This window comes from Acomys russatus, chromosome 19 (genome assembly GCF_903995435.1).
Source record: "Acomys russatus chromosome 19, mAcoRus1.1, whole genome shotgun sequence".
Classification (NCBI taxonomy): Eukaryota; Metazoa; Chordata; class Mammalia; order Rodentia; family Muridae; genus Acomys; species Acomys russatus.
In genome coordinates, this window is record NC_067155.1 from 62,348,728 (window position 1) to 62,418,375 (window position 69,648).

Here is a 69,648-nt window from a genome sequence, read left to right on the forward strand (position 1 = left end):
AGAATAAATGCCCCTTAGCAACATATGTCTGCTCGACCCTTCCAAGGTGATCATAAATAAAGGCACCTACTAGCCTGGGAGGGATGCGGCCATTACAGATGGCCGGTGAGGAGGACCAGAGGGCCTGTGACCTGAGATCAGCCATGGGCAGCTGCTTCTTCAGGGCCAGCAGGCAGAGGTGACCTTGCACCCTGGGTCTGGAGTCACCAGGAATGCTTTTGTGTCACTTTGAACTGGCACCTACTTTTCTTGTTTCCCTTGGAATGGCTGCTTCCTGCTGGGACAACCAGGGTCCTCTGGGAACTTTTCAATTTTTTCCTATTCTCCTAGAGAAGCAGCCCACCCCTACTTAATTACCAACCATATCCTAATGGCTAACTGCCTGAGGAGGCCACCCTGAGGAACACAACAGGCTTTGCTGCCACCACAGCAAAACAGGTGTAGTGCGCTCCCTGCGCAGAGGTAAACAGGCTAAAGGAAGATCCGGGCTCAAGGCCCAGAGTGGCCTCTTATGGCATGGCACCAGCAGCCATGGTGCCATTTCCCAGGGCCCCAGTTTCTGTACTTGTAACAAAAAATGTTAGCGGCAGCCTGCTGAGGTTGCTGTGGACAAGACGCTCTCTCACTTGTTTGTCCACACAGATGTTTACGGGCACACATGCATTATGCATGCGTAGAAACCAGAGGACAATTGTGGGAGCCTGTCTTCTCCTTCCCCGGGTGTCAAACTCAGGACAGCAGTTCTGTGGTAAGTGCCCTTACCTGCTGAGCCATCTCACCAGCACACAGTGTGAAGGTCTGCAAAGCTCTGTGGCAATAGCCTGGAGCTTAGAATGTGATTTGGGGATGGCTACAACAGCCACACAGGCCAAGCCCACGAAGTCAGCCTCCAAGCCCAGGGAGTTGATGTCATTCTGTGACAAAGACAAGAGCGACTGGCGCGGTGCCGCACGCACCCTGCTAATCCCAGCACTGGGGTGGGAGGACCTCAAGTCCTCCTGGGCCTGCCTGGGCTACACAGCTCGAGGTTAGAGGTGAGAAAGGTGCGATTTGAACTGAAGTTAAGAGTAGCTGCCAGGCCCTTGGTAAACATTCCCTAATTAAGCTCTCCCGGTGAGCACAGGACCTGAAGGCTGTCATCTGACCAGTGACCAGACAAGTGTGAGGAGATGACCAACGTGTTTGGGATTTGGAAGCTGGGACGGAACAGGGCTGGTCTCAGGCCTGCGTCCAGGGAAGCCAGCATGAAGCTACAGGCTGCAGATCACTCACTGTCCTTCCAGGTCTGTGACATCAGTGGTACCCAGCTGCCTCTCTCTCTAGCTGCAGGCCTTCAAGGTTCAGGCTAATGTGAACCCCTAAGTAGCTGCTGGAGGAAGCTGCCCCTGGATCTGCACTTAGCTCTTGAATAGGGTATTTTATTTTATTTTTTATTTTTGGAGACAGGGTCTTGTTATGTTGCCTGAGCTAGCCTTAAATTCCTAGGTTGTTCAGGCAATCTACCTGCCTCACCGCCCCCCAGGTAGTTGGGACAGCAGACATGTGCCAAGTGCCTAGTTTGCATGGCAGCGTTAACCTTGGGGTTACACGACTTCTAGGGCGCACGCAAACTCGGCAACCAACCTAGAGAGTGTGCGCAGCTTTCTCCAGGATTCCGAAGGTGACAGACCATGGCTTTGTGAGCTCCAATTCCACAAATGACGCAAGGCTCCCAGACCCCCAGCCTTGCCTGGATGAAGTGCCATCTTCCAGGAGGGACTCGGAGATCAGCTCTAGGTCGTGACACTAGAAGCCACACCCCCTAACAAGACCCAAAGGCAAACTCATTCCTCTAGGTGATCAAGACAGGACCAGCTTGGGCACAGCACTGCCAGCAGGATCTTCAAGCCCCGTCTGGGGAGAGAGATGAGCCACAAATCCTTCTGGGCACTGATTTATGTAGCATTCACACGGAATTTATTATACAAAGAATTTCATTCAATTAAACTTGAAATGCGCCTGGATTCTTAAAGGTTCTGTCGTGATGACTGGGACAGAGGATCATAAAACTGGATGGGCTGCCGGGAGGTGCCGGGGAGGAGGTAAGGGTGACATTGCAGCTGACAGGGGACTCGGAAGTGGGGACGTTTATCATTGGGATGTGCTACAAGTTCAGGCTCTGGAAATTACTCAGTGAAAAATGCACATTAACCATAGCCATGAAATATCAGTTAAGGGCAACTCGGCTGAGAAATGCGGCAGCATCTATTAGAGCCTGGCATCGCCTGCCACGGCCCAGGCTGGGATTACAATGACTGTCAGGTGCTGGTGGGCTTGGGGTGGGGGCGTCACGAGACCACAGCCTAGGCTAGTTCTGAGCACTGGCAGATGTCACTGACGGGGGCTCGCCCCTGGTAATGATGGTAAACGCTGTTCCGATGAGCTTGAACTAGAGGGCATTTGAGTGTGAGGTACAAGGAGGCAAACACTGAACAACGTCCTAAAACCCACTGAACTGTCCATTTTAAAAGGAAGAATTCTATGGTGGGTAGATCGTATCTCAATAACACTCCTACGAATTTTCAAAAAAAGATAGGAAGCTGCTTCCTGCAATATTTTCAAGGGTTAAATGAGAGAGAGGGGGGGGGGAGAGGGAGAGGGAGAGGGATCAATGATAAATGGACACAATTTAAAGAAACAGTTTTGCAGCTGCGTAGCAGGAAGCCCTATGAGGGTTGTGGGTGGTGTGCACAAGGCTAGGCAATGCTTGGTGCCGGAAATGGTGGGACCTACCCTGTGAGAGCCACCCAAAATTCTGGCGAGGGTGTTGATAAAAGTCAGGGCATAGGCTAGGGGCTTGGGTTGCTCTTTCCTCGAGTTTGTCCTGTCTTCTTTAGGAGGACCTTGAGCTGCGGGCAGAATGGAGGGACTGCTGCAAGCTCTTGGACACGTGGTTTCCCCAGCCAGGCAGAACAGCAGCATGATGTGCGAGCACCCTGGGTTCCTGCTTTCCGTTTCTGGTCCTGTGCGTGCAGCACCAACTCTGTACCCGATCCCTGCCTCACTGTGGCTGCAGTGGCACTGGACAGCACTGCCTCCTAGGGGTATTCCTCCCTCCCGGGCATCTGCCCTTTGGAGGACCCAGGTGACAGACAGCTGTCTGCCTGAAACATCAGCAGGAAGGTGGGACGGGCACTCGGCTGCAATCAAGGGCTGCTCACTGACCAACAAGGAGGGCAGCTAGAGGGGTCAGCCTGCCCAGGCCTAGCATGGAAGGCCAAACAGGTGCACAGTGAAGAAACTGCTGAGCTGAGTCTTTAAGTGTCTCAGACCTGCCCTTCCTGAGTTCTCGGGGCCGCCCCAGCCTTTCATAAATACACCTCTTCCCAAGGACACGGCTGCCACTGGCGATGTCATTTCACAGTGAGAGGACGCAGTAGTGACAAGTGGAATAAAACACAGCCCTGGTGTGGCTCACAGAAGCATAACCCAGCCAAGTGCGACACCGGAGAGCTCAGTCAGTCTGAAGACCTCATTTCCGCCACTGCCGGGACAAGGAGAGCTGCCCGCCTCGGGCCCTGATGGAGGAGTCTCCCAGCTGCAGGCCTGTGGACTTGCTGCTGTCTTTCCTCTACACTGTGGCAGTGATGGGCGGCTCAGAGGTGCCTAAACTCCTCAAGCCTGACGCTGTTCCTTTATAAATGTGACATTTAAAGCCCCGTTGACACAGGTAAATCACAATTACATTTCTAGGGGCCTCTGGTACATTCCAAGTCCTTGAAAAGCCTGAGTTGGCAAAGCTAGCTAGCGGTCGTGCGCTCCCTCCTCCCCCTCTCCCATCAAGTGCATGGTTCAAATCTCCCTCACGGTCATTCCCAATTCCAAGTGGCCCCTCCTCTTCGTAGCCTTCAGTGAATCTTTCCTTCCTGCAGTCCCACATCAGAGAGCACAGGCTGGGGAGCCAGCAGGAGTCTCAGAGGTCCCTGGAGGGAGGAGGGGGGATGGCAGGGGGTGTGAGGAGACATCGCTGACCTCCAGTCTCTTGGCATGACTGTTGTAAGTTCTCCACGGTCTCTCCAGAGGGGCCTGTGAAGCTGCCCTCACTGTTTCTTCATGTTTCACATGTCACGCTTCTTGTATATTTTTTCTTGGGCGCCCTCCTTCATGGCTGCGTATCTGGCTACGGTGAAGAGGTAATCGCTGAGTCTGGAGGGGCAGAGAGAAGCAACAGGAAGGACGTGAGGTGAGAGGCTGATGCTGGCTGGCCCCTGCCTAGCTAGCCTTCAGGGAGGAGGGGTGAGTCTCACATGCCCAGGAGCAGTGTGTGTGGCATGAGGGATGGTGGGGGCTGGAGGCCTCCCCGTGTCACAGGCTACTGCACACCCGGGGTGGGAGGGAGGCAGGGCTCTGGGCTGCTTCTATACTTTCCAATGGTGGGCATACTGCAACCGGAATCCAGGAGAGCCGCACCAGCCAAGCCCTATTCCAGGTCTTGACCTTGGAACCACCAACATTCTGGATTATTCTTTTGTTGGGGCTCTCCTGTGCATGTAGGGTGGTCAGTGGCATCCTTGGCCTCTCCATACATGCTATCAGTAGCACCCAGCACCCAGTATGACCACCCAAACTGTCTCCAGACACTACTATGGTCCCACCCGAGGATCAGTGGCCTGGAGTATTCTCATGATCAGACTCTAGTCCCCTAGTTCTTCGATGGACCCAGCAGTGATGCCGTCAGCACGAGGCCTCTGGAAGGGACAGGGACAGAGAATACGGGACAGTGCCACACCTGGCTGAGGTACTCTTGGGGGCTCTGTCCTAACCTCTTGAAGGCTCAAAGCAAGCATTCTTCACATTCTCCCTTCTACCCTGAGCCCAGCTCCACAGACCTGCCCTTCGGCTGGTGCCCTACTCCTAACTCTTGGGGGCCACTGCTGGCTACCAGAGGACAGCCTCCACCCTGACATTGCCCTGCTGAGCCTGTGTTCCTGGGACAGCAATGCACTGATTTCTTTCTTTTTTTTTTTTTTTTTTTTTTGGTTTTTTTCGAGACAGGGTTTCTCTGTGTAGCCTTGGCCATCCTGGACTCACTTTGTAGACCAGGCTGGCCTCGAACTCACAGCAATCTACCTGCCTCTGCCTCCCGAGTGCTGGGATTAAAGGCTGTATGCGCTGACTTCTTGATGACTCCCTGGAATCTGCAGGGCGGAGATGACCTGCCCTGATCCACACAGCACTGCAGGACTGGCAGAGTATCCTTAGGGTTGCTGCCTCTGGGTTAAAAAGAAGCCATCTCTCACTTGGCCTGGGTGACATCCCACCCAGGGGGAAAGAGAACCCATGAGGATACAAGCCAGTCTACATCCTGGGGGTAACACGGGACACCCCACAGCCAGACGTTGTGAGGTCACTTCCTGCAAAGCTAGGCAGCTCCTAGGGTGCAGCCCTGCCTCTCCCTAAGCCCTCCACTGGCTCCTGGGCTCCTGCCTGGCCCGCAGCAGCAGCACCTCCTCCAGGCTGCAGTAACCAGAGGAACAGCTGCTGCACAGATGCTGACCAGGGGCAACGCGCTCCTAGAGGTGCCTGGCTCATGGCAGTGGGGCCTGAGCTCAGCGTGGCCTGGCTGTGGGCCACCTGGGCATTTCGGGAAGAGACACTAGCTAGACGGGCTCAGCTCCCTGAGCTTACTGTTACCGACATCAAGCCCCTTGGCAGCAGTCTCCATGAACAGGCCCTGAGAACACCTGTCTCTTTGATGTATAGGAGGCTTGCCTCTGCTGGCTCTTACAGGCATATTTCCTAACCACGGCCTGACCTCAGTGTAGGGACACAACTGCCTGGCACACAGATCACTCATACACATACATGATGGAGGGTGGGTAGGAGGGAGGGAGGGAAGGAGCGAGGGAGGGCTTAGTCCTCCCCACTCTTAGGGCTCACTGCACTCTCATCCACCGACACCACACTCCACATAAGCACCTGTTTAAGAACTTTGCCACATTTGCATCCGTTTCTCCCATTTGGACAAGAGGCACCACACTGTGAAGAGAGGACACACAGTCAGGTTACACAGCAAGGCTCACGGGAACACACAGGAACCTGGGACATGTATCCTTGACTTCACTGTTCAAACCTAACCCTGACCAGTTACATACGGAATAGCACCTCTGCCTCAGCTGACTCCTTACCTTGGACATACACAGCATGGCCAGTGAAGAAGGCACAGCAGGCTAGGCTGAGGGTAGGCTGGCCAGCATGCCAACAAGCCTGGTCTGGGCTCCTCCGTGGGTAGGGCCTTCAAAGAAGGGTTTATTGGGTCTTCATCCCCAAGGAGCTACTAGTTCTAAGTTGTAATTCTAATTGCCTGGGGTTTCCACGATGGTTTGTGTGACCTTGGGATGGTCTGTTGGACACCACGGTGTGAAACATCTGCCCCACCCCCTGAGCTGCTTGATCCCTGCTGGCACTCTTCTCAGAGCCAGCCTTGGGTTGGGGGAGATGGTCCTACCCAAGACTCTACTTGGCCAGTGGCCCAGGATGTCTTGTGTCTCTCCCTGCCTGTGGGCATCTCCCCCTCAGCATGGTTTCTTCAGCGAGGTTCCAAATGCCCTGAAAGCTTTCTGGCAGGTCATTGGTGTGGTCGGGGCCCATGGGCCACTCCACTGTTCCCTGCTGCAAGCCCTGCTGATGTGGGTGACTTTGTACAAATGACTGGTGTTTTGGTTTTCAGGTTTTTTGTTTGTTTGTTTTTCAAGACAAGGTTTCTCTGTGTAGCCTTGGATGTCCTGGACTCACTTTGTGGACCAGGCTGGCCTCGAACTCACAAGATCCACCTGCCTCTGCCTCCCAAGTGCTGGGATTAAAGGTGTGTGCCACCACGCCTGGCTGGTTTGGTTTTGTTTTGTTTGTGGCCCAAGCCTTTTTTGTTACCCAGGATGCATCTGGGAATGTCTGGATCCAGGAGCCTTTTGTCCTTGTGATGTGGGTGCTTGTGGAAGGGGGACCCCAGCCACAGAATCTCACCAACCTGTTCCTGATTCCTGGGGAGTGGAACTGGCGTGAGGAACCCCTGAGACTGTGGACAGCTTCTACCTGGGTCTCCCCAACCACAGGGCCCTTCAGTCCTTTCGGCCAGCTTCTAGCAGGGTCCTCTCATGTTGTTCTCCCCACCCCCATCCTAGGTGGCTCTCAGGAAGAGGGAAAACTCTGTCAGGCTTCTAAGCAATACGCAGTCACCAATCACAGTCCCCTCTGCCACACACGGCTCAGGACGCGGCACAATGAAGACACCTAAGCTCAGATACAACGAGGCTCCTGCATTGGCCTCTGGGACCCTTACCGTCGCTCAGCTCGGCGGCACACAGCCCGGCAGAAGTGCAGGGCAGAACTGCTCTTGCCTCCAGACTGAAAGAGAACGTGAGTGTTGGCCACAATGGGCAGTCTCCTGCCTCTCAGAGCCCTAGCAGGCACACCTCTAGGGGCCTGTCCTCAAGTGGGAATGGCTAGGAGGGTCCTGGGGTGCTGGGGGATGGCTTTGTGGCTAGTAAAAGCTACCATGGGCCTCATGGGTTTCTGTCACTACCTGCCCCCACTGGCCACCCCAGGTGGACCCCACCGGCCACCCCAGGTGGACCCCACCAATACCTACGGGCAGAATGAAAGCTGTGAGGGGGGGAAGCTGGCTGGAGTACTTGTCAATCCACTGTTCCAGCTCCGTGATAGGCCCTTCCTCAAAGGCCGTGTGCCCTGAGGAGCCAAGGGCAGAAAGGCTGTTACTGTACGCACGCCACCAGAACACCAGGAAACACCCTCCCCTCTGCCTGCGTGTCCTGCCAACTGCTCCCATCAGCTTTGAGGATAACTTCTCTCCCAAGGCAGCAAGGATGTCTGCCCTGCCAGGGAGCTCTGGGGCCTAGGCTCCCAGCAGGCAACACTCAGGGGCAGCCCCCTCTCCCCAGGACCCTGAGAACTCCTTGAGCAGGCTGGGAATTACTTAAGTGAGCCTCCCTGGCTGAGGACCGTGGAGTGGCCAGGGCAGAGCCGACGTCCTGCAGCACACACTGGATCTGAGGGGGGACAAGAGGTGAGATGAAAGGTCGTTTGTGGTTGGCTGGGTGGAAACCATGCAATTATATGATAGCACGTGCAGAGGCACCATAGAACACGCTGGGGGAGGACGCGTACAGGGCTGTGAGAGATGGCGAACTGCCAGGGTTCACATCCAAAGGCAAACTGGCCTAACTCTAAGCACCGTGAGGCCCCCTGAGGGGCGTCTGAGGGAGGAAAGGGTCTGCTAAGCATTGGCCAAGAGGCACCTCCTTGGCCTGATCTACGGCTCCCGCGCACCTACACCCAGGTGCTTTTCTTCCCTTTGCTGACAGCTCTGGAGTTCTACTTGACTGGACCAAGAGACCAAATGCACCTGTCCTGAAGGACAGGACGTGGAGGGCAGTGGTCAGCAGGGCAGAGGGACTGAGGAAGCATGCCTGCCTATTCCTGGGACCCATATAGGCCCCAAGCAGACTACAGTGATGTTTGGGAGAGCCCAGCATCCCAAGGCGTTGTACAGTAATGCTGCTTCTGCCTGGCTGGCAGCTCCCTGTTAGAATGCAACAGCAGTGCCAAGAGGCCTGGCTGAGACTCACAGCTCCCGAGTGCATGGCTCTTCAGTGGGCTGTGGCCGCTCATGCTGGGTTGTTCTTTGCCAAGAGGCCATCCTGTGCCATGTGGGATACCTACGCACAGCAGCTTTCCCACTGCCAAATGGGACAAGCCCAGACTTCTTTCAGTATTGCTGAACACCCCCTGGAGAGCAGAGCCACCCTGTATACCTCACCCATCACCTCACAGACGTTATGTGTCCTTATTTCAGAGATAAGACCGTGCAGTTCTTACGTGTGATTAGCTACTGTGATGCCAAGAGGCAGTGCGCCAGGATGAAGCCTGCGACACCTCAGGCTACAGGGACGAAAGGCCCCATTGTGGGCTCAAACGATGTTGCTTACTTTCTGAAGCTCTTCAGCAAAGGTGTGGCCCCTTTCTGTGATCAGCTCCATGGCAAACCTGGGAGGACGAGGGAGAATTACCCCTGACAGAATGCTGTGGGAGCCGAAAGATAATGAGTGACAACAACCATGGCAGTCCTTCCTGCTGACACAGAGAACGCCACGTGGACAGGGCATTTGCTTCCTAAAGTGCTTTTCTTCTACTCACTATCCAGCCAGCCCTGCCCTCCTGCACTCGCCCAGGCTGGCCCTGCTGCTGCAGGAGGGAGCAGGTGACCTGGGGTCTGTCCGGCCAGCTGGAGACAAAGACTTGTGCTGTGCACCACAGTGCCAAAGTTAAGAATGAGGGAAGCATAGCTCGTCCTTGACGGTGGGGAAGAGGAAGAGGGTGGGGCTTTGAGGGATGAATAGGAGTTCCTTGGTAAAGTAGGATAGAAAAGGAAACAAACTTCCTAGAAGACAGGTCAAAAAACACAGCCCTCTCCTCTTGTCCCGGCAAGGCTGGCGGGAACAGGTGGTGGCACACTGGAAGGATCTTGGCAGGGACAATCTCAGAGATGTGAGCAGAAAAACAGGGACTGACGACCCATGGTAAAGAGTGACAAGAACAGAACCCTGGAGAGGCGAGGGAGGGGACACTGGCAGGAGGGGACACTGGCAGGGGGAGAAGTATACCAGGACCACACTCAGCTGACCAACTGTGTCTCCATCTGCTGGATTCCTCTTGTGTCTCCCCCCCCCCCCAGTGCCCGCTGCTGCCTCCCACCGCTGGACCCTTGTGGACCCAGAAGACCAGGACATCAGTTGTAGGCTTGGCAAATCTTCTGGTTGACTGACCAACCAGGCAGAGAGGCCAAGAGGCAGGAAAGGGATCAGGAGGGCCAATCATAACCAACCAGCCCATTGTCCAATCAGAACAAAGCACGCGCGTGCGCGGGTACACACACAGACACACATGCATGCACACACACACACACACACACACAGAGTCATGCATACAGAACACACACACACCACGACTCACTCCTAATGTCTCTGGAGAGGACCCATGCTGGTGGCTGGGACATCTCTCTGTCATTACAGTGTACTATGCCCCTGGCACCCACAACCAGGAGCCTGGAAGTTACCATGGCAACGATAAAGGTAAGTGTAAACAGCACTATTACTTGTGTTAAGTGCTGTCCTAGGGAAGATGTAGATTTATTAAATTGATTCGTAAGAACAGAGGGAAAGTACTGCCACGACCATTTCACAGAGCAGGAAACTGAGGCTCAGAACAGCTGCTGTGACCTGAGTCCCACGGCTGCTGAGGAGTGGTAGAGGAGGTAAGCACTGGTCGGCCTGATTCCTGCATGCCTAGGAGCACAGGGCCAGGCAGGACTTGAGAGCACGCTCGGCCTGTCAGTGCTCATGCCCTCGGCGTGGCTGAGCATGGCCACCGCACGGTCACCCTTGTGCATCTGGCCTTTCCCATCCTACGGTGCCAGGATGAGCCTGCTTCTGACCAATGCCACGGGACTGATGTCACCCAGGAGCTCTCCCCAGGCCCTGAGCTGCCCCAGGCAGGTGTCTCACAGCCTGGCTTCCACACAGGCCATCCCAGTTGGTTGCGGTTAGTTAGCTGAGGTGCAGCCAGCAAGCCCTGGCTTGAAGTAAAGGCGGGAACTAACCCTTCAGTATGATGTGTAGTCGGGGACGGGAGCCGCCCAAGGTTATTGAGTAAGCGTTCTAAACTTTGGCTCACTGTAGAACTCACGTTCACAAAGGGGCCATATCTGTGATGCACTCCAGGGACCTGAGCTCACCGCCTTCCCTCACTGTCTCCTGATGGCGCACATGTGCTCAGAACCAGGGATGGTGACAGAGGGACAGGTCTATAGCCGGTAGCCACATGGCACAGATCAGCCTATGCTACCAGCTCAAATAGAACCACCCGGGGCAGTCTCCAGGAGAATGTCACACAGATGACCCATGCAAGCCACATCAGGGCCCATCTTTGTCCGCCTTACCCAATAGCCGAACTTAATTCATCTGTGGTTCCCACAGCTTCAAACACTTGGTCATCTTTAGGCCTCCTCTCTCCTGTGAAGGTGCTGGAAAACCCTACGGAAAGATATGTAGCACATTAAGATCTGTGGGTTTTTTTTTTTTTTTTTTTTTTTTTTTGGTTTTTCGAGACAGGGTTTCTCTGTGTAGCCTTGGCTGTCCTGGACTCGCTTTGTAGACCAGGCTGGCCTTGAACTCACAGCGATCCGCCTGCCTCTGCCTCCCGAGTGCTGGGATTAAAGGCGTGAGCCACCACGCCCGGCATTCTGTGGGGTTTTTTTTTGGGAGGAGGGGAGTTGTTGTACGGCAGGAGCTGGAGAGATGGCTCAGTGGTTAAGTGCACACACTGCTCTCACAGAGGACCCAGATTCAGGTCCCAGCACCCACTTAGCGACTCACAACCACCCGTAACTCCAGTCCCAGGATCTGTCGTCTCCTTCTGGTCCCCACAGGCAGGGGCATGTATGTGGCACTTATGCACACATGCAGGCAAACACTGATATATGTCAAATAAAAATGAATCTTATAAAAAAGCAGATTCTTTTCCTGGTACACTTAAGATATTGATTTATTTTTATGTCATGTATGTGGGTGTTCTCTCTGCATGTGTATCAATGTGCCATATGCATGAAGTGTCCTTTGGGTCACCCCCATCGAGGGTTTCCCCCTTCTCGCCTGGCACGCTTTAGTTAAGTCAGGGACCACGAAGGAAGCCTGTTTAAGAATAAAGCACCTGGGGGCTGGAGAGATGGCTCAGAGGTTAAGGGCACTGACTGCTCTTCCAGAGGTCCTGAGTTCAATTCCCAGCAGCCACATGGTGGCTCACAACCATCTATAATGTGATCTGGTGCCCTCTTCTGGCCTGCAGGTGTACATGCAGGCAGAACACTATAAATAATAATAAATAAATAAGTCTTTAAAAAAAAAAAAAAAGAATAAGGCACCTGTGGTACGACGTTCTCTGTACTGAGGTCATCTGCTCTCAGCCCAGGTCCCAGGCCACTCAGACAGCCTGCTGCGTTCTTGTTACCTACAAAGGACTCCACAGAGCCCATCAGATGCTCACACTGTGGCGGTGACAAACCAGCCTCAACAAAGCAAAGTAGTGATGTCTGAGCAAAAGACACAGAAACAACCAGGCAGTCCGGCCGTGGTGGCGCACGCCTTTAATCCCAGCACTCGGGAGGCAGAGGCAGACGGATCGCTGTGAGTTCTAGGCCAGCCTGGTCTACAAAGCGAGTCTGGGACAGCCAAGGCTACACAGACAAACCCTATCTCAGAAAAAAAAAAACATAAACAAAATGTATTTTTTCTAATTATGCATATATGCACATGCACGTGTGTGTGTACACATGTGCACGTGCTGTGTGTGCGTGCGTGCATGTGTATACGTGTGTGTGTGCATGTGTATACATGTGCACGTGCCCTGAGGCCAGAGGCAATGGAGCCCTGTAAGCTGCAGCTATAGCAATGTGTGAGCCCCCCCAGTATGGGGATTGGGAACCAAACCCAGGTCCTCTGGAAGAGCAGTGCAGGCTCTTAACCCCTGAACCAATTCTCTCACCCCATGGCTCCGAGCTCTTAGATTGTGGCACCCTCTTTTTCTCTATCTTTTTTGTAGCTGCCAGGATTTGAACCCAGGGCCTCTAGGATCCTAGCCGAGTCCTCTATCTCTTCCAATTCTACAACTCATCTTTCCTTTGCTCATGGTAGCCTTTCAGTGTTTGCCTAGGCCGGCCTAGAGCTTGAGTCATCCCTCGCTGCTCTCGAACTCCTGACCCTCCTACCTCAGTCTCCTGAGAGCTGGGACTCCAGGCGTGTGCCAGCGTGCCCAGTGTTTTTTGCTTTTTTTGTTTGTTTGTTTGTTTGTTTTGGTTTTCCGAGACAGGGTCTCTCTGTGTAGCCTTGACTGTCCTGGACTCACTTTGTAGACCAGGCTGGCCTCGAACTCACAGCGATCCACCTGCCTCTGCCTCCCGAGTGCTGGGATTAAAGGTGTGTGCCACCACGCCCGGCTTCTTTATAACTTGTTTGGAACACTTAGTAATAGTTTGCGCATTTTTGCTTGTCACTTCACATCTATGACGTATATTCAGATCTGTCACGTGGCCACAACGAGGCCAGGGGAACTTTAAAGTGACGCCTGCTCTGTGTCTTGTTGCATTTCTCGCTTGTCCCCACCCTACCTTTGTCTCCTGTCTTGGTGTAAATCTTGGGGATCTTGGGTGCCTTCGAGGATGACTGTGGCCTAGTAAGAAAGAGACATGAAGACGTGGTAAGTGGTGACGGCGCACAGTCCGCACCGTGGTGAGCGATGCCCAGCTTGCTGCCTGCAACCTCAGCGGCACCATTTATCCCACTCCCAGATGGCAATGTCCTGTCACCCCTTGGCATCCCTTCAGGACAAAGTCCCGGGTGGGCCAGCTCTGCTTCTTGTCCACGTCGCCATCTGTACAGTGGCTGCCGTAGTGCACGCTCAGTGAAGACGCCTGCCAGACACTTATCAGAATAACAAACTGATTGCGCCACAGAGCCCTCGCTCCACCGTGGGCTAAGGCACTAGCTCCCGGAATGATTCTTCAGCGTCTTCCACACTCCCAAAGTTAGCCATGAACGACTGCATTCACTTCTCTGTAGCCCACAGAGACCCACCTTCCTAGGTCTCCAGGAAGGGGCAGGGCTGGGATTCATGCCCAAGACAGTCCTACTGTAAGCCAGCCCTGGACCACTACCCTCCCAAACTCCGACTTCTACCACAAAGTTAGGGCTTCTCGGGGAAAGAAAACTGGGCCTCTAGCAATTTTTAAGGTTTGTAAGGTCACAAAAAACGAAAAAAGTGTCAAAACGAAATTTGAAAAATGCTATTATGGTCCTTGCATAATTTAAATATATAGCTTAAAATTAAAAGTGACCTCACAGGGTGACCTCAAGTCAGAGGACTGGACAGGAAACGTTGATTATGAGTTCATGGTAGTCCGCAGGTTCTAAGGTCCTGGAAGTCCCCGGGTGTAATTTCAAAGTGTTATCATGTCTTCCTTAGATGATGCGATGTCTTAATTCTAAACCCAACAAATCTCTTCGGAGTCTGGACAAAACCTGTACGGACATGCCCTGCTCTGACTGAGCACAGCTGGACTGCGTTACAATTTGTAACGAGAAATCATGGCCTCTGACGCCACGGTGCCCCCGGTGACGTCAGGCCACAGAGATCACGTCATCAGTGTGACATAGCCGCAAATATAACACAACCATTCCTCCCATTTGTTGGAATTTCCCTCCCAGCCTGAAACTCACCTGTCTCCGTCTTCCCCGCCCTGAGGGCCGCGACTCTGGAAACGGAGACACAGCAGCAGCCTGCAGGCGCCGAGATGCCCACGCAGGCCAAGGCGGCCCCCAAACATCCACACCGCCATGCGTGGGGCAACGCGTACCGGGATGACCCGGCCAGGCACCCGTCCAGGCCCGGGGATGACTCCGCCCCGCAGCCGGCCGCGCCACCTCTCAATCGCCGTCTCCTATTGGCCTGCGACGCTCGCACCAGGGCGGAGCACTCCCAGGGACTTGTTTCCCATTGGATCACGGATAGAAAGAGGCGGGGAAATCCGCGTTTGTTTGAGATTTCCATTGGTCGATGTTCGACCCAATCCGTAAAGGGAGCCTGGCCTTCAGCTCTCTGATTGGCCAGCGGGGAGACGCGCCCGCCTCCGTGGGGCTCTGCCCTCCGGGATGGAGAAGACCGGGAGCTGCCGCGGTGGCTTCTGCTCACCTGGACGCTGGCCGTGGCAGGTGAGAGGCCGGGCGGCGGGAGGACGGGGCTGCGGACACCCCGGGCCAGGCGCCCCAGGCCTCGGCTTCAGTTTCCTCCATCTGAGCGGTCGGCGACATCAGATCGGTGGTTAGTGTGAGAGAGTTCCCGCGAAGCTTTGAACCCGAGTGGGTTTGTTTTGTTTTTTTTTGTTTTTTGCATTATTTATAACCGCGTGAAACGCACGCGTTCGTACGTCCAGCAGAAACACTCTTGTGAGACTCTGCCTTGCAGAGGTCCTTGTGTAAGTGTGCAACACGGGGTGTAGCAGGTATGTGCTACTGCCTGGTTTGTAACTGTGACGGGTTGGTTGTGGTCTCCGTGTCCCGGGAAGGTTTTATGTAAACCTCGCTTTTCCCGCACCGTCGAACACGTGGCCTAACTCACAGAAGGCAAGCACTCCATCACTGGGCCGTGCACTCGGAAGCCATGTCAGTTTTTACTCGCAGTAGGGATAGTCATAAACGCTGCAGCTGAGAACCGCCCAGTGCCGAGTGGCTGTCTGTAGTGAAGACGCTGCTTTCTAACTTTGCCAGTCAGCCCGACCCTACTGCTTCCAGCCCTTTGAATCTCCAGTGTTGCCCCCCACCCATCTAAAGTGTGGGAAACAGATTCATGGCAGTTTATGGGGAGTGGAAGGGCTGGGTCTGAACCCAGATTTTTTTGTTTTTTCATTGTCAGCTGACTAGCTCACTGTACTGTCAGCCTGGTACACAGTGCCGGATGGTGGTCCCTGTTATTATAATGTGCTGCAGCTGGTTTTCTATAAGACCTCTTCCAGATATTTCCATTTCTTTCCCTTTCTTTTTGAGACAGAGCTTCTCTCCCTGGTCCTGGCTGTCCTGGAACTCACTCTGTGGACGAGGCTGGCCTTAGACCCTCTTTGATCCACCTGCCTGTACCTCCTGGGCGCTGGGATTAAAGGCGCGCGCCACTTCTCCCTGCCTTCCTGATGTTTCCAATAACATCTTGGAATCTTTGTTTTTCTCTCTGCTTTTTCCTGTCAGGAGTCTCAGGAGCCATGTTGTCAGAGGTCCTGCTGGTATCTGCTCCGGGGAAAGTCATCCTCCATGGAGAACATGCTGTGGTCCACGGCAAGGTAAAAACCCCCAGCGCCTGGAAGGATTGGGTACCACTTCTCTGACACTCAGTCTGGGGAAGGTAAAAGAAAGGCCTGAGGGGTAGACAGGGTGACTCTCTTCATCCAGACAAACCTTAAGCTGCTAAAGGCCCCACCCAGTACAATCGAAAAAGATGGTTTATAAAACCCTACAGGTTGGGTGCGGTCACCTAGGAAGCGAGTGCTGCTTGGAGGACCGGACTCAGGGGCAGTCCAGTGCCGAGGAATTGGAGAGGTGGCCTGGTAGAGGTGGTGGACACGTGTGGTAGATCATCTGACCCTCAGGCCTAACCCAGGCTGCGGTTCCTAGTTTTACAGAAGGGAAGCTGGGGCTTAGGACAGACTTGGTAACTTGCCCGTTACACTGACATAGTGCTGGGAGTGAGCCTGCGTGCCTCTGAGCCTAAACCTCAGATTTTCTCCATTCACTCCAACTGTCATTCTTTATGGTTTCATGTGTGTGTGTGTGTGTGTGCGCGCGCTATGTGAATGCGTGCCTGTGTATGAGTGCCTGTGTGTGTGTGAGTGGTGTGAGTGTGTGTGTGTGAGTGGGGTGTGTGTGTGTGTGAGTGGGGTGAGTGTGTGTGTGAGTGGTGTGAGTGTGTGTGTGAGTGGTGTGTGTGTGAGTGGGTGAGTGTGTATGTGAGTGGTGTGAGTGTGTGTGTGAGTGGGGTGAGTGTGTGTGTGAGTGGTGTGAGTGTGTGTGTGAGTGGGGTGAGTGTGTGTGTGAGTGGTGTGTGTGTACGCGCGCGCGTGTGCACGCGCTATGTGAATGCGTGCCTGTGTATGAGTGCCTGTGTGTGTGTGAGTGGTGTGAGTGTGTGTGTGAGTGGTGTGAGTGTGTGTGTGTGAGAGTGGTGTGAGTGTGTGTGTGTGAGAGTGGTGTGAGTGTGTGAGAGTGGTGTGAGTGTGTGTGTGAGTGGTGTGAGTGGTGTGTGTGTGTGAGTTGTGTGAGTGGTGTGAGTGGTGTGTGTGTGAGTGGTGTGAGTGTGTGTGTGAGAGTGGTGTGAGTGGTGAGTGTGTGTGTGAGTGGTGTGAGTGTGTGTGTGAGTGGTGTGAATGTGTGTGTGAGTGGTGTGAGTGTGTGTGTGAGTGGTGTGAGTGTGTGTGTGAGTGGTGGTGTGTGTGTGTGTGAGTGGTGTGAGTGTGTGTGTGTGGTGTGTGTGTGTGTGTGTGTGTGTGTAGGCTAGGAGACAGCCTAGGTCTCGTTTTCAGGAGGTACTGAGGCAAGACTTCTCATTGTCTTGGATGCCATGAGCCTCTCGCCCTTGGGCTTACTGCTTCCGCCCTTTATTCTACAGGTCGCGCTGGCCGTGGCCTTGAACTTGAGGACATTCCTCCTGCTTCGACCGCAGAGCAGTGGGAACGTGAGCCTCAGTTTACCAAACATCGGTATTAAGCAGGTCTGGGATGTGGCCCAGCTTCAGCTGGTGGACACGGGCTTTCTTGGTCAGTATGAAGAAGGGGAGCCAGCTGTGGTAAAAGCCTGGCTGCTGAGGAGAGTGGGGTGGCGGGGTCATCACTCCAGGCTGTCTGTGAGGGGGCCAGAGGATGGACAGCTGTTCCCTTCTGACCCAGAAAATTGGTTTCAATCATTTAGTATATGATCTGATTTCATTTGTTTGCGACAGTCCTGCTCTGTAGATCAGGCTGTCCCAGAGATCTGCCTGCCTCTTCTTCTCAAGCGCTAGGATGAACGGTGCATGCCACCACGCCCAGCTAGTTCATTTTAAATGTCTAAAGCTGTGCCCTGGCTCTCTGTGGGCTGTTGTGGGCAGATCACTCGGGCTCCTTGTGGAGTGAAGACGGGAAGATGTTGTACTAGTTACCCGTCTCGTTGCTATGACAACGGCTACTTCAGGAAGGGCGTGTTTTGGTTCTCAGTTGAGCATGGTCCAGCCTGCTCGTGGCAGGACTGCGGGACGCCTGGCCACTGTGTTGCTGTCAGGAAGCAGAGAGGGAAGTGTGGTGCTGGCGCTCAGCTCTGTTTCTCCCTGAAGTCTAGAGCCCCGGCCCCTGGGTGGGCCGACACATTCAGAGCCGGCCCTCCGGCCTCAGCTAAACAAAGCTCTCCAGAAACACCCTCACGGGCATGCCCAGAGCTGCGTTTCCTACCAATTCCAAAACCCTATCGATAACCCACTAGTGAATTCCCAGGACTTGGGAGGCAGAGGCCAGAGGATCAGGAGTTCCAGAACAGCTTCAGCTGTGTGGAAAGTTCCAGGCCAGCCTGGACTACTTGAGACCACATCAAAGAAAGCAAGATAAAAGAGAGCCAAAGGGTTAACGGTCACCGGTGTGAAACGGTGTGTGTGCTTATGCAAGCCAGTGTGTGAATGTGCAAGAAGGAGTTGTCAGGTGACAGGAAGTGGATCAGGAAACCCTCCGACTCTGCTTTGAGTGAGGAGTGACACACGGATGCTGTTGTGCAGCTCGTTACTACACGTCGAGCCAGGGCAGGTCAGAGGTGGAGAGCATGCTTAGCAACTTACGTTTATTACTGCAGATCCGTCAGTACTAAGGAAGCGTCGCTAAAATCCCTTCCCAGGAGGAGCAAAATAACTCCCCCTCCTCCCAAGGCCCCAAGGACAAACCGTGGCACAGTTCACCAGAGGGAACTCTGGGAAGCCACGGGTTTATTGGGCTCCTTTACACTGCATAGTCAGGGGCTGCTTATTGGAGTGTGAGTGCCCCCCATAAAGGCCTCCCAGAAAGTCTTTATGCAGCAGGAATGACACCTGTCCTGTAGTCATTCTACGGAGCCCCCCACCCCAAGTTGTTCCTAGCCTGGATGCCCAAGCCCCTCCCCAAGGCCACGTGCATTAAGGCAGCGTTGCGTGGGGCAGGTGGTAGGAGCTGCTGGATACTCAGGTGAGGGTCCAGTGAGCCTCTCCGCCCAACTGAGGGGTGCAGTCAACAGGCCCAGCTAGGCTTGCAAGGGGGTGCAGTGCAGCTGAACTCCCCAAGATGGCAATCACCTGACCCAGAAGACAGTCTGGAGCAACAGACACCTCGTTGCTCCAGCTTCTTCAGTGGCAACCCGGGTGTTCTGGCACCAGCCCTCTGGAACTGACGCTGGAGATGGGGAGTTAAGGAGGGGAATCCCTCATCTCGGAAACAGAGTCGGGCCGTGTCAACGTCCTAGGGACATGGGTGCTTTTCTCTTGGGGTGTTGGTGCTGTCTTCCCTTGTTGTTAGCCCGGGGCTCCTGTGCTGCTGCTGGTGGCATGGGAGGAGTGGTGTCACAGCCATCCAGGTTAGTTCCCTTTAGTGAACAGAGTGACACCTGCCCCATGGCCTGCGCTGATGCCAGTTGCTTCCTCTTCTCTGGCTCATGCATTTCTCAGCGAGCCTAGGGCAAAGAGGAATCCTCCAGGGACTACAAAGCTTGCACCCAAGCCTGCCACCTGCCGCTGGAGATGGAAGGGTAGTGACAGCTTGGGTTTGGGGTGCGGCTCAGCAGTGAAGACCAGGCTTAATCCCCAGTAGAAGGAAAGGAGGGGCCATCTTTAGCCAACATGGCTCTTTTTTTACCTGCTGGGCCCTAGAGGTGGTGGTGGTGGCTTTGGTCTTTGTTCTAGTGTGTATGGGTTCCTGACCCTGCCCCTCTCCTGTGGAGAATTTGTAGAGATGGTAGGAAATGACTCTATTTTGCAGCCGTTCTCTGGGTGACTTCTGGGTCCGCCCCACCCCCATCTGTCCTGTTCCCACCACCACCCTCTGTAGCTCAGAGCCTCTGGGGCTTGCTTTCCATGGCGTCAGGTACTCGCTAGGGCAGAATGTTCCCCAAGGACCAGCAACTGCTTTTCTAATTCAGTGTCTGAAGCAGCAACAACCAGGCACAGCAGCTCCTGGCCAAGAGCACGTAACCCCACTGAAGGGGCTGGATACATCTCCTCATGCCAGGGGCAGGGGCACGCATGTGACCTGGCTGAGGGCTGCTGTGGGGACCCAGCAGGATGAGAGGTGGCACCAGGACCTCTTGGGCACTGGTTTCCTCCTTTCAGGGTCTGGCACTTCCTCCACATAGTACCCGGCAGGGTGAACAGGTGCTGGGCCATGAGCCGAGTGTGTGAGCCAAGGTGTGTAAGCCAAGTGTGGTCTCCACCAGGAGTCCCCAGAGTAGCTGCTATCACTTCTTATTTTATGGCCATGACGGTGGAGACTAAAGGCCGCACCACCATCATGGTCTCTAAACTCTGAGACTGGTCTGGCTCCATCCCAGGGCTCTGCAGTGTTGGGGTTCTCCTTGGCCCTTTAGAATGTGTCATCAGTCTATTCAGCACAAGTGTACTGCACCCTTAGGCACCGAGAGCTCTCCTAACAGCCACGCCCTGCTCCATTCCACCTGCTGGCCCGAGGGATGGTGAGGGCGAGCTGGTCAGACTTGCTCAGCCTCCTCACAGAGAACGGTGGCCCAGGCTCCTGTGTGGTGCTGGGAAAACCTGTGGCCTTGGCTTTGCCTGCTGCACAGCAGCCCTCCACATTCTCCTACCCTCTCCCAACCCCAGGCGTGTGTGTGTGTGTGTGTGTGTGTGTGTGTGTGTTAGAGTGCTGAGGATGGAACTCAGGACTGGCACATGCTGGGCCCTCAGGGACCTTACACCTGACCATGAGAGATACCTACGGATTACCTTCTTGCTTCCTCTGATTTGTTTTGACGGCTGAAAGGTAAAATGTAGCCTGTGTGCATAGCATGTGTTCAGACTACTAGTCAAGCGCTTGGTCTGGGCCAGCAGCTGTGCAGCCCTGCTCTTTGTCTCTACAGCGCCCCCCTGTGGAGGTGCTGTTGTTATTCCTGCTTTACCAAGGTTCAGAGACTGTAAGCCACTCAGCTAAGCACCATGTGTGCAGCGAGTGGCACAGTCAAGACCCACACCCATGGGTGCCTTCCCCCCAAGCTGCAAGTGACAGGTACACAGGGCCCTAATGCTGGGACCCTGCTTATCCCCACGCCGATCCCAGCATGCTCTGTGGTTTATAACTGCTCCTGTTTGTTGCCTGTGTGACAGAGCAAGGTGATGTGCCAGCACCCACCCCAGAGCACCTGGAGAAGATAAAGAAGGTGGCCGGCCTCCCCGAGGACTGTGTCGGCAACGAGGGCCTGGCCGTGCCTGCCTTCCTCTACCTGTACCTGGCTATCTGCCGGAAGCAGAGGTGTGTGCGTGGTCCTGGGAGTCCCTGTGCCTTGTGGGTCTCCAGGGATGATGGCCGTAGGCTGTCCTCACAGTGTGGCAGCGGCCCAGGCGAGAGGCTCCCCCTCTTTATTCCTGGGGAAGCAGAGGCTCCGGAGATAGACACCCTGAAGACCCTTTAGCCCGTAGACCAGAGCGCTGTGACAGGAATAGCTCAAGGAACTCTGTGCTGCGCCCTCTGCCACCTCAGCTTTGGTGCAGTGCCTCAGGGTGACCTCTTTGTGGTGTGCGGGGTTGGGGGGGGGAGGTCAGCAGAGTGAAGCCTTCGTCCACTTGCCCCTTTGCAGAGAGACCTGGGGAGCAGGTGCCTCGGGCATGACAGGCTCAGGCTGGAAGTGGTGGCTTAGGCCCATGACCCCAGCACTCAGTGCCACATAAATCCTGGGGTGCTGGTGCATACTTGGGATCCCAGCACCTGGGGTTTGGAGGCTGTATGACAGACAAGGATCAGAGCCATCCTTGTCTGTGCAGAAACCGTGAGGTCGATCTAGACCTCACAAGACCCTCCAAAATGGCATGTGCTCACATGCACATGAGCACACATATAGTAAGTTAATTGTTAATTAGTATATATAATTTTCTCAAGATACAGCGAGGAGTATATTTACAATGGTAACATGGCATGGCAGGCATGCTCTATGCGGTAGTTTTGGGTTTTTTGGTTTTGTTTTTCTTGTTATTGTTGTCTTGAGACATGTAGTACTGGCTGGTCTGGAACTCACTGTGTAACCAGGCTGGCTTGGAGCTCACAGAGATCTCTCTGCCTCTGCTCGTGCCCCTGGCCCCTGCTTCTTGCCCCCTGCCTCTGCCCGTGCCCCCTGGCCCCTGCTTCCTGCCCCCTGCCTCTGCCCCCTGCTTCCTGCCCCCTGCCTCTGCCCGTGCCCCTGCCCCGCGCCCCCTGCCCCCTGCCCCCTACCCCTGCCCCCTGCCCCGTGCCCTTGCCTCTGCCCGTGCCCCCTGCCCCCTGCCCCCTGCCCCCTGCCCGTGCCCCTGCCCCCTGCCCCCTGCCTCTGCCCCTGCCCCCTGCCCCGTGCCCCTTGCCTCTGCCCGTGCCCCTGCCCCCTGCCCCCTGCCCCCTGCCTCTGCCCGTGCCCCTGCCCCGTGCCCTTGCCTCTGCCCGTGCCCCCTGCCCCCTGCCCCCTGCCCCCTGCCCCCTGCCCCCTGCCCCCTGCCCTCTGCCCCTGCCCCTGCCCCCTGCCCCTGCCCCCTGCCCCCTGCCCCCTGCCCCTGCCCCTGCCCCTGCCCCTGCCCCCTGCCCCTGCCCCCTGCCCCCTGCCCCCTGCCCCTGCCTCTGCCCGGCCCCTGCCCCTGCCCCTGCCCCCTACCCCCTGCCCTGCCCCCTGCCCCCTGCCCCCTGCCCCTGCCCCCTGCCCCCTGCCCCCTGCCCCCTGCCCCTGCCCCTGCCCCCTGCCCCCTGCCCCCTGCCTCTGCAGTGCTGGGGTTAAAGGTGTGTGTCATCATACCTGTCCTCAGGGTTATTTTTTTATGCGAAGGGAAAGGCAGTTGGAGCAGCAGATGTCACCACCAGGCCCTGTGCTGAGGGTGCCTCATAAGTGGCATCACTTGGACCTGACTTGTGCTTAGGTGTCACACTTCGCCTCAGCGGGTCGGGGCAGAATCTCCATCTTACAGGGTGGGCATGTGTACTTTGAAAAGCCATGCTCCGTGTTAGATGTGTACTAAGCGGGAACAGGACTCAGAAGTTGCAGGACATTGTCAGGTCTTGCTTGAGGGAGGACCCTGTGATGGTGTGGCTGCCCTTTTAACTGATCTGCAGTAGACCTGGAGATGTGTTTAGTGGGAGAGGCCACCTAGGATCACTCTGGGTGCTGAGGTGAAGCAGTTGCATGTGGGTCCCTCGAGGCCCAGGAACAGACCTTGTGGGTGGTTTGTGCAGTGGAAGCACCTGGTCAGCTCTGGGAAGAGATGGTAGGAGATGAGGTGGCACAGCCTTGCCAGACAGATAGATGGGCTCTGGTGCTGAGAGCCAGGCCACAAGGAGCCCAGCTCTGTAGAACAGGGAGGGTTCTAAGGACAGGTCTGTCATTCGCAGTGATTTAATTTAAGTTTGGTCCCTGCTTCCTGGTTGACTGAGTCACCTCAAGTTGCCAATACCCAGTGGGGATGTGTTCCCATCACAGGTCCAGATGCTCAGTCAGCCCCTCCCCCGATGTCCATTCCTGGCCCGGGTCCCTCACACTCGTTAACAGAGTCATGCTTTGCGCCTGATGTATTTCAGGACACTCCCAAGCCTGGACATCACGGTGTGGTCGGAACTGCCCCCAGGGGCAGGCTTGGGCTCCAGCGCCGCCTACTCCGTTTGTTTGGCAGCCGCCCTGTTGACTGCCTGTGAGGAGGTCACCAACCCCCTCAAGGACAGGGGCTCCATCAGCAGGTAAGGACTGTCCCTGCCCTGCTCGCTGTCCTTCCTGTGATGAGCAGTCAGCAGCGCTGCAGCTTGGAACACCGCTGTGCACGTCGGCACCGCAGCTCCCCGCGGCTTTACATGCGATCTGGAGGTGGCTCAGATTCTCTTCCTGCATAGCGAGCCCCCTCTCCATTTGAGCCTTCTCCCCTTTATCTTTTTTTAAAATAATGGTGTCTTGCTATGTAGCCTAGGTTGGTCGCTAACTCATAATCCTCCTGCATCAGCCTTCCAGATGTTGGGGTTCCAGGTGTGTAGCACCTCACCTGGCCAGTGTGTATTTAATCGAAGCTCCTCGCAGTGTGTCAGATACAGATCCGTGCAGTCCTCACAGGGCGCCACAAGAAAAGACCCCGAGTCAGCAGCTGCTTCAGCAAGAGGTCAGGCCGGGCGCTGCCCACACTTGGCAGCTGTGGGCATAGTAGCCTGTTTCAGGCCACCGTCCCCAGGCATTGCCCAGCAGAGCTGTACAGAGCATTCTTGCCGCTCACAGCACACAGCTACCTCTGGCTGCACAGATGAGAGGGGTGAGGGAACAGCCTGAGGGCTGGAGTGGCAGGTGGGGTCCGACTAGCCCCCAGCACCCTGCACAAAACCCCGCTCAGCTCTGCCAGCTCAAGGGGAAGGGGATGGCCAGGAAGGAGCCAGTCTGAGGACAGGGAGCGGGTGGGCTGTTCTTCCAAGTTCCCGCTAGTGGTTTGCTCTGGTCGTGTGCTGGCACTGAGCCCAGCCCGTTCCACAGGAGGGAATCCACAGGTGACTGGTACCCACCATGGACCCACGATGGCAGTGTGTTTGTTTGTTCTGAGGCAGGGCCTCACACTATCACTGTGGCTGCCTCAGCCTCAGTTGCAGGAGCAAGCCACCATGGACCCTTGCTTCCCCCACAACTCCAGCTACAGTGGTCACACAGGGAGCAATGGCCTCACCTCTGCTCACGCTTCCTGAGACAGGCCCAGTTTAGGAGCTGGCACATGAGCCAAGGTTGTCACCTCAAGTCACATGTAGATACAGGCCTTCCCCCAGCCATACACGACCTGGCTCAGAAGACAGTGAAGTCAAGCATTCTATCCCCAAGGCGAGTGGGGCCCTGAGGTTACGTTAGAGGTCCAGAGTCGGCCAGCTAATGAGAGCACAGCACACAGGGAAGCTGAAGCCCAGGCTGCTCCCACTGCGCTGCAGGGTGGCTTTCTTATGGAGAAAGGGAAGCAAGGGTCCTGTCATCTTGGCTTGTCACCTCAGCCCCCGGGCGTTGGGTAGCCCTGTGCTAGTAGCAATTACAGCCTGCAGCTGCTTCCTTGTGCTGTCCAAGGTGACCCCAGCCCTAACTCTGTGTGCCCAGGTGGCCTGAGGCAGACCTGGAGTTGATTAACCAGTGGGCCTTCAAGGGGGAGAAAGTGATCCATGGGAACCCCTCTGGCGTGGACAATGCCGTCAGCACCTGGGGTAGGTGTGTTTGCGTCCTCAACCTTGTGTTGGGGGGTGGGGTGCCCTGGCTCTCTCAGCTTGGGACGGGCAGAGTTACTGGCTTCTGAGGAAGGAGCACGTGTTCCTGTCCCAGGCAGGGGGGGATCTCAGGCTCTGCCTCTCTGAGGGGTGGGCCCAGGCCCTGGGAACTAGGAAACCCCACAGGGACCTGTCGCTTTGGAGTTGGTCAACCACCCAAGCAGCCTTCCACCCTGACAGGTCACTTGCCCTGGTCCTTAGCCTCAGGACGCCAGGCAGCTCAGAAGGCCAAGGTCTGGAGGGCCTTTGTACCTTTGGGATCCTCCGCAGCTGAAGCTGAAATGGGTGGGTGTGTCATTCAGCCTGGCATTGTCATGGGCCCACACTGACCTCACACTGTCCCAGAATGCAAATCTGTGCCTTAACCCTTGGTGATAGCCACTGTCCCTCTTTTTAGGAGGAGCCCTGCGCTACCAGCAAGGGAAGATAACATCTTTGAAGAGGTAATTTGGGTCCTATTGCTGTGCCTAACATAGCCACTCCACATATCCAGGGAAAGCACTGTGCCTTTGTGAGGTTGTGAGGGGCGGTGTCCTTGTGTCCCCTTCCTGCTGTGACCGTGTCACACACAGTGTGAGGCTTGGGGCACAGTGAAGCTGGTTTGACCATTGTCTGTCCCCTTCCTGCCCACTCTCCATTGTCACTAAAGGTGAACGTCACATGTGGCTACCCTTCCCCTCGAGGCGTAGCTGGTCCGCAGACCCCTGGCTGCCCACTGTCTGTCCACATAGTAACCTTTAGGCTCTCCCTTCCTTTTCCTAATGGCACGTCCTGGGGCCCAGGAACATAGACACACCTCTGGGCTGTTACAGGAGCTCTCGGTGGGCATGAGGGCAGGCTTGGGATAGAGAAGTGTGGAAACCAACAGAGGACAAAGATGGGTGTTGTGGAGACCAGCGAGGGTTAGCGAGACCGGAGCCCACAGTGGGAGGCTCCTGCGAGGCTCAGGCTTGGCAGCTCCTGGTCAGCTGTGGAGACAGAACAGTGGCACCCAGTGCCTTTGCCATTAGTGGAAAGGTTAGGCACAGGGATTAAATCATGGCACATAGAGTGGGCTGAGTGGTGGATTAAGTGTTGGGGAGGGTCACTAGCACCCTCTTGCCTTCCTCACCCATGGTGGTTGTCACAGACAGGCACCAGGGCCTAGGGCACTGCTCTGGCCAGCCCAGTCAGTCACTTCATTAGGAGCTCATGGTGCTGCCCCTCCCCCACTCAGCTTTGGGTCCATCAACATTGAGACTGGATACTTCCCCAAGATACTAGCTGTCCTGTATGTCACAGGGCGTTCAGCCCGTGCCTGGCTCGATGCCCACAGCACCCCTCAACAGTGATGGCCAAAAGTGTGCCCTCAGTGAAAGCTGACTGGATGAGGCTCCTGAGGGCCTCTGATGAGGTAACACCAAGTCGGAGGCCTGAATGAATAGGAGTCATACAGCTGTGAGGGCAGAGCAGTGCGAAGGTCCTGAGGCTGGTGTACAACAGCAGCGAGGAGGCCAGGCCCAGGTGACATGGGTGGCAGCCCCTGGGCAGCTGCCTTTGGCAGAGGCTGTGTGAGGATGGAGATGTGACCCCCACGCTACCCATGGCCGCTGAGCCAGCCCCGCCTTCAGCCATGGCACCATTCCATACAAAACACCTTATTTGTGGTATGACTCAGGTCCACCCTTGCTCAACACAGTCCTGTTGGGTGACAGCACTCTTTAAAGGGTAGAGAAAAGCCAGTGCTGCTTTTAGAAAGTTTAAAAGGACACGCACCATCCTCCCGGATGGGAATCAGTGCTCCTTTCCTGGACTTCTTCACCTTTGCTGGATCTTAAGTCTTTTTTGGACAGTGTTTCTCTGTAGCCTTGGCTGTCCTGGACTCGCTTTGTAGATCAAGCTGTCCTCGAACTCACAGTGATCCACCTGCCTCTGCCTCCCGAGTGCTAGGATTAAAGGCGTGTGCCACTACATCTGGTCCTTTTTTTTTTTTTTTTTTAACTTATTTTTATTTTATGTGCATTGGTGTTTTGCCTGCATGTATGCCTATGGGTGTCAGATCTTGGAGTTACAGACAGTTGTGAGCTGCCGTGTGGGTGCTGGGAATTGAACCAGGGTCCTCTGGAAGAGCAGTCAGTGCTTTTAACCTCTGAGCCATCTCTCCAGCCCTTGATCTGAAGTCTTAAAATGTAAAGATGGTGAATAAATGTGCTCCACGGCCTCCAGCTGTCTCACAGAAGCCTTCCAGGCTCTCCGCCTCCATCCCTGCCCACAGCTCTCTGAAGGGCAGGGTGGATGGCAAGAAAGGGCGCTGGTTCCTCCAGAGGCCGTGAGGACAGTTGGGATTGTACAGTTTCCCTAGGGCTGAGCTGGGGGTCCGAGTGAGGGTGGGGTCCTGCTGACAGCCGCCTCGGGTAGCTGCTCCCTTCTCCACAGCAGCTGTGGCTTTGGCTCCTGTGGCCATAGCAGGGTTCCTACCTGGATTGCCGTTCTGGGCTCCGTAGAAAGAGCTCATGGGTGGAAGGTGGGGCTGGCCGCCTCTGTAGCCCTGCCTGCCTGCCTCCCACACACACCAGCAGGAGAGCAAGCAACCCAAAGCTAGAAATCCTAATTCCATTGTGGTGCGCAAGAGTTTATGGTGGCAGAGCATTTCAGGTTTCACGGTTTAGATTGAGGACGGTCAGCAATTGATGTCTCTGCAGACAGCCCTGAGTTCCTAGAACCTTGAGGTCCGGAGCATTTCTGCAGAAGGGTGGCTATCTCTTACCTGTGCCCCCTCCCTTCATCCCACCTAAGCTTGAGAGGGTTGGGCACCCTGAACCTTGGGCCCTCCCTGCACTCTGATGTAGTCACTTGGAGCTTATAGCTCAATGAGGGGTCGTGACCTGCCACCTCCAGGCTCTGCACGTGCTGCTCCGCCCAACCTTTGCCCCTGGTGGTCTTTATCCCTCCTCAGTCCTTGTACCTCATGATGTGCAGTCTTAGAAAACTTCCTTCCTCGCCTCCCTGCCCTCTAGTCCCTAGACTAAGCGGGCATCCCCCGTGTGCCGTCCACGCTGAGCCTGGCTCCTCCACCCCACCTTCTTGTCTCACTGCAGGCTCCCCGCTCTGCAGATCCTGCTCACCAACACCAAGGTCCCACGAAGCACCAAGGCCCTTGTGGCTATCGTCAGAAGCAGGCTAACCAAGGTGCTCCTGCAGGGAGGGGTGCTGTGCATGTGGGGGGCGGGGCAGGGAAACATGCGGAGGCAGTGTGGGCAGAAAGCAAGGTGCTAGCTGTGGCCAGAGCCAGGGCGAGGATCCCTTTAGTCACACTGGCTTTATGGCAAGGGTCCCCCTGTAGATGTCAGGGCAGCAGCCAGACGAAGGCCAGTGGAGATCCCCTGAGGCCTGGTGTCCCATCGCTTCAGCAGGGTCTGCCTCTCCCTAGCCTTAGACCTCACGTTTTGCCCACCTTCCTTCCCTGCAGTTCCCTGAGATTGTGGCCCCGCTCTTGACCTCAATTGACGCAATATCCCTGGAGTGCGAGCGCGTGCTAGGAGAGATGGTGGCAGCGCCGGTTCCGGAACATTACCTTGTACTAGAAGTAAGCCTGCTCGCAGAAACCCTGTGCTCACTCCACTGCTGTCCAAGTGCTGCCCCCGCCCCCCCCCCATCCTCAGTTTGCCCAGGGCCCTGAGCATGTGTGTGCCTGTGTGGGTAAGTGTGTCCTCCCTAGAAGCCTGGCACACTGGGCAGGTGTGGGTCATGAGGCTGAGGCGCAGTCCGCGTGGGCAGGCATTTTATTTTGCTGAGTCTCATCCCCTGTTGGTCCTGGGGAGATGCCTCCCTTCCTAGTTCCCACTGTGTGCTGGCTACGGATGGCCACTCAGCAGCCACCCGCCGCTTGTGGCCAAGCAGAACCTGAAGTCACACCCTTCGTGTAATTCTAGTGTATCACCGAGACCCCGAGACCTGAGCAGGGCCCGAGCCTGAATTCTCTTTCATTCACTGCCTGCTGGTGGCCTCACTGGGGTGTCACAAGCTTACTTCAGTTCCAGGGTCTCCTGTTTCCAGTGCCCATGTGCCACCAGCTCGGAGAGCCAAAGGCTCCCTCTCAAACAGACACGGGCCATCTGGTCTGGTAAATCAGGCTGTTGGGAAAAAGCCATCTGGCTTCTCTCAAAGTACAAGGGGACCTAGCAGCCCCTGGCTGAAGCAGCTGAGCAGCCACAGTCCTGTGAAGGTGCAGGCAGGGTCCCCTCCAGATGACCCTGGGCACTCCTGCTTTGCCCGGCCTTCAGTGCTGTCCCGTAACCTCTGCCCCTCCTGGTATCCCAAAGTGCAGCAAGCACCAAAGTGGCCTCTCAGAGTCACTCTTGCACCTGGCTGGCCTGGGACTCACTCTGTAGCCCTGCCTGTGATGTGCATCACCACACCCAGAACCACTCAGACTTATACTGAGCACCTACTGTGTGCGGCACACAAGGCCTCCGTATAACCTGGAGCCTCTGTCCTCATTTCCCAGGCCCTCGCCTGCAGTCCCCACGCCCTGCTCCCCACTCCTCAGTTCCTTCCACATTCAGAGTCACAGGCCTGAGTAGGAAAGTAGGAAAGATACAGAACTGCTCATGTGCACCTTGCCGAGCCCTGAGGGTGCTGGGGAGCAGCACGCTGGTTACACGGTGTGGGTAGTCTTGGCTGCCACAGCCGCTGAAGTGCACAGCTCCGTTCTTGGACAGCTTTGCACGTGAACCAGCAAGCTATTCTCTCGTGTCATAGTCTGTCATCTGATCCTTGACAGATTTTGGATCAGAATGTGACAGGTGTCTGGAACCTGCCTTGACAACATGACACCTGGAGCTCAGGCATACAGATAGGCCCCAGAAGTCTCCGCACGCAGCCCGGGGCTCGTGAAAGGCACCCAGGGCTGCTACCAGGCTACACTGCCTGTCTGTTCATTTGTCAGAATGCCGGTGAGCGGGGCGGCCCCGAGAAAGAGCACCTGGCAGAGCTGCCTCGGTGATGAGCGGCCCTCAGTGCACAGGCATCCTGAGCTCTGAGCAGAGCCCTGACAGCACAGGCCACACCAGTCCCCTGAGGAAGAGGAGGCATCTGAAATGCCAAGGGCTCTCTTGCAAGCACAGCACTTCTGGCACTGACTTGGTACCTTACAAGATGGGTGGCCTCAGACAAGTTTTTCGCCCCTGGCCCTCAGTGTCCCCGCTTATAAAATATGGTGATGGTAACACACACAGGGTCTTTGCAGAGCAGACATTGTACAAAAGTCCTTCCCATCACACAGCCAGGAGAGGACAGACCTCACACCCTTTCTCTCCACGGGAAGTGAAGGATCCTGCCTCAGGGCTGAGAGGGGCAGAGGAGCCTCGCCTGCACAGGCCTGCCTGAATCCCAGGCTCAGGAGGGACCGCAGAGCCTGGCTGGCTGCCTCGCTCTGGCACGCAGTGTGTACCCAGCATCCAGCAAAAAGGCAAACAGAGCCTGCCTTTAGCATCTTAGCCACATGCGGCTTGTTGGTCCTTGGCAAGCAGCAATTTTATTGCACATAATTTAAGAAACCTAGATAAATATTTAGCTATTTTCTCACTCATGACCTTGCTGGAGTGACAACCTGGTTCTTATTCTGAAAACGATCCCAGGAGGCAGCAGAGTGGCATATTGTCAGAGCCATATTTTCTTGCAAATGGCAAAGCTGTCCCCTCTAGCCTTTATCAGAAAAGGAAGTGTCTCCTAAGTGAGGACCAGGGGTCGTGGTTTCAGCCATAGCTTGACGCTGCTCTGTGGCTAGGAGCCTTTCATGTGACCTCTGACCACATGACAAGGGGAAAGGTTTGGTAGCCAATGACTGAAGTCAATTAGTTTTACCATTCAAGTAGGACGCACCACCTGCTTGGCCAGCTCAGTCCTGGCCTCAGTGGCAGGAGCATAAACTTGGCTCCATTCGTCCAAGTCCCACAGAGAGAGTGTGAGCTGTCCCACATCAGCCACTGCCAGGTGGACAGGAGACACGGGGCAGGGCAGAGGGCTCACCTCGGTGGACAGGAGACACAGAGTGGGGCAGAGGGCTCATCTTGGCAGATCAGTCAGGAAGAGATGACGCCTTTTCCAGGAGCTGATGGACATGAATCAGCATCATCTGAATGCCCTCGGCGTGGGCCACACCTCCCTGGACCAGCTCTGCCAGGTTACGGCAGCACACGGACTGCACAGCAAGCTGACAGGTGCTGGTGGCGGTGGCTGTGGCATCACCCTCCTGAAGCCAGGTACAGGTGTGGGGCTTGGGAGGTGGTGGCTAGCATGGCCTGTGTTGGAAGGCCCACTGGAGACTCTCATGGAAAGGGAGGAGGCTTGAGCCCTACTCCGTGGCCTCGGGCAAGTGAATTCACCTCCCTGTGCCCTTGTTTCCTCTGGGAGACCGAGGGCGGTGGCAGGTGGGCTGCTGGCCTGCTGCTCCCCATCGTCCCAGGCTGCTCATGCTGCCTCCCATCCCCTCACTCCCACCCCACTCTTGTTCACCGTGCAGCAGGTATGGGCTTGACCTGGTGGCAGAGTGAAATGGCCGTGCTCCCATGCTCACTAGCCCCTGGGCCTGAGGGAAGGGAGCCCTACACATGACAGGGTGTGAGGGATTTTTGCTGCAGGCACATGGTAGGCATCCAGTGATAGCACCCACTTCTGCCCTCTCCTCTGGCCTTCTGCCTGCCCTCCTGCTCTCTCTCATCGCCTCCCCCCCATATCCTCACTTTGTATAGCCCCCTGTTTCCAGAGTCCTTTGCTCTCAGGAGTGGCTTCTGGCTTCACGGAGGACAGTGCCCTCCCTCTAGGAGGCCTTGAGTGGTGGCTCCTAGTTCAGGGCTATTGCAGACTGTGAGGCAATGCTTTAAGAACATGCCCAGTGTATCGGTGCTGGTCAGGCACAGGCTGTGGGGGGCAGTGTCAGCCCCATTCCCAGATAGGGAAACTGAGGCCTATATAGGGATTAAGTCTAAAGCCACATGACCAGCTGATGCACAGCAAGGCTTGTCCAGGTGACTGAAGCCCTTGAGGAGGCTATGGGGCTTGGCATATGAGCCTTGGAAGTCATGAGATGCACAGCAGGAGGGCCTTACCCCAGGGCTGGGGGCATCTGCTGAGTGCTGTCCCTGAGGGCTGACTGCCTTGCCTTCCCAGGTCTAGAGCGAGCCAAAGTGGAGGCTGCCAAGCAGGCCCTAACCGGCTGCGGGTTTGACTGTTGGGAGACCAGCATTGGAGCACCTGGGGTCTCCGTGCACTCAGCCGACTCCATAGATGACCCTGTCCGACAAGCCCTGGGCCTCTGACACCGTGGTCCTGCCAAGAAGTCTCTCACTGGAGTATCTGGGGCGGAAGTTGCCATCTGTGCTGGCCACTGACACCTTTCCTGCTGTGGCGCCTTCTAGCCTCTGAGCGGCACCACTTCCGTGGCCACCTGTACTCTGGCATTTTTGGAGCCAAACAGGCATCCTAACAGTTGTGGGGTCTCCTGAGATGGTAGGCTGGTACGGAAGGCCTTCACCCTAGAGCCCTCATCGGTGCATCTGCCTGGGCCTGGCCTCCATCTGCCTCACACAGACTCTTGGCTCCTAGCCATGCGCTGTTCTGTCTAGCCATTGATGGCTCCTTGGGAACTACCTGCCCAGTGGCTCCTGTCTGCTATTCCCTCAGGGATCGGCAGCTGAGCAAGGCATGCTGACTGTTCTGTATCCATGTGTACTTCTGGGAAAGCTGCCTGTGGGGGAAATAAAAAGATTGTATGAGCAAAGCCTCGGGCCTTGTGGGACAGCAAGGCTGGAGCGCTTTCCTCCTGGCTCCTACAGTGTGCCCTCCCTCCCTCTCTGGGAGTTCTGGGGCTGAAGGAAATAAGACGCCCATCATTTTTGCTGTGTAGCTCAGGGAGGGACTTTTCCTAGGTAGCCCTTCCTGGATAGGGATGGAGACCTGTCTGCCTCAGTCACAGCACAGAGCGTGGCTACCATGAGTGCCTACCAGTGCACAATGGCTCTGAAACCTTGGGGATGACTTAATGGCCTGGGACATCCCTTCCTTTTCATGTCAACTGGCTAAGTGCCCCTCCCCCATGCTCCTGGAATGGCAGGGCCCCCAGAGCCTGATGAACTATAGTGCCTCACCCATAGAACCTCTGGGAGCCTGGGTCCCTGTAAAGATGGGCTGGGCTAAGCTGAGTTCAGTTCAGATAACTCGGTGTGTGTTTGCCCTCAGCCGCTAGGGGGCAGCTGGTGCCTTTCCCAGCACCCTCAGGAGGAGGGTAGGTGGCTGCTGGGCTGGGGTCAACTGCCTGCAGCTTAAGGGCCAGAGGAAGATAAGGCCCAGCCTGTCTCCTGGCAAGTCTGTACCCCACCTTTTGGAAGCAAGTCATTTGTAAATTAATAATATTTATTCTGAGCACATGGGGGCCACAGCTCATCCCTGTTTAAGAAGCAGCTGGGTATGGTGCCCACACCTTTAATCCCAGCACTTGGGAGGCAGAGGCAGGTGGATCTCTGTGAGTTCGAGGCCAGCCTGGTCTACAAAGTGAGTCCAGGACAGCCAAGGCTGCACAGAGAAACAGTCTAACAAAAACAAAGCCATGAAGCCAAAGCTCAGAAGTGGTAGGTGGGTAACTGTCGGGAGCCACACAGCTGATCAGCCCAGAGGCCATTTGACTCCAAAGCCTGCCCTCAACCTGCCTTGGCCTACTTCCCCTCGGGCTACACTGAAACACCTGTAGCACGCAGGCGCGTCTCTTCTCCATTCAGAGGGGCCAGATGTCTTCTTCATTACAAACGAATGAGCAGCTGAAAAAGAGACTATCATTCGCAGTCTGGGTAGGGAAGGTGAGCCCCCGCCCCCGCCCCCGCCCCCGCCCCGTGGAAGTTATGGCTCTGGAGAGGAGTGTCAGAGACAGAGATCCCTGGGGGCTGGGTGGCAGCAGCTGGTGTTGATATGGTGGTCTGGCCCTCAGGAAGCAGCCACCTGTGTGACCTGGCCAGCGTGGCCGCCCTGTGCAGCTAGCACACCATACCCAGCCACCTGTCTGAGAGGCCTTTGTAGCCACAACTCGGCTGTTAGCAGTCACCTCAGAACTTCCAAAAGACAGACCCAGGGGTGCTGTGCCCTGTCTGACTTGGACATTTGGCCCCTCCTGGTCTGCATGGGACCCCATCACTGATGGCTTTACCTATTTTTCTTTTACATTTGTTTGCGTGTGTGCTACCGTGGGTGTGTGCAGAGCAAAAGCACAGCTTGTGTGGGTGGGCTCTCCCACCGTGTCAGCTCTGTGGCTTGAACTCGGGTCAGCAGGCTTGAGAGTAAGCGCCTTTACCAGCTGAGCCATCTCGTGGGCCACTGGTAGGTTTTTAAAGCGCCTCTGTAATTCCAGGGTACACTCAGGCCACAAAACCAGAGGTCACCTCTGACATGCCAACCTGGTGTCTGAGCTCGGCTCTGGACAGGCTCTACCTTTGCTCTGCTACCCTCTGGCTGTCTGGCCTTGGGCCAAGTCACCTTCACAGGCTTTCTCTCAGAAAGTGAGGTGGACAGCAGAGCCGCCTTTACAGACCCCTGTGAAGATCGGGTAAGAGAATACAGAGCACGTGAAGGCTCAACAGTGTGAACCGCAGTCTTGCTCCAAATAGCGATCAGGGTGTCCCAGAAACCTCAGTGCCACGTGGTGCTGGTTAAAACCGCAGCCTTGCTGGTAGAGACTCCTCTGTTCACTCTTGAAAAAATGATTAATACCAGCCAGCTTCATCTCCCCTAGTTTCCCTGCTTAGAGCTGACACGGCCTGGCACCCTCTGCCGCCGCTGTGGCCCTCTCAGCACCCAGCACAGCCTTCAGTGCACAGCAGGGTCTCCCAAGGGGAGGCGGGCTGCAGACACCACTGCTATGCAAGATGGGAACTGGTGTTCTTGTCAGGAAAGCTTTGCTCTCCCTGGTGCCACTGGCCAGCATTTGGTGCAGGCCCTCGCTGCTCTGCCCACCTCTGTGTGCTTGCTCTGCCCTCTGGCTTTACCCTTTGGGTCGGGCACCCCACTCCACATCTAGCACCCAGCAGCGTTACTCCTCTCCTGGCTGCCTGGCTTTCTGGATGGATTTCTCCTGGCACCTGCCATCTCCCACATCTTCCAGCCAGGAGTGGAAAGCAACTTCGGCAACTGGGGCCTCTGCCTCCAGCTGGGGCTCTTGGCTTTGATATTGCCGCGAGAAATGCTTTCATGCAACAGTGACTCTGGTGATGCTCCGCTTTAACCCCAGCTCTCAGGAGGCAGAGACAGGCAGGTTTCTCTGAGTTTAAGGCCAGCCTGATCCCCATAGCAAGTTCCAGGGCCACCAGGCTACATAGTGAGAGAGTCTCTCTCTCTCTCTCTCTCTCTCTCTCTCTCTCTCTCTCTCTCTCTCTCTCTCTCTCTCTCTCTCTGTGTGTGTGTGTGTGTGTGTGTCTCTGTCTCTCTCTCTTCCTCTCCCTCTTTCTGCTCCTTCTCACCTCCCCTCTTCAAAAGTTTATAGTCACACAAGTGATAAATGTAAGCAAGAAAACCACAGTGCCACCTCAAAGCGCTCCCTCTGACCACCTCCCACCTTCCCCATGCCTGAGCATGCTTTGGTTACCTGCCGGCTTGGTGCATAGTCACCATTCTGTGCCAGTCTGTTTTGGTCTCTGGTGCCCAGGCCACTGGCACATTTCCCTCAATTCCCCCGCCCCAGGTGTGGAGCTCTGCTAAGTGCCACACCCCTGCTTCTTACAGCACTAACTCCCTTCTATTCCACCACAGGAGCCCTCCACCCCACTCCCACCCACACCCCATTGCATGCCCGTCACTCTCATTACAGGGTGTCCTTCTGTCATTTATACTCCGTTTCTCCATGGGCTTCCGGAGCCCTGAGAGCTTCATGTTGGTAGGTGTCCCTCCTGCCGACACAGATGGAGCTACACACGTTCTCTCTAGAATAGGCCTGGAGCCACCACTCCACCTGCAAGGGAAGCCCGGCACCAGGTCAGAGGAACCCGTGCATCCAGTGTGTCTTCCCCACACCAGTGCACAAGCGCAGTCGTCCCCAGTGTCACCCAAGAAATGTGCGAGTTGCTGGTCGTCAGAATCCCAAAGCATCCTCTTGCGTTGATGAGGAAACCAAGCCCAGGGCGGGTAAGAGAGCTGTTCACTGCGATGCTCTGTGCAGGACCGTCTCAGGACAGTCTCTGCCTCACGCCTGCACACGCTGCACAGCTTGGCGTGGGGAATCCACCCCAGCTCCCCGCTCTCCATCCTGTTTTCCTACACGCACAGTGCCAGGCAGTGTGCTCAGCGCCTTGGGTGTTGTCATGTCTAACCCCTGCAGTTGTCCTGTGGTATAGCTCAGCAATGCACTGTGGGATTTCCGGTGGTGTGAGGAACGTGTGCAGTCTCACTAAGCAGGGAGAAGGACAAAAATAAAACTGACTGCACCGGCCATCTCCTGTTGGATTTGCTGACACAATGCTGGGCCTCAAGCTTCTGGGGACAGACCATCTTGGATAATGGCAGAGTGGCCCTTCCCAGTGCATCTTGGGTAGTGGCAGCGTGGCCCTTCCCAGGGCATCTTGGGTAGTGACAGCATGACCCTTCCCAGGGCATCTTGGGTAGTGGCAGCATGACCCTTCCCAGGGCATCTTGGGTAGTGGCAGCATGACCCTTCCCAGGGCATCTTGGGTAGTGGCAGAGTGGCCTTTCCCAGGGCATCTTGGGTAGTGGCAGAGTGGCCCTTTCATCTTAGGGAGAGGCAGCCTGACAGCTATGCCCTGAGGCTGGGTGACTGGCTTGAATCTGAGCTCTGCCAGCCCGGTTGATTTTGACCAGAGCTTGTTTCCGGACGAGCGACATCGGTGCCAGGCCCTCACCATGCTGCCTGAGACTCTTGAGCGGCTCAAGACCTGCCTCGCACATCTAGTCAAATTGGACTTTTCTGTCTCATCTATTTTTTTCCTCACGGTAGACCTACACAATAAAGGAGATTGCAGAAGAAGGGGGATGGGCCCCACCGCTGGTGGCTGGATCCTCTTGGAGCCCTGCAAAGGGGGTCAGGGCCCAAGAGAGAGGAAGGGGCTTGCTCTCACCCCCTCTCCTTGCACAAAGGAGTCAGGGAGGCCCTGAGTGCCTCAGCCAATCAGAGCCGACTCTACCCAGGGGATGAGCTGCTCAGGCCCTCACTGGGAAGCTGAGATGACTGGAAAGATGTCCAGAGGCCTTTTCATGATGTGTCGGCTGAGATGGGGTATCCCCGGGGTACCCCCAGGCCTCCTCCTCCCTGAGAAAGATGCTGCCTCCCTGCAAGGCCCAAGGCTGGCAGGCTCTGCCCCTGAGTGGTGAGCACCCCTACTGTGTGCAGGTGACCTGGGCTGTCCTGCTCTCTGGGACCCACTGGCTCTTTATTTTCTCCCCTCAGACCAATCTTACGAAGAAGAAACACAACCTTCTGAGGAAACTGAGGCCCCAAAGGGAAGACCCTGCTCAAATCACAGAATCAGGGCCTGAGTCAGGTCTCTGGACTCTTAAGCACAGTGCTCATTCTGGGATGCCCTGGCCACCTCTGTCCCCAGCTGGTGGCCAAGACGTGGGAAATACAAAGTGACCAGGATATGGACAAGGCAAGGAGAGGCCGCTTGCTGTGCGACTGGAAGCAAACATTTTGCCCTCTCTGGGCCTCCGTCTCCTTGTCCATAGAAACTGTGTTCACTGCCAGGACCTTGGACCTGGCGTCTTCTTTAGCACCCCACTGACGGGCAGTCTGTGAAGCCTGTACTCAGAAAGATTTTACCTCAGGGCCCAGCAGCCCCCGCTAGGACTTTAGTCAGGCCACACACACCATCATTGGAGACTTTGGTTCCTCTGCCCTTCTCACGTGTGGCCCAAGCATCTAGGAAGAGGAGCTGTTGTTGTTCTTACAGGGGAAACTGAGGCTTACAGAGGCCACCTAAGAGCTCGGGGCAGCAGATCTAGGCTTCGGGGAGGGTTCTGGGGATTCTGAGAGGGGTGCAGGATTCTGCAGGAGAGGTGGGAAGGGCTCTTCCAGGCAGCTGGCACAAGGTAGGGTGGCTGTGCTGAGCTGGACACTGGGCCTCAGCCATGGTGCCCACACGCCAGATTGCCAGGCTCTGGGAGTTGGAGGACATGACCTTGGAGGAAGATGCTTCCTGGGCCTGTGCACCTGCCATCTGTTGCCAAGGCAACACATCTGTTTCACGCCCCCTGCGACCCCACAGGATGGGGGCCGTCAGCACACGAACTGGCCTGTCCTTGGCAGCCATCAGGTGGCCCTCACACCCATCCCTCTGGGTGGTTGTCTCCAGCCAGCCAGCTCAAAGAGCAGGGCCCACCAAGTCCAGCCCCAATAGAGCCACCAGGATCCACTGTGGGTGGGAACACTAAGGCACAGACCTGGGAAAGGACCTGCCTCTGGATACAGTGTGTCTGCATTAAGCTGGATGTTGGGCCCAGGGCTTCCTAGAGGACCGAGGACACTGGCTTGAGCTGGGCCAGACCTAAGGGATGGAGGAAGGGCGGAAGCCAACATAGCCTTGCTTGTCTCACCCCTCCATGGTGGCCCTCTGATCTCACCAGTTACAGAACTTCCTGCCTGTCTCACAAAGCTGAGTAGGGCACTGTTTATGGAGCTGCTTCCTGCCCTGCTGAATGGCATAGGAGAGTGGCTTGCCCTGTCTGGGCCCTGTTTCCTTTACTGTTTCTGAGGGTATGCGCCCCAGTGCTGTGCCCTGACCTTGGCTTCCGTTCCTTCTAAGACCCCTGAGAAACCTCTGCTCAAATGCCTCACCCCCACCCATCTGCTGCCTAGCTGGGGACGGGTGTCATGGGCACTGCCTGGTGCTGGCCTCAGCCACTTGTTGCCCCAGAGGAGGGGTGGGGCTGCCGTCCAAGTCTTTCTGTCAGACCAGGTCAGGTGTGGGATTCAGGTCCTCAGCTCCAGCCCTGGCCCTCTGTTTAGTTTTGTTGTGTGTGTGTGTGTATGTGTGTGTATGTATGTATGTATGTATATTGGAGACAGGATCCATGTAGCCCAGGATGGCCTCCGGTTCACTATGTAGCTGAGGATGACCTTGAACTCCCCATCTTTCTGCCTCCACCTTCCAAATGCTGAGATTTTACAGCCGTCCAGAGCCATTTCTGGCTCCTCTATCTACTTGGAAAAAAAGAGATTCTGAAAAAATCTGGCTGTTATGGTACAATTCAGTTTTTAAATACTGGTAAGAAAGAAGAAAAGAAAAGAAAAAAGACCAGGCCAAGCTGAAAGGTCCCCAGGGTGAGTCCTCCGTGGGAGAGCAGCCTTGGAGGAGGACTGCTGGGTCCAGGGCGGGAGGACGGCCCTGTGGAATCTGATTACCCTGGTGCGGTGAAATGGCAGGCTTGGGCGGCAGGGCGCCAGCACTCGGAACCGAGCTCTATCCCTGGGAGGCACAGATTTTTTTTTTTTTTTTTTTTTTTATCAGTGTCAGTATTGGCTTCTTTCTGCTCTGATGAATAGATTCTAAAGAGGCAGTGACATTATTTGAGATAACAGAAGGAGCAGAAAAAGGGTCAGCAAGGGAGAGAGGAAAAAAAAAAAAAACGGCAGAGCCAGCAGATAAAGAGGCCTAAGGGGTGGAGCACAGCATCAGGGGCCCCCACCAGCCCCACCAACACCACCCCCCACCAACACCCAGCCTAACTCCCAGCCTCTAGGGCCCAGAATGAGGCCCCACTGGTCAGGGAGCCCCAGCCACTGCATGCTCCTGTCCCTCCTCCCAGGCCCCGCCCCCCCATTCTGCCTTTTCAATTCCATTCAATTAGGCCTCCCTGCTCGGAAGCTTGTCTCCTCTGATATCCAGTCTAACTGACAGGGGATTAGAGCTGTTTGTATTACACACAGAGCCACTGCCGCCAGGGCCCAGGGACTTGGTTATTTATGGAGCAGCCAGGGTTCTGTCCCCCTGGGACCTGCTTCCTCTGAAGGAGAGCTGGGGGGCCCTGTTCTCTGCCTGGACAATCTGTGGGAGGAGAAAGGCCCGGCCCAACATGGTCTGCTCAGCTCTACCATGTGCTGGCTGTGTGACACGGGGTGATCAGCACCATCTCTCTGAGCCTCCAACCATTTATTCATCTTTGCTTGGTTCATTTTCAGCATCCCAGGCTGGCCTTGAATTTGTAGCAACCCCCGCTGCCTCAGCTCCCAAGTGCTGCGATTAGTGAGCCAGCCGTATGGCTGAGTGTGACCCTACATCCGGACATGGAGACGGTGAAGCATCCGGACATGGAGACGGTGAAGCAGCTCACCCGGTGGCTGTGTGGAAAGTGAGGTGCTGAGTGGGGCATTTGACTCAGCGCCCTCTGGTCAGTGACACTTCAGTCCCAGGCTGTTACAGAGGCAGCAGTGCAGGAAGGACCCTCGCGCCTCTCTCCCCGGCCAGCCTGCAGGGCCATCCCAGTGCAGGAGATGGCAATTCGGAATCTCTTGGATGCTGCGTGAATCACACGGGATATGCAGAAAGATGTACATGGCGCAAACAGCCTTTCGGGTTCCCTTGGCTCTGTTCACCCCGAGCTAGCCCAGGGCTCAGCCTCCTGGCCCTCCCACAGGTCCTCCCCAAGGCTCTCCTCCCCTCCAAGTCCCGCCTGGGTGGGGATCCATCAGTCCCGTTGTCTGCACACGAGGGTCTTGTTCGCTCTGTCCTACCCACATCCAGGCAGGTGTGTGGCGTGTGATAACCATTTGAGGATCTGGGACGAAGGTAGAGACAGGGAAAGAAGGAAGTGGGAGGAGGAGGCAGCAGGAAGTGGCTTCTCTTGTCCATAGTGGCCACTCTGCTGGCTCAGGAGCCCCACTATGCTGAGCCTGCCCCTCGACCCTCCAAGTGGCTTCTGGGTGTTGGAATGGGTGAGCTTGGGTCTTGGTCTGAAAGGCGGTGTTTCTCTCCTACTCTCTGTCTACCCAGAGAAAAGGAAGGGTGTCTGTGGCGTTCTCTCTCCTAGCATCCAGAGCTGGTGGATGCCCTTGTGATTGAAAGAGCTGGCTGGGCCCCAGGCCAAGGAGGGCCCTTACGGGGTAGGGTAATGCTGGGATATTCATTGCAGCCCCGTCTTTACTGCAGTGGTCAGAGCTCAGCAGAGGACTGGCCCTGGGAAAGTGTGCATCTGGACAGTTACAAAAATCCAGTCTAGATTTGGCAGGTGATAGGTACAGTGGGTAAAGGAGCTTGCAGCAGAGCATGACAGCCCAAGTTCAATTCCAGGCCCCGCATGATGGAAAGAGAGAACCAAGAATTAAAAGTTGATCTCTGGTCTACACACATGCATGGTGGTGTGCACAGAGCTACGGTGTCATTCATGAACACATACAATGACTACCAAGTGTAACTCTCTCTCTCTCTTTTTTAAAGATTTATTTATTATTTTGTATACAGTGCTCTGTTTGTATGCACACCTGCAGACCAGAAGAGGGCACCAGATCTCATTATAGATGGTTGTGAGCTACCATGTGGTTGCTGGGAATTGAACTCAGGACCTCTGGAAGAGCAGTTAGTGCTCTTAACCCCTGAGCCATCTCTCCAGCCCCCAAGTGTAACTCTTAAGTCTAGTGCAGTAAGAATCTCGGCCATCTGTTGTGTATGATGGCACACACTCAGAATCCTAACACTGGGGAGGCTGAAGCAGTCGGGTGGGGTCAAAGGTTCCAGGCCATCCTGAGTGGAGACTTTCCCCAAAACAGAACAGCGCACAACCCAGCCTCTGCTTGTCCCTTGAATTTGCCTTTCCCGGGGTCTTAGTGGTGCTGGGTCAGGACAGAGTCATCCAGCCAGGCAGGGCTGCAGTTGGGACCAGGCCTGGGTCTCTGAGGCTAGACACCCACCAGGTATTGGAGGTTTTGTGTACATGTGGTTCCTGGCACTTCGAGGAGTGGGCACTGTCCCTCATAAGGGAAAACCTGACTCCAGAACCCGGCACAAAGCTGAGTGGACACAGTCTGTCCCTGTTGTCTCTACCTCAGCTCCAGCTCCTGGGTTATTTCAGATCCATATTAGACCCTGGGTGAGCAATCGGAGCTTCAGATCAGCCAGACCGAAGTTATTCAGCCCTGTCAAGAGCCCTGCCTGCCCCCCTAGTGTGGCACTGTGCTGGCTAATGTTACAACATTGTTTTGTTTTGTTTTGTTTTGTTTTTTGAGACATTTGTTTTGAGAGGGTCTCTCTGTGTAGCCTTGGCCGTCCTGGACTCACTTTGTAGACTAGGCTGGCCTCGAACTCACTGCGATCTGCCTGCCTCTGCCTCCCGAGTGCTGGGATTAAACGCATGTGCCACCACGCCCGGCTTGTTATGACATCTTGACACAAGCTGGAGTCATCTGCAAAGAGGAGACCCCAACGGAGAAAATGCCTCCATAAGATCCAGCTGTAAGGCACTTGTGGGTGGGGCCAGGCATTGTGGGTGGGGCCATCCCTGGGCTGGTGGTCCAGGTTCTATAAGAGAGCAGGCTGAACTGGGCAGTGGTGCCACACACCTTTAATCCCAGCACTTGGGAGGCAGAGGCAGGTGGGTCTACACAGTGAGTCCAGGGCAGCCAAGGCTAAAAAGAGAAACCCTGTCTCAAAAAAACAAAAAGAAGAAGAAGAGGAGGAGGAGGAAGAAAGGAAGAAGAAGAAGAAAGCAGGCTCATCAAGCCATGATGAGCAAGCCAGTGAGCAGCATCCTCCATGGCCTCTGCATCAGCTCCTGCCCCAGGTTCCTGCCCTGCTTGTCTGCATTCCTGTCCTGACTTCCTTTGATGATGGTCCATGATGTAGAAGTGTGGGCCAAATAAATCCTTTCCTCCCCCAAGTTGCTTTGCCCATGGTGTGACCCCAACTAAGACAGAAATTGGTACCAGAATGATGGGGAGGCTTGGGGAAGGACTTTGTGATAGAAAAGACGTCAAGTGCTGGGAGCTCAGTGGGATGTTCTCAGGAGATAAGAATGTTGAGGACAGTGCAGGCGATGGAGGCCTGGCTGGTGGCGATGGAGGCCTGGCTGGTGGCAATGGGGGCCGAGGCCTGGCTGGTGGCGATGGAGGCCTGGCTGGTGGCGATGGAGGCCTGGCTGGTGGCGATGGAGGCCTGGCTGGTGGCGATGGGGGCCGAGGCCTGGCTGGTGGCGATGGAGGCCTGGCTGGTGAAGCTTCAGAGGGGACTTTAAAGGCTCTATCAGGGCCAGTTGCTATTTTGAGTTGAGAATCTGTGGTTCTGGTCAGCTGCAGAGTCAGCCGTGATTAACAAGAGACCAGCCGCGCTGAGGTGAAGCCTTCCGGGAACTGTTTCCTCAGGGTCGGCACACAGAAGCTGCACTACAGAGGCGGCCAAGGTTGTACCTCACGCTGGCAGCTGAGCCTGGTAGTGTAAGAGTCACCCAGGTGCTGCTGGTCTTGAAGGCATGAAGGGGTCATGGAGAGCAGCTGGGGCTTGGCACTGTGCGGCAGGGCTGGGGTCCCTGAGGAGAGCCCAGGAGAGGCTGTTGGGGAAGCTGCAGCCCAGTTGCAGCAGCAGACCCCAGCATTTGGGAGGCACCGGTACCGTGGGGTGACCATGAAGAACAGCAGCAGCAGTGGAGTGGAGCCAGCGTGAGCCCAGGAGACAAGCTGTGTGAGCTGCAGAGGGCGGAGCCAGGGAAGTGACCCCGCCCCTTGGAGGAGCCCAGGAGATGGTGAGTGCATCCCAGATGTTGGACATTGAGGTATTTACAGTTGGAGTTTGGTTTGGTTTTGTTCTGATTGTCACGGCACCCTGCTTTGTCCCTCTTGAAGTAAGACTGTGTTTAGCTTATTTTTTATTTTATAGGAACCCAAAGTTCAGAAACTTTGCATTTATAAAAGAAATTTGGACTTTAAAAGAGATTTTGGATTTTCACAGAGACTGACCTTTTAAAGCGTTTGAATTTTTAAAGACTGTGGAACTTTTAAATTTGATATTAATGTGAGATCTTGGGTAAGAACAGGAAAGGAAAGGTTGTGGTTTAACAGTGATGTGTTTGTGTGTAAAGCTGACACAGGGTCAGTTGTGCTGGCTGGTTTTATGTCCACTTAACACAAGCTAGGGTCATCAGAGAGGAGGGAACCTCAGTTGAGAAAATGCCTCTGTAAGATCCAGCTGCAGGGCATTTTATTAATTAGAGATTGGCAGGGGAGGGCCCAGCCCATCGTGGGTGGTACCATTCCTGGGCTGGTGGTCCTGGGTTCTATAAGAAAGCAGGCTGAGAGCCAGGTGTGATGGCGCAGGCCTTTAATCCCAACAGAGGCAGAGACAAGCGGATCTCTGTGAGTTTGAGGCCAGCCTGGTCTACAAAGCGAGTCGAGGACAGCCAAGGCTAACACAGAGAGACCCTGTTTCAGAAAAACAAAACAAAACAAAAAACAAGAAAGCAGGCTAGCAAGCCAGTAAGCAGCACTCCTCCATGGCCTCTGCATCAGCTCTTATCTCCTGGCTCCTGCCCTATTTGAGTTCCTGCCCCAACTTCCTGGACATTGATGTGGAAATGTAATCCAAATAAACCCCCTTCTCCCCAGGTTGCTTTGGTCATGGTGCTTCATCACAGCAATAAAAACCCTAACAAGGATGGGCACAGTCCCTACTGGCAAAGGAGATCATCCAGATAGGGAGGACAGTGCATATGTAAAGAGTGACAAGAATCCAACAATGGCACCAGGTAGAAACAGAATGTCACAGGGTGTGTGTGCACAACTCACAGTCTGGGGCTCTCGGGAAAAGATGTGCTATAGTAATCACTTAGTCCTGATGATACAGATGGTGACCCTTAGTAACCCCTGCAGTCCAGCCCAGTACCATGCAGCGGGAAGTGATGAGGCACAGGGGGACAAAGCTGCCACTGCCTGGTGGTGGGACACAAGCCCAGGCTCTGGGATCCCAGAGAGATCTCTATCCCACAGTCCAGAATGCCTGTGGACTCAGGGCTCAGGGGTGAATGAGACGTGGCCATGCTCCTATGAACTCACAGATTTAGCTGGGTAAGCAAATAGTGGTGTGACAGAGCTGTGGGTTCCGACTTCCCAAAGGAGCCCCAGAACGGAGAGGGAGGTGCAGTTCCCAACCTGCAGTGGCAGTGAATATAGGGAAGGCACAAGGAGGGGACATCTTGAAGAATGTCATACCCAGGTTAGCTTTAAGTTCAATATTTAGCTAATGATGACCCTAAAGTCCTTACCCTCCAGCCTCTACTCTTCAAACTCTGGGGTTACGGGCATTCACCAGCATGCCTGGCTTACGTGATGCTGGGGACTGAACCCACAGTTTCATGCGCACCAGGCAGATAGATACTCTCCTAATTGAGCTCCCAGCTCCAGGTGAAGGAGAGCATGCTCGGCGTCAGTGCTCCATGACCCCTACCCCCCTGCCCCGCCCTGACTCACGCAGGTAGTTCTGTATGGACTGAGTGCAGGAGTCAGCTGAAGGCCTTGGCCAGCCTGCATGAGTGAAAAAGTAGGAAGCCAGGGCCATAGTTAGCATGAGGGAGCTCTTTGGCGCAAAGCAGGTTGGGAAGAGGTGGGTGACTCTCCGCGAGCACTGGAGGGGGACACCAGAGGAAAAGCGTGGTGTCACAGCTGCTAAAGGGGCCTCTCAGCTTTGAGGATCAGATTACCTGCCCTGTTCAGGGAGCAGGTATACTGGCTCTTAGCACTCTCCTGCCAGGGGCTGTGTGGAAAACAAGGCCTGTGTGTTATAGAGAAAATTTACCTGGCAGAACTCACAGCCTAGGGGCCGGGCACCCTCCTTCTCCGGCAGTAGCTCCTCTCCCTGCTGTCAGCTTCCAGCAGTGGCCATGGCCCCTGGGTCTCCCTTTTCTCCCCTGTCATGCGATATCTCAGGATGCCCTGAGAAAAGTGGGTTAGAACACGCCCAAGCCTCATCGAACCTGGATATATCTGCAGGCACTTGATCTAACTGATACAGGCACCCACACCATAGGGCCTGAGGGCCAGGCTGGTTCAGTCCTTTTGAGGGACGCAGATCCTTCTCATTCTCCTGGCTGGGAGGTTTTCAGGTTGTTTGGACCTTTGGTCCCGGGAAACGTCAGCGCTCAGAGGGGAGCCAGGGAAGAGCCCCTGTGGGAGAGACCCCCAGTCCAGGCACCTCTCCTCATGACCTCAGTCTTCTTACCCACGTGGCACTGGGGCAAGGCAGGTCTCCTGGGCACGCCTCTCCCTGGGGCTGAGCTCAGACAGAAGTGTGCTGACATCAGCACATGCCTGCCACCTTCCTGCCAGCAGATCTCAGCCATCCGTGTGTGTCACTCCGCCGTCACCCCCAGCTCTCATCCCAGATTTTATTGTCCCCCCCCCCCCCCCCAATCTTTTTCTCTCGGGTTTTTTTTTTTTTTTTTTTAATCTATCAGGGAGGCTGGGGCAGGAGGAGGAGGCAGAACTTGAAAACAGGTGGTGCCAGTGTCCTAGCCTGGGGTCAGCAGTGACAGAAGACCCTACGCGGTGTCCTTTTTACCAGGAGCAAAGAAGGCAGAGAGTAGAGAGTGTCCAGGGGAGGCCTAGACCCCACAGAATTCCAAGATCTTCTGCAGCCTTCCAAGATGTGTGGGAGATGAGGTGATGGAGCAATAACATAGGCCAGGGCATCAGGCCCACCCAGGGGCAGTTCTCAGCTTGGTGCTGGGCACTTCAGGGCCGATCTTTCCCTGTGGTGCCTCAACACACCCATATACCAAGTGATAGCAACCAGTACCTCCAGTGGCTGAGACCAAATCCAGGCCAATCACCGTCATCCTGTTCCAGCCACCCAGAGCCCGGGAAGGCTGGCACCATCACTGTCAGTATCTTAGTGATGAGGAAATGGAAGCTGAGAAAGGTCCAGCATCCTGGACACATGACCAGAGAAGAGACAACAACTGAGTTTGAACTCAGGCTGCAACAACATCCCTGTCCTTGTCTGGTTGTGAGTCCGTCCTGTAAGGTCAGTGAAGGTAAAAGGTGTCAACACATGCCAGCCACATGAAGACAAGCCATCATGTGTGGTGAGCAGGCAGAGCCACTCAAGGAACCCACTGGTGGTAATACCAGATGGCACCGGGGCTGCCTCAGGCAGGAGGTGAGCTTGGATGGTCCTCTGAGGCTGAGAGATGCCCCCCCTCAGGAGCTGAGTCTCTCTCCATGGTGGGACCCCAGCTGTGCAACCAGAAAACAAAAGCCCACAGCTGTGGCTGGCCCAGGGGAGGAGCGGGGTGCCGAGGGCTTGAATTCTGCAGCCCCAGCTTCAAACTCTGTATAGTGGGAAAACCAGAAATTGCTATCTTGGGGTCAAGAGGCCACCCTGCATGTGGAGGAAGCCTCTTACAGAGATTGGACTCCAAACCCCTCTGTGGTGCAGGTGAGGAAACCAAGTCCCACGGTGGGAAGAACGGAGAATCCACTGCCCCAGCCTCTGGACTCCTGGCCCAGCGTCACCATCCGAGGCCTCTGCCACTTCCCTTCCCTCCTTCTGGGTCCCCTGACCCCTGTGGCTTTGAGAGCCCGAGACCTGGGCCCACAGCAAGGAATGCCATTCTCCCTCTCCCTGGCACACTGAAGGTTTTGAAAGTTAAAGTGTTACCGTCGGCTTTGTTGTTGCCTAACTACGACAGACAAATTGAGAACGAGTTGTCAAAATGTCAACGCACAACAAATCAACATGCGAAACGAGTCCCGGCGCTCCGCGGTGTATAATTAAACAAAAAAATCCCTTTTAGAAATTTCAGCGAGCGTCGGTTCCACTTTATATTTGTCTGTGTGATTAATAAAGGCAGCTAATTTTCAGACTTTAAAAACAGCTAGAAAATAGCTCCTAATTACATATTAGGTTCCTGGCGGCCCCCGCTGTGCTCCGCCGGCATTGGTGGGCCGAAGAATTTGGCAGAGTCTTAATTGCATTCTGAGCGTCATCTAATTTTAGTTAAATGTAATGTAATCAGCAGCAGATGTCTGAAATAAAATATGGATTATGAATGTGATGAAATTTCATTCTTGAATAAAAAAGTAATTTGCTATTTAGTTCATTAACGTCTTCGAGGTTTATTAGAGCAGGTAGATAGGGCCTGGTATGCTTATGGGTTAAATGATACCTTGTAGGAAGAGAACCCCGCCCCCCCACACACGGGGAAACTTCATCTGGACACACCCAGTTGTGATGAGTGAGTGTTGGACCTTGAGTCCGAGTCGTGGTGAGGCAGAATTTAGGAGTAAGGAGAAGTCTCGAGCACCTCTTAGTGCCCTGACACCCCAGGACCCACTCTCCCTTCTCCCGAGATGAAAGCAGTGCAAGGCGAGGTCAAGTGATACAGTTCTGGGCTTGGTGGCAGTGTGGAGCAGGGGTCAGTGTCTCCATCACTGACTGAGGATCCAGGTTCTGCCTCTCGCGTGATTGTGAGCCAGAACCTCAGTTTCCCTTTCCATAAGATGGGATAATCAAAGTATCTGTCGGACTTTCCAAGTGTGCTCTTTGGTGGCACCTGCCACCCACTGCCCACCGCCCTCCATTGGGGTGGTTGTGTCAACACGCGTAAGACACTGCTTTGTTTGTTTGTAGGTCAGCCAGCGATTCAGGGGTTACAGATCTTGTATTGTGTTTCACCCAAGGCCCAGAGAAACTGGACAGCCCACAGCCAGACACTGCCAAGTTGGGTTATGATTCCAGGGTTTGCTCCATGCCTCCTACCCCATTCTGAGGGGGTACCCCAAGAGCTAAGTTGGTAGGCGTTCTGGGCTAAGGATCTAGACAGGCTTATCTGGGTGAGGCAGAGGTGAGTGCAGATGGGCTGGAGGGTGGGCAAAGGGCGGAGTCTGGGTCCTGAAGCTGCTGCTCTGGACAGGTGGGGAGACACAGCTGCCTCTCTACCCTCTATTCACACCAACCAATAATTTCCTGCAATTATCTGGAAGAGATTAATTAGCAAAGTGCACCGTATTGACTCAAGGTTGCCTTAGCGATCAATAACTTGGGAGAGTCCTCAGGGGGCAGAAGAAAAAAGCTGAATTAGAAAGTGGGGGAGGCGGCTCCTGTCTCAGACTCCCAGCTTTGCCTGACTGCCAGGCAGCCTTGAGCTATCTTGCCTCAGTTTCCTCACATGTAGAATGGGTGTGCTATCTGTAAGAATCTTAGGGCTCTCACATCCTATTCATAAGCCTCACCCAGAGAACCCCGAATTCCTGCCAACAGGAACTCAGTGACTGGTTGAGCCGATTGGTTGGTTTTGGCTGGGAGACAGGGTCTGGCTGTAGCCCAGGCTGGCTTAAGTGACCAGACTCTTTGCCCTTCTGTTCCCCAGTGTTCTGAGCATGCTGGCTTCCTGGACATCACCATTATGGCAGAAGCTGAAGCCAGGTCTGATGGGGCAAAAACAAGAGTTGCCAACGCTAGGAGCCACCAGGGTAGGGGTGTCACAGGGTAGGTGAGCTGTGATCCGGAGGACACAGCTACCGCCAAGAACACTGTGCTCAGACCCTGAAAGTGGTAAAGTGTTCATCTCAGCACTCGGGAGGCAGAGGCAGGTGGATTACTGTGAGATCAAGGCCAGCCTGGTCTACAAAGTGAGTCCAGACAGCCAAAGCCTGTCTTGAAAAAGAAAAGAAAAGAAAAGAAAAGAAAGGGGTAAAGTGGAACAGGGGTCCCCAAACTGCCTCCTACCAACTAGCTTCCCATCAGATAACCTGCCTGGATGGTGGGGGCTGGGAGTGAACATGAGGGTCAGCTTCCTGGGGTACAGAGCTGACATGAAGAGAATAGACAAGCGGGGCGCGGTGGTGCACGCCTTTAATCCCAGCACTCGGGAGGCAGAGGCAGGCGGATCTCTGTGAGTTCGAGGCCAGCCTGGTCTACAAAGCGAGTCCAGGACAGCCAAGGCTACACAGAGAAACCCTGTCTTGAAAAAAACACCCTAAAGTGAACAAACCACCATGGCCCCTCTTGTTAAAAACTCAGATATTTGTGAGCAAGGTTTCTGAGTAGAGTGGGTACCAGGGGTCCTAAGCAGGCCTAGGCCTCATCCTGTGTCACTGATACCTGGATCTCTGCAAACAGGCATCAAGGGCCAGCTCTCGGCTTGCGTGCTCCAGCCCCAGGCAGCGTAGCTCTGGCTCAGAGACTAAACCGGGCCACACTGGCGAGTGCTGAGCACACTAGGTGCCTGCCCTCCAGCCTCTTCCTTAGCTTCTGTTGCACTGTCCATCACCTGACTGTCACTGGGCCCTTGCTGTACGTGAGGACCAAGCTGCAGGGAGGCTGAGAGTCGATTGTCCAGCTGTGGAATGATCTGGGCATCTTTGGGCTAGAAGGGTGCAGGAGCCGCAAGACGGAGCCGGACCGTGAGTCAGGGAGGTCTCTGGTATCCTGACCGCTTTAGCTTTGAGATGTTCATGGGGTTTCAGGTGCTTGTCAGCTGTTCTCAGCAAGCAAGAGGCCTCTTCTATGTTCTCAGCCTGGAACCCAGGGAGCTGCCCTCGGGAAGGGGTGTTGGTGCATAAGACCCAAGTGAGCAAGACCACAGCCTTACCCTCCCACTGGGGCCAGAGGACGCCTGTCGGCCACTACCAGGCCCGGGTCAGCTGCCTGTCCCTGCTCTATTCATCAAGGGCATGACAGTTAAAATTCATTTGAAGATGAAGAAAGTGCCCGCTAATCCGTTCTGCAAGACAGTGATAGACTCGCTGCTCGGGGAAGCTCGCACAGCAGTAATGAAATTAGGCTAAAACTGCTGGCGGATCGCAGGTAATTGCCCTTGTCTGTCACGAGGAATAACATCTCCCAAATCCAACACAATGATTGTTCAACTTGCAGGAATTTCTTTTATTTTTTAAAAGAATAAAAGAAAAGCCCATGCAGGGGCCGCCGGAGCAAATTGCCTGGACAGCTGCCTGGGGTGGCACAGATGCTTGGCCGCCGACCATTGCACCGCCCAGCCTGAGCTGGAAGTACCCAGAGGAGGGAAAAAGCCTCGTGACAGTCTCCAGGGAGCCTGTCCAGGGCTCCACCCCAAAGTCTTGATTTCCCCTAGGATTCTTCCCCCACTCCCACCAGTGGAGAAGTCGTGTAGAAAATGGGAAACAAAGTCTTAGGGGGGCAAGGCTGCAGCTTTGACAGAATCTGAATGCAGAGACTGTGGGGCTTACGTAGGGGTGACATTAGCTTGTCACTGAAACATGTCCCTGAGTCTCACCCAGGAGTCTCACAGGAACCACAGGCTCCCCAGGCTGCGGAGCTGGCTGTGTACGTGCACCCTGGAGTGTCTGACATCTGCCAGAAGTTGAATGTCCCTTCAGGGGTCAGCTGAATGTAAGTGTGATGTCAGTAACATCGGATGATGTCAGGGGACATCTAAATGTCAGCGTCACTCTATGATCCGATGCAGGTGGCCCAGAAAGCTTGCATGCACCCAAATAGGAGAGTCACAGCACAGGCTGCTGGCACAGAATTCAGAAGCTGAAAGGACCTAACCGACGATGACTTCTTCTTCTTCTTCTTCTTCTTCTTCTTCTTCTTCTTCTTCTTCTTCTTCTTCTTCTTCTTCTTCTTCTTCTTCCTCTTGTCCTCCTCCCCCGTCCTTCTTTTTAACATACAAATGCTTTATTTACCAGCTGCAGGCCTATGGGCCAAGTGACGGTATCCAGGACCAAGCAGGAAGTTCAACGCAGACTCTCTAATACGGCGAACACGCCACCCTCTCACGTGGGGCCTTTCACACTGTGGATGATGGGCGGCTGGTGTTGCCCATGAATGTGATGCACCTCTGTGTGCACTGTTGCTCTGAACATGTCCTACCTACGTTGGTTACCCTGGCCAGGTTAACGGGTTGACCTGTGGTGCACACGTCAGAGTGCAAACTCCCAGGAGCTTCTGGCCTGCTCACCAAGGCACCGTCAGGGTGGCGAATGAGTCCTGCCGTGTGTGGTATCTCTATTCCTTTGCATCAACAGGGGGCTGTTGCCAGCCTAGTGTGCCCAGAACAGGGTGCTGGCAAGGGGACCAGGTTGCCGGAGAGATAATAAAATAACTTCCTGGTGGTTTGTGTCAGGGATGTGAGACTCCCGCTGATGGAAGACTTCAGCAAGAACTTGGCTTCCGGACCAGCATCTCAAAGAAATGGAAGTATTTTTACTAGCTGCCTCAGATGCCTTGTGCTGGAGTGGGGAGGTGGTCCAGGTGGTCCCAGAACTGATGTGGCTTCTTCGTGATGAGGCAGAAGCGACTTTGCAGGTGTCTTCATCCATCTGAGTCCAGTTACCTCTCCTCATACCCCATGACCAGGCTACACTGGTGGCTCCCAAAGGGGACCCGCACACCTCTGGGGCCCCAACTCCTGTGTGGCTGTGGTTGAAGCTACTTTTATAACATTGCAAAGACATGATTTGTCCTTCCCGTTGTGTTTGACATTTGAGTCAGCGATGGGAAGGTGACAGACCCCAAAATGCAGCTGGCCTCAGGAATTCAGGGAGTGGACGACAAAGCACTTGGAGACTGAGAGACAGAAGGGTTGAGGGTTTGGGGCCAGCCTGGACTACATAGCCAGAACCTGTCTCAAAGGGAAAAGCCTGCTGGCCTGACACGAGCTGAGTAACCGGAAGGTCACAGGAATCAGTCTTTCACTCTTTGTCATGGCTTTGCTGTATATCAACTAGACACAAGCTAGAGTCGTCTGACAGGAGGGAGCCTCAATTGAGAAAATGCCTCCATAAGATCAGGCTGTAGGCAAGCCTGTGGGGCATGTTCTCAATTAGTGATTGATGGGGGCGGGCCCAGCCCATGGTGGGTGGGGCCATCCCTGGGCTGGTGGTTCTGGGTTCTATAAGAAAGCAGGCTGAGCAAGCCATGAGGAGCAGCAAGCCAGTAAGCAGCATCCCTCCATGGCCTCTGCATCAGCTCCTGCCTCCAGGTTCCTGCCCCGCTTGAGTTCCTGTCCTGACTTCCCTCAGTGGTGGACAGCCATGTGGAAGTGTAAGCGGAATAAACTGTTTCCTCCCTGACTTGCTTTCGGCCATGGAGTTTCATCACAGCAATAGTGACCATGACTAAGACCCGGCTCATTTACGGAGGCCCTTGACAAGAAGTGGCCTGCCCCTCATTTGAAAACTTCAAGCTTTGGGGTGAAGAGCTTTCAGATAGGTCCTTGTGGAGAAACAGGAAGTTGCAGTCTGCTGAGGCTGCCGAGCCCTGAGACACTGGCACTACTCAGAACAGCAGAGACCGGCCTGGCTTCTCACGGCTGCGCTTTGGGCAGTCAGTTCCCAAAAAATGAATGAACAAATTTGCCTGAGAACTACCATTGCCATGGCCAGTGGCAGCGTCGGACTCTCACGCCAAACCAAAATCTTGGAGAACTTGTATCTGCTGTGGCAAGGTTAACATCCTTACTCTTTCCTAAAGACAGAAGTGATGGTATAAGTGAACGTGGCTTCTTAATTTTTACTTTTTGTTGTTGTTGTTGTTTTTTCAAGACAGGGTCTGTCTATGTAGCCTTGGCTGTCCTGGACTCGCTTTGTAGACCAGGCTGGCCTCGAACTCACAGCGATCCGCCTGCCTCTGCCTCCTGAGTGCTGGGATTAAAGGTGTGCGCCACCACCACCAGGCATGAATGTGGCTTCTTAAAACCATCATACTGTGGCTTAGGAAGAGAGCTCAGTAGGTAAAATCACTTGTCACCAAACTTGATGACCTGAGTTTGCTCCCAGGACCTTCATGGTAGAGAGAAGTGACTCCCACAAGTTGTCCTCCGACCACCACATGCACCCTTAATAAATAAATGCCATCTTTAAAAAGTCACCTCATGATCTCTGTCAGTGTTTGGGAGAGCCACAGACTTCAGTAAACCACTGTTTGCCCAGTGGCCAACGGGAACGTTCTGTTCTACACACAAAACAAACCAAAGGGTCGAGCCGGTGGCAGAGGTGAAGAATGCGGCCTCAGGTGTCACCAGCGTTAGGAAGCCATGACTCGGCCACTCGTGGGGTTTCGGTTTAGTGTCAAAGAACCTGACGTACTCCTTAGGCTGTGAGCCTGGCTAGGGCCTGATCTTAAGTGCGTCTCCCAGCTCCAGTGAAAACAGCACATGTGAGAACCCAGCTGCATTCTGTCAGACTAGGCGGTAAGGAGAGTGAGTGGTAAAGTGTAAACCCATGAGCGACCCCATCTTGCAGGGGCAGAAACTGGGCGGGGCCTCGGAGCAGGCTCTTCTAGAATCAGCCGGGGCTGTTGTGTCTCCTACCCAGACATCTGGAGGCAGGTGGCCTGGCAAGCACAAAGCCGTCCCCTGACCTCATTGGCCCTGGGTGGATGGCGGAGCAGATCCGGACAAGGGGCAGCCCCTGGGCCCGGCGGGAGATGACCAGGATGGTTGGCAGTAATGGATTTCGGGGCAAGCCGGTGGCAGCTGGGTGAGGAGTGCACTGGCCTCAGCCCCGTAATGCCTCCCGCACCAGGGCTGGCACGGGTAATTTACTGCCACCGACAATAACATATTTCACTTCCCGTCGCCCCGATGGAGATTAGTTGTGTTTGAAAGTGGCTGAGTACACAGTCAATTCCGCTTAAACGTTTACACTCAGCCGAGCACAGATAATGCCCCCTCTGAACATGTGTCCGGCCTCCTGCAGCTCGGGGTGGGGCTGGTAGAGCGGGTAGGGGAGTCTCCACCCCAGAAGAGGCTGCAGCTGCTACCAGCAGAGACCGGCAGTACGGAGGGGAGGGCACAGGCCTGGAAGATGTGCAGGGAACTGCTGCTTCCTTTACCCTTTAGATGATGTTTTAAAAATCACTCTACAGACACTTCCCTGAGACTGGCTCTGTGTATCTGTTTTACTTTTGGATGCAGAGAGAGTTAAAAGCTGTGGTGGTTTTGTTTTGTTTTAAGGATTTATTTTATTCTGAATCCCTTCCTCCTCTGAGTGTATGTGTGTGTGTATGTGTGTGTGTGCGCATGCGCGTGCCCTGCCACAGGTGCCGTCAGTTACAGGTGGCTGTGAGCTGCCTGGCATAGGTGCTGAGAACTGAACTCTGGTCCTTGCAAAGAGGAGTCTGGCTATTAACTGCAGAGGAATCTCTCTAGTCCTATCTTTGTTTCTTTTTTCCTTCCTTCCTTCCTTCCTTTTTTTTTTTTTTAAATCTGGAGTAGGTTTCAAGACAGGATCTCTCTCTGTACTCTTGGCTGTCCTGGAACCTGCTTTGTAGGCCAGGCTAGCCTCGAACTCACAGAGCTCTGCCTGCCTCTGCCTCCCTGGGATACAGGTGTGCGCCACCACTGCCTGGCTGTTTTTCTTCTTCAAGACAAGGTCTTGCTGCATGGTTCAGACTAGCCTTGAACATAGAATCTCCTACCTCACTCTCTTAAGTACAGCATTTGTGGGTGGCTGGTGTCATACCTGCCTCCATGGCTGTCTTTGGTCTGAGATCCCTAGAAGATGGATTTTTTTTTCTTTTTTTTTCTTTTTTTCATCTCTGGCTTTCCAAAGAAAAAGAACCTAAGACTCAGGAAGGTTGAGGAATTCTTTCAAGGTAACACAGCCTGTAGCAGATGGAGCCAGATTTCGAACCTAGGGATGACAAGATTGTTGAGTCTTAGATGGTTCGCGGTGGCTTTGATTCTGCAAACTTGTGCCCTGGGCTGAGCTGAGTCGTCAGCTCAATTCAGCCATGGCCCCTGGTTCCTAGGTAGACTATAAATTCGCACCCCCAGGCTCTGACCAGCTCCAACACACACCCTCCTGACTGACTCCCACCCCTGCTCCCACAGCACACACCCTCCTGAATGACTCCCACCCCTGCTCCCACAGCACACACCCTCCTGACTGACTCCCACCCCTGCTCCCACAGCACACACCCTCCTGACTGACTCCACCCCTTCTCCCACAGCACACACCCTCCTGACTGACTCCCACCCCTGCTCCCTCAGCACACACCCTCCTGACTGACTCCACCCCTGCTCCCATAGCACACACCCTCCTGACTGACTCCCACCCCTGCTCCCACAGCACACACCCTCCTGACTGACTCCCACCCCTGCTCCCACAGCACACACCCTGACTGACTCCACCCCTGCTCCCTCAGCACACACCCTGACTGACTCCACCCCTGCTCCCACAGCACACACAATCTGACTGACTCCCACCCCTGCTCCCACAGCACACACAATCTGACTGACTCTCACCCCTGCTCCCACAGCACACACCCTCCTGACTGACTCCACCCCTTCTCCCACAGCACACACCCTCCTGACTGACTCCACCCCTGCTCCCTCAGCACACACCCTGACTGACTCCCACCCCTGCTCCCACAGCACACACCCTCCTGACTGACTCCACCCCTTCTCCCACAGCACACACCCTCCTGACTGACTCCCACCCCTGCTCCCTCAGCACACACCCTGACTGACTCCACCCCTGCTCCCTCAGCACACACCCTGACTGACTCCACCCCTGCTCCCACAGCACACACAATCTGACTGACTCCCACCCCTGCTCCCACAGCACACACAATCTGACTGACTCTCACCCCTGCTCCCACAGCACACACCCTCCTGACTGACTCTCACCCCTGCTCCCACAGCACACACCCTCCTGACTGACTCCCACCCCTGCTACCACAGCACACACCTGACTGACTCCACCCCTGCTCCCACAGCACACACCCTCTGACTGCTCCCACTCCTGCTCCCACAGCACACACCCTCCTGACTGACTCCCCCCATGCTCCCACAGCACACCACAATTGACTGACTCCCACCCCTGCTCCCACAGCACACACCCTCCTGACTGACTCCCACTCCTGCTCCCACAGCAACACACCCTCCTGACTGACTCCACCCCTGCTCCCTCAGCACACACCCCTCCTGACTGACTCCCACCCCTGCTCCCACAGCACACACCCTCCTGACTTGACTCCCACCCCTGCTCCCACAGCACACACCCTCCTGCCTACTGACTCCCACCCCTGCTCCCACAGCACACACCCTCCTGACTGACTCCCACCCCTGCTCCCTCAGCACACACCCTCCTGACTGACTCCCACCCCTGCTCCCACAGCACACACCCTCCTGACTGACTCCCACCCCTGCTCCCTCAGCACACACCCTCCTGACTGACTCCCACCCCTGCTCCCACAGCACACACCCTCCTGACTGACTCCCACCCCTGCTCCCACAGCACACACAATCTGACTGACTCCCACCCCTGCTCCCACAGCACACACCCTCCTGACTGACTCCACCCCTCTCCCACAGCACACACCCTCCTGACTGCTCCACCCCTGCTCCCACAGCACACACCCTCCTGACTGACTCCCACCCCTGCTCCCACAGCACACACCCTCCTGACTGACTCTCACCCCTGCTCCCACAGCACACACCCTCCTGACTGACTCTCACCCCTGCTCCCACAGCACACACCCTCCTGACTGACTCCCACCCCTGCTCCCACAGCACACACCTCCTGACTGACTCCCACCCCTCCTGCTTCCCACAGCCACACCCTGACTGACTCCCACCCCTGCTCCCACAGCACAGCACCCTGCTGACTCCCACCCCTGTTCCACAGCACAACACCTCCTGACTGCCTCCCACCCCTGCTCCCACAGCACACACCCTCCTGACTGACTCCCACCCCTGCTCCCTCAGCACACACCCTGACTGACTCCCACCCCTGCTCCCACAGCACACACCCTCCTGACTGACTCCCACCCCCTGCTCCACAGCACACACCCTCCTGACTGACTCCACCCCTGCTCCCACAGCACACACAATCTGACTGACTCCCACCCTCTGCCTCCCACAGCACACACAATCTGACTGACTCGCACCCCTGCTCCCACCGCACACACCCTCCTGACTGACTCCACCCCTGCTCCCTCAGCACACACCCTCTGACTGACTCCCACCCCTGCTCCCACAGCACACACCCTCTGACTGACTCTCACCCCTGCTCCCACAGCACACACCCTGACTGACTCCCACCCCTGCTCCCTCAGCACACACAATCTGACTGACTCCCACCCTTGCTCCCACAGCACACACCCTGACTGACTCCCACCCCTGTTCCCACAGCACACACCCTCCTGACTGACTCCACCCCTTCTCCCACAGCACACACCCTCCTGACTGACTCCCACCCCTGCTCCCACAGCACACACCCTGACTGACTCCACCCCTGCTCCCACAGCACACACCCTGACTGACTCCCACCCCTGCTCCCACAGCACACACAATCTGACTGACTCTCACCCCTGCTCCCACAGCACACACAATCTGACTGACTCTCACCCCTGCTCCCACAGCACACACCCTCCTGACTGACTCCCACCCCTGCTCCCACAGCACACACCCTGACTGACTCCCACCCCTGCTCCCACAGCACACACCCTGACTGACTCCCACCCCTGCTCCCACAGCACACACCCTGACTGACTCCCACCCCTGCTCCCACAGCACACACCCTGACTGACTCCCACCCCTGCTCCCACAGCACACACCCTCCTGACTGACTCCCACCCCTGCTCCCACAGCACACACCCTCCTGACTGACTCCCACCCCTGCTCCCTCAGCACACACCCTCCTGACTGACTCCCACCCCTGCTACCACAGCACACACCCTGACTGACTCCCACCCCTGCTCCCACAGCACACACCCTGACTGACTCCCACCCCTGCTCCCACAGCACACACCCTGACTGACTCCACCCCTGCTCCCACAGCACACACCCTGACTGACTCCCACCCCTGCTCCCACAGCACACACCCTGACTGACTCCCACCCTGCTCCACAGCACACACCCTCCTGACTGACTCCCACCCCTGCTCCCACAGCACGCACCCTCCTGACTGACTCCCACCCCTGCTCCCACAGCTGGTCTGAGAGGCTGTAGACCCCTTCTGACCAGTGTGGAGGGGTAGCTGGTGCCTGCCCATGATACTCAAAGGAAGCCCATTCCCTGCCTGCCACCTTCTCCTTCCACTGAGGAGCCTAATGCACACTCAGGAATACTTTCCCTGTGCACACCCACCCCTCAAAGGAGCCCCTTGGCCACCTCCTGCTACTTCCATAGCAGATTTGTTCCCAGGAGGAGGTGTCTTGGGTAGGCTTCAAGAAGCCCCGCCCCTAGAACTTGGAAATATGCTTTGGTGGCCAGAGAACAGGTTTCTGAACCCCCACTTTCTGTCTCTAGGCAGTATAGCACATGCCCCTCGACCCCTCTGAGCCTCTGCCTGCAGGAAGGGGCTCCAGATGTGGGCTGGAGCCCACATCTGGAGCCTGTTACGAGGTATGTTCCCCTGGGCCACCTCCCTTAGGGCACTCTCCATCTCTGCTCTTTCTTCACCCATGAATGTCCCAGGGGCTGCCAGGCCTTGGAGACCATGCCAACCCCTATATTCAGAGCCTATTGTGGAAACCCAGAGGTCTTTGACAGTCTTGGGGTGCACACTGAGCACCCACACCACACCCACCCAGACTAGTCTCTATGTTCATGTCACCTGGGTGAAGCCTTCGGGAGGCTGGGGGCAGTCACTCCTGTGCCCTCTCTCTGGAAAACACAGTAACCCAGCAGAAAAGTGACAGAAGATGTTCCCAAAAGAGGACACCCCAGGATCCAGCCCACATCTGGAGCCCCATGGAAGGTCCTGGCCCTCAACTCTGGGTCTGTGAATGAAGGGGACATATGTATAACATTGGGCATAGATGTAGGGGGGGTATCTTACACTGTGTGGGACAGGGACCCTGAGATAGCATGCCTATGGATGCTACAGGACAGTCTGCTAGTCACATAGTATCTACATTCAGAGGACAGTGGCAAATGACTCTATTGACTGTGTGACACTGCCACTTGACCTCTGGAGGTAAATAGTATAGTTTGGCTATATGGGGGCCACTGAAGCAATCAATGTCCTTCAGACGCATTTATTTCACCTGGCACAGGACTGTCTCTGTGAGGGACTATCCGGATCCGTGAACAGGAACTCTTGTAGGATTCTATATGTCAGAATGTGTGGGGCTGGAGAGATGGCTCAGAGGTTAAGGGCATTGTCTGTTCTTCTAAAGGTCCTGAGTTCAATTCCCAGCAACCATGTGGTGGCTCACAACCATCTATAATGAAAATCTGGTGCCCTTTTCTGACATGCAGGCAGAACACTGTATACATAATAAATAAATTAATTTAAAAAAAAGAATGTGTAGCATGTCCCCCATGAGTTTGTGTGGCCAGTGTCACACTGTTTATCAGGGTCCGTCTGTCTGTGTGTGTGTGTGGGTCTGTCTGTCTGTCTGTCTGTATGTTACTTTTTTATCAGTCTCCATGACATCTGGTGAACTATCGGCTTCTCTGTTTCTGTGGCCCTGTCTGGGTGGCCTGAGTATGGCTTTGTGACACTGGTGCTATGTGCCCATGACACCATCCATCACCTAAGTGGCACTCTTCCTTTGTGGACTCTAACTGTGGACCCCAGGCTAAGCCCTGAACCCTCACAGAGGCCAGTGACCCCTGCTCAACCCCACAAGTCTCTGCCTAGGTTCAGAGGGTGCCACCATAGAGAGTATGTCTGGTGACTACAGCAGGGTGGCCACTCTGGGCAGGTGACCCCATTGTTTCTTCCCTACTCTCCCCGTGAAGGGTGGCATCAGGGTCCTCTATCCCGGATTAGACTTCTTCCCTACACTCCTTTGTTTTGTTTTTTAAGACAGGGTTTCTCTGTTTAGCTCCGGTGTCCTGGAACTCACTCTGTAGACCAGGCTGGCCTCAAACTCAAAGAGATCCACCTGCCTCTGGCTCCTCAGTGCTGAGATTAAAGATGTGCGCCACCACTGCCCAGCCTTCCCTGACACTCCTAAGCCTGGTGTCTCTCTGGGGCTCCCTCGGCCCTCCATCTATCCCGTCATTGCACTCCAACAGTGCGCAGTTCCAGCCCTGGGGATCCAGTACAGCCCAGCTGAGCTCACACCCCCAAGCAAGCCACCCTCAGATCAAGGCCCCATTTCCAGGGAGCTCATAAATAGAGCCCAGTTTCTTAAACTGTGGGCTTTGAGCCAGTGCAGAGCTCTGTACCTGGATGTAGGGGTATGTGGAGCATTCAGCTACAATACAAAGGTCTTAAACATAAAATATAAAAAACTAGTTCAAAGTCAAATGCATAATGACTCCTAGGTGGTCTTGGCAGACCTTGCCCATGTATGATGTCATGCAGTCTTGGCTCTGAGCACAGACACGTACACTCAGCACTGAGCACATCCTCACATCATCCAACCCAAGGAATGCTGCCTAAAACACTGCAGGGCTGGGGAGGAGGTAAACAAAATGCTGGGTGTGCACGCATGAGGACTGAGTCTGGATCCCCAGCACCCACAAAAAGCCAGATGGGATGGCCTGTGCTTGCAGTTCTAGCATGGGGAAGTGGAGACGGAAAGAGCTCAGGGATTCCCCCAGGTTCAGTAAGAGTCCCTGGCAAAAGTAGTAGTAATAGCAGTAGCAGTAACAGTAACACTAACAGTAGCAGTAACAGTAACACTAACAGTAGCAGTAACAGTAACACTAACAGTAGCAGTAACACTAACAGTAGCAGTAGCTGTAGTATTAGCAGTAGCAGTAGTAGTAATGACGATGTAGGAGCCAGAGAGAGGGCTCAGCAGGTGAAGGCACTTTCCATGGAGCCTGACAACCAGAGCACAGTCCTTGGGATCCACACAGTGGAAGGATCCCAAAGTGCACACCTTTAATCTCAGCACTTGGGAGGCAGAGGCAGAGGGATCTCTGAGTTTGGGACCAGCCTGGCTGAGGGATAGAGGAAGATGTGAGGCATTAGCCTCCATCCTCGGCACACCATACATCTGAGCATTCATCTGGACCACGTGGACACACCCACAAACCGCCTCCCCAGAGATTCCATAACATGTGTATTACGAATTAGATGTTTTGATTTTCTGCTCTTACAGAAACATAATGGTTTAATTGGAGAAGGCAAACATTTAGCATTTTCCCACAATTTCTTATATTTTATATTTCTTATATTTTTGGTTGTGAGCCTAGCCTTTAACAGCTGAGCCATCTCTCCAGCCCCCAACAATTTCTGAAATGGCACCAAACTCTGGAAAATGTTGAAGGTGTCAGTCTACCTAAAGCTTCTCGCAGTAGATGGCCTTAACAGAGGTCCTCACCTGGCCAATGTGCCAGCCCTGAGTGGGATGTGCATAGCACACACCTCCCTGCCAAGCTCAGAGATCTATGTGGATGATAGGATGGAAATAGGCAGGCGTGGTGGCGCACGCCTTTAATCTCAGCACTCGGGAGGCAGAGGCAGGCAGATCCCTGAGTTCATTCGAGGCCAGCCTGGTCTACAGAGCGAGTTCAGGACAGCCAGGGCTACACAGAGAAACCTTGTGTCAAAAAAAAAAAAAAAAAAAAAAAAAAAAAAAAAAAAAAAAAAAAGAAAGAAAGAAAGAAAAAAGAAAAAGAAAAGAAGAAGAAAAAAGAAAAAAGAAAGAAAAGAAAAGTCTAGAAAGGATGGAAATATAAGTCAGATGGGGTGGGCGACTCCAAGGAAACAGTGTTTTCCAGACACAACAGGACACACGTGCATCTGAACTCAGAAACTGTGACAGTGTACAAAGGATCTGCACAAGATCAAGTCAGACAAAACCCCAGCGTGGAAGAGGGATGGGCACGAAGCCTTCCCCCCTTTCCAGCTGAGGCACAATTAGCATTTGCTTGCCTCTAGAAGAGGGGTCTTTAATATTGTGCTTGGTCTATGCAGCTGGATTCAATGGGTTCGGAGAGTTTTGTTTGTTTGTTGTGGTTGTGGTTGTTGTTTTTTGTTTTTGTTTTTCAAGACAAGGTTTCTCTGTGTAGCCTTGCCTGTCCTGGACTCGCTTTGTAGACCAGCCAGGCTGGCCTCGAACCCACAGTGATCCGCCTGCCTCTGCCTCCCGAGTGCTGGGATTAAAGGTGTGCGCCACTGCGCCCGGCTTGATGGGTTTCTTAAAAAAGAAGAGCATGAGAACACACAGGGCACATCCACCTTATTAACGTGCAAATAATAAAATGATAAAAATTTATCAGTAGGCTGAAAAATTTTTTAAACAAATTTCATGGTTTCCTGTCGGCATGTGTTTGAGTCAGGTACCTCTACATCCGGGGCTGCGTGAGAGTTTCTTGGGCAAAAAGGGATTTCAAGCCCGAACGGTTGAGAAGCCCCATCCTAGGGGAATGAACATCCAGGAGCAGATGCAGAAAGCATGCCAAGGACTGACTCCCTTGCTGTGTGGCCTTAGAAATGTTGCCTGTCTTCTCTGAGTAGAGGCAGGACATGACCTCAGAAGAGGTCTTGACAGCTTGTCCCTGCTGTGCTGGGACACGAAGCCCTTTAATGCTTACTGAGCTGCAGCACCACAATGACAGTAATGTGGTGGCAGCTGCTGTCCCTCAGCACAGCTCAGAGCTGAACGCTGTGTTGTGTGACAGTGTGATACTGTTCCTGTGGAACGCTGTGTGACACCGTTCCTGGGAACACGCCATGTTTTATTCCTCCACTGCAGATGGGAAACCAGCTTGGGGGTGTGGGGGGGGTGACTCAACAGAGAGTGAGAGAGCTTGGTCAAATCCCATACTCAGGTTGACCACCCCTGACACATGCCACACCCTCATCATCAGTAAGGATGGAGTATGACAGGAAGCACCCCCTTTTATAGATGGGGAAACTGAGGCTCCAGGAGGGGGATGGGACTCTGATGTCAGTGTTCTTGCACACTTGATCTTGAATCTCCCTACATCGTGGATGTAAACCACATGACTGGGGTCATGGGAGGGCAGGGCAGGCAGAATGAGAGCCCTCTGGGGACAAAGGACCCCTGTAGCCACACAATGGTGACAATCAAAGCTGAAGGACAGGGCCTATGCTTCAGGAACAGCTTGGAGTCCACACAATAGGAAGCCTATGCTGCCCTGAGGGCACAATGGACACCCTGTCCTGGGTGTTGCCCATTTCCTGCACCACTGTGGGCGTGGTAGGCGATGCTCCTGTTTTAGGAGCCGGGAGTGGGATGGGGAGCAGAGCTGGGGTGAGACACGGATACATCCTTTAGGTCAGAAAGGCCTTTCTTCCCTGGCCCAAACATCTCACCGTCAATGTCCTGTGGCTATGTCTAAGCTAGTTGTCCACTTTCTGGCCTCTGGGCAAGCAATCTAAATCTCTCAGAGCCTAGGTTATTGTCATTTGTAGACTGGACATGATAGATCGTAGCTGGCAGATGTTCCCTGAGAACCTGATGGAGTATGTGGAGTGGCTTAGGGTCAAGGCTCAGGGCTGACTGGCTCCTTCTCAGGCTGAGTAGGTGAAGAAGGAGGTGGATGGGTGACGGGTGGATGGGTGGGTGATGGGTGGATGGATGAGTGATGGGTGGATGGATGAGTGATGGGTGGATGGATGGGTGATGGGTGGATGGATGGGTGATGAATGGGTGATGGGTGGAAGGATGGGTGATGGGTGAATGGATGGGTGATGGGTGGATGGATGGGTAGATGAATGGGTGATGGGTGGAAGGATGGGTGATGGGTGAATGGATGGGTGATGGGTGGATGGATGGGTAGATGAATGGGTGATGGGTGGAAGGATGGGTGATGGGTGAATGGATGGGTGATGGGTGGATGGATGGGTAGATGAATGGGTGATGGGTGGAAGGATGGGTGATGGGTGAATGGATGGGTGATGGGTGGAAGGATGGGTGATGGGTGGATGGATGGGTAGATGAATGGGTGGGTGGACAGTCAGTGGATGAACCCATGGCCGGTGGGTAGATGGACGGATGGTGGCAGCTAAGGTCTGGGTAGCCAGTTAGGAGGAATGAGAGATCAGATGATGGTGGCCAGGGACATCTCCCAGAGTGAGGTAACATGAGGTGAGCAGGCAAAGTTCCCGTGAGATCCCTGAAGACAGGCCGTGGGCATCTTGTAGGTCTGTGTCCCCATCTCTGTCCTGGGTCCCCACACACTGCAAAGACTCTGAGCCCTCTGTTGGAGTAATGCCCAAGTGTGCCACCACAGTTCATCTACTGAGCCTGGATCCCTTGTATACTGAGCCTGGGTTTCTATCTCTACCTCCTCTAAGGAAGAAGTTATGCCTCTGAGTAAGAGACCCTGGAAACATAGCTGCCTTGCTTGGTGGAACTAACAAAAAATGGCTTTCTAATTAAAAACAAAAAGTTGGGGACAGGTTCATATCCATAATACGGGGCCCTGGTGGCCTTACTCGCTACCTATGGTTTCATTGACCTCCATGTGGGTCTCCCTCTCCGCCTGATCTGTGTTGTTAAAATCTGGCAGTTCTCCAGGTGGAACCATTAATGTTTACTGTCTCGACTCTGGTCTCACTGACATGGCAAGTTTTGAGGCTTTAAAAACAACAACAACAACAATTTAGAACACTCCAGAACTGTCTTGGTACAGTCTACTCTGGTCACTTCTGCTGCTGTGGTTAGGATTAGGGTGTGTATAGAGGCAGCTGGGAGCAGGGCGGGGCCGTGGTGGAGACTGGGTCACCGGACTTGAGCTGTGGGCTCCTAGATACTGCAATCTCTAGAGCAGCTGTGGAAGATATGACGGAATTGGGGGGAGGTGGCAAAAATTATGTCCAGAGCCTCTTGAGAGTGGTCAGCCCGGCAGGGGCTTCGCCACATCGCTTCCCTCAGCCGTCTCATCCCAAGCCTGGGGATCTCGCTGAGTCCCTATCTTGCTGCTGTGATTAAAAACCCTGGCCAAAACAACAACAACAAGGAAGAAGGCAGCCAGTCACGTCACAGACACAGTCAAGAGCAAAGTGGGTGTAAAGTTGTCCTTGCTGCTTGCTTGCTCTCAGACAGCCTTCTCCCCTCTTATACTGTTCAGGACCCTTTGCCTGGGGAATGGTGCCACCCGCAGTGGGCTGGGTTTTCCTATATCAGCTAGCAATTCAGACAATGCCCCACAGAATGCCCACGTGCCAACCTCATCTAGACACTCTCCCCTCATAGGCACGTTGACATACACTGCCACCAACTCTGCATCCCCAGCTGTTGGCTCCCTGGAAGTCAGAGTACTTCTTGCTTTCCACTATGCCCCCAGCACCAGCACATAGCCTGCACCATTGTAGACTCTAAGCAAAGGGACAAGGCATGAGGGTGGAGTGACAAGGAGGACTCACAGATGTTCCTTGAGGCACTCCAGTGGTAATTCCACTATTGCTTTCCTGCTGTGCCACACAGCCAAGTTCAGCTGGGTAGTGTAAGAGACACCCAGGTGGGGCTGGTCTTGAAGGCATGAAGGGGTCATGGAGAGCAGCTGGGGCTTGGCACTGTGCGGCAGGGCTGGGGTCCCTGAGGAGAGCCCAGGAGGGGCCGTTGGTGAAGCTGCAGCCCAGTTGCAGCAGCAGACCTCAGCGTTTTGGAGGCGCCAGTACCGTGGGGTAACCATGAAGAACAGCAGCAGCAGTGGAGTGGAGCCAGCGTGAACCCAGGAGACAAGCTGTGTGAGCTGCAGAGGGCGGAGCCAGGGAAGTGACCCCGCCCCTTGGAGGAGCCCAGGTGAGTGGATCTGAGACATTGGACATTGAGGTATTTACAGTTAAGTTTAGTTTTTCTTTGTTCAGACTGTGACTGTGCCCTGGTTCTTCACTTATGAAGTAAGAAAGTAATTTATTTTTCATTTTATAGGAGCCTACAGTTGAGAGACTTTGGGTTTTACAAAACAATTTGGGTTGTTTTTATTTATTTTTTCTTTTTTTGGTTTTTTGGGACAGGGTTTCTCTGTGTAGCCTTGACTGTCCTAGACTAACTTTGTAGACCAGGCTGGCCTGGAACTCACAGTGATCTGCCAGCCTCTGCCTCCCGAGTGCTGGGATTAAAGGCGTGCGCCACCACGCCTGGCTTCTTTTAAGAAACTGACTTTTTAAAGTATTTGAATTTGTAGGAGTGTGGGTGTTTCAAGCTGAAAATATTATACTGTGATGTTGCGATGCTGGGGAGATGCACAGGAAAGGAAAGGCTGTGGCTTAACAGTGATTTCTTTGCACGTAAAGTTGACGCGGGGCAAGTTTGTGTTAGATAGTTTTATGTCAACTTGACACAAGCTAAAGTCATTTGAGAGGAGGGAACCTCCGTTGAGAAAATGCTTTCATGACACGGGGCTGTAGGCAAGCCGGGGGTGGTGGTGGTGGTGGTATTTTCTTAATTAGTGGTTGATGGGGGAGGGCCCAGCCCATTGTGGGTGGGGCCATCTCTGGCCTGGTGGTCCAGCTTCCATAAGAAAGCAGGCTGAGCAAGCCATGGGGGGAGCAAGCCATGGGGAGCAAGCACCCTCTGCGTCAGCTCCTGCCTGCGGGTTTCGGTCCTGTCTGAGTTCCTGTCCTGCCTCCCTTGGTGTTGAGCAATAATAAGTAAACCAAGTAAACCTTTTCCTCCCACGTTGCTTTCAGTCCTGGTGTCCTGTCACAGCAATAGTGACAACCCATGGGGTTTCTTTTGTGGAATAAGCTTCTATTTTTACTTTTTTTGTAGGTTCTAGGGATGCCACTCAGGCTCCCTGGCATTTATGACAAGCGCCTTTACCCACTGAGCCATCTAGCAGTCAGCCAGGCCCCTGCCCCTGGGGTTTGTTTATGTCGTGGCTTTATTATTAAGACATTCGCCCACCATAGAGTGTACACTGCTAAGCCACAGCAACAGTTTTTATGATAACCAGGTTTTTGTGAGGGAATATATTCTTTGTGTGTTTGTTTTGTTTCGTTTAGACAGGGTCTTACTATTTAGCCCTGGCTGGTCTGGAACTCGCTGTGGAGATTGGGTTGGCTTTGAACTCACAGAAATTCACCACTTCAGCCTCCTGGGTACTGGGATTAAAGGAGGCAGAGGCCTGTGAGACCAACACAGTCCAGGTCAGTCAGGGGTGCATAGAGAGACCTTGTTTCTAAACAAAAAACAAAACAAAACAAACAAACAAACAACAACAACCAAAAACTAGATAGATAGATAGATAGATAGACAGATGATAGATAGGTAGGTAGATAGACAGACAGACAGACGGATGGACAGACAGACAGACAGACAGATAGATAGATGATATTCAGACAGACAGATAGTTGGCACGTGCTACCACACTCCACTATTTGTTTTCCGAGGCAGGCTGTCCTTGACCTCACTACGCAGCTTGAGTTAGTCAGAACCCATGGCAATCCTCCTGAGTCATCTCTGCAAATGCTGGTATATTCAATTTTACAACTAGAACCATGTTAATTTTAGAGCCTCTTTATAATTTCCTCCCACAAGGAATCCACTCACATGCGTATGTATACACAGAACCCATGGCTCCCACCCGTCTTTCTGCCTGTGGATTTGCCTGTTCTCGGTGTCTCCTAATGAGGACAGAATGCATGTGGCCCTGTGTGACCAGTGCCTTCCAGATCCTGACGTGCTGCCATTTGCTGTAGTACCTGTGTTTGTGGCTGGGTCCTGTACGTACAGTGTACCATGTTTTACTTGGCTATTCCTCTACAGGTCAATATTTGGGTTCCTGCTATATTTTTCTCTCATGAGTGATGCTACCAAAAGCATCCTATGCCAGTTGGGTGTGAGCAAGCCTCAGTTTCTCCCATATGGGTGCCGAGGGATAGAACTGCTAGGCTGTGGCCTTGGGCTCTGTGATGGCATCTTGCCAGCTCTGGAGTTCTCGGGTGGTGAGGGGTATGCTCTGGCTAGGGACCTCTGATGGTTAGTAGAGGTCTGGGGTCACTTATCTTCGTCACTGTTCTGTTGCTGTGAAGAGACACCATGACTACACCAACTCTTATAAGAGAAAACATTTAATTAATTGGGGCTGGCAGCCTTGGCCATCCTGGACTCACTTTGTAGACCAGGCTGGCCTCGAACTTATAGCTTATGGTTCAAAAGTTTAACCTGGTTTTAGAGGTTTAGTCCATTGTCATTGTGGCGGGAAGCATGTCAGCACATGAGTAGACGTGGTGCTGAAGGTGGCGGTGAGAGTTCTACAACTGAATTGGCAGGCAGCAAGAAGAGAGAGTGACACTGGGCCTGGCTTGAGCATTTGAAACCTCAAAGCCCGCCCCTAGTGACACATTTCCTCCAACAAGGCCACACCTCCTGAAAGTGCCACTCCCCATGAGTCTTTAGGGGTCCATTTTCATCCAAACCACCACACTTGTCATGGTGTTTTTATAGTGAGAGTTTTGGTTTCTTTAAAAATCAAAGAAACAAGAATATGCTTTTGTTTTAGTCCCAGGTGTGGAGGTGTGGGGCTGCTTCAGAGTGTCCACAGCAGCTGACTATGATTTGCCTCGTGCTCCAGCAGTGGTTAAGAGCACTTGTTGCTCTTGCAGAGGACTGGAATTTGATTCCCAGAACCCACATGGTGGTTTGCAACTATCCATAACTCCTGGACCCAACACCTTCTTCTGGCCTCCAGGGTATTGCATGCGTGTGATGTACAGACATGTGCGTGCGTGCGCACACACACACACACACACACACACACGCATGCACACATACACAGAGGTAGGGGTGTAGTCGCCCTCG

The 69,648-nt window shown here is 54.6% G+C and overlaps 2 protein-coding genes across 2 annotated transcripts; one reads left to right on the forward strand and one right to left on the reverse strand.

Annotated features, from left to right (window-relative positions):
- Positions 1-4,092: 4,092 nt before the first annotated feature.
- Mmab (metabolism of cobalamin associated B) lies at positions 4,093-14,519 on the reverse strand. Its single transcript, XM_051161707.1, has 9 exons — positions 14,325-14,519; positions 13,217-13,278; positions 10,994-11,087; positions 8,985-9,042; positions 7,973-8,045; positions 7,628-7,725; positions 7,319-7,383; positions 5,959-6,018; positions 4,093-4,185 (listed from the first exon to the last, which is right to left on the reverse strand). Exons 1-9 carry the CDS (start codon positions 14,441-14,443, stop codon positions 4,098-4,100), a joined length of 717 nt encoding a protein of 238 aa, XP_051017664.1. The 5' UTR covers positions 14,444-14,519; the 3' UTR covers positions 4,093-4,097.
- Positions 14,520-14,721: 202 nt separating this feature from the next.
- Positions 14,722-32,414, forward strand: Mvk (mevalonate kinase). Its single transcript, XM_051161708.1, has 11 exons — positions 14,722-14,816; positions 15,843-15,934; positions 17,257-17,404; positions 20,968-21,112; positions 23,390-23,545; positions 24,918-25,021; positions 25,479-25,524; positions 28,159-28,249; positions 28,530-28,646; positions 31,170-31,323; positions 32,231-32,414. The coding sequence occupies exons 2-11, from the start codon at positions 15,857-15,859 to the stop codon at positions 32,377-32,379; spliced, it is 1,188 nt and encodes a 395-aa protein (XP_051017665.1). The 5' UTR covers positions 14,722-14,816; positions 15,843-15,856; the 3' UTR covers positions 32,380-32,414.
- The last annotated feature ends 37,234 nt before the right edge of the window (positions 32,415-69,648 follow it).

What these genes read in the sequence shown, in the direction of transcription:
- Mmab (XM_051161707.1), bottom strand. Translation starts at nt 14,443, where the DNA reads ATGGCGGTGTGGATGTTTGGGGGCCGCCTTGGCCTGCGTGGGCATCTC. An exon ending in CACCAAGACAGGAGACAAAG is followed by an intron (nt 11,088 to 13,216) that starts GTAGGGTGGGGA and finishes ATCTTTCCGTAG; the next exon opens with GGTTTTCCAGCACCTTCACA. An exon ending in TTGCTGAAGAGCTTCAGAAA is followed by an intron (nt 8,046 to 8,984) that starts GTAAGCAACATC and finishes GTCCCCCCTCAG; the next exon opens with ATCCAGTGTGTGCTGCAGGA.
- Mvk (XM_051161708.1), top strand. Translation starts at nt 15,857, where the DNA reads ATGTTGTCAGAGGTCCTGCTGGTATCTGCTCCGGGGAAAGTCATCCTC. An exon ending in ATGCTGTGGTCCACGGCAAG is followed by an intron (nt 15,935 to 17,256) that starts GTAAAAACCCCC and finishes TTTATTCTACAG; the next exon opens with GTCGCGCTGGCCGTGGCCTT. An exon ending in TCAGAAGCAGGCTAACCAAG is followed by an intron (nt 28,250 to 28,529) that starts GTGCTCCTGCAG and finishes CCTTCCCTGCAG; the next exon opens with TTCCCTGAGATTGTGGCCCC.